The sequence below is a fragment of the Pinus tabuliformis genome, chromosome 6 (genome assembly GCF_031772625.1).
Source record: "Pinus tabuliformis cultivar Carrire ecotype Pingquan chromosome 6, CPIR1, whole genome shotgun sequence".
Lineage (NCBI taxonomy): Eukaryota > Viridiplantae > Streptophyta > Pinopsida > Pinales > Pinaceae > Pinus > Pinus tabuliformis.
In genome coordinates, this window is record NC_142292.1 from 321,136,475 (window position 1) to 321,208,563 (window position 72,089).

The following is a 72,089-nucleotide window of genomic DNA, read 5'->3' on the forward strand; positions in this document are numbered from 1 at the left end:
ATTTTATAAAAATATCAGAAGCGACAATTGCCTTTTCCCCAGGGAATAGGCAATATTGTAAGGCATAAAATAATGGAGAAGGACTTCTGGCAACCTCCTCCCCCTAGTTTTTTGAAATTTAATATAGATGGTGCCTCTAAAGGAAATCCTGGGGTAGCTAGTTATGGCAGAGTCATAAGAGATGAGCAAGGTAACATAAAAGTCATATTTCATAGTCATTTGGTGAAAGCCGCTAACAATATGGCGGAGCTCATGGACTTAGAGCAATGCCTAGAAATCTTGATGGAAACAAATTTACATAATGCCATCATTGAGGTTGACTCTGAATTGATAACCAATTCGGTCAAGAAGATATGCAAGGTACAACACCAGAAAAAGTGTGGAAACTTTGGAGGTTATTGCAGGTCTACCAATGCATACAATCCCACCTGAGAATGCTGAGAACCCTCAATTTTGTTCATGTGTGCAGAAAAACTAACAGATTAGCTAATTGTCTAGTGAACGAAGGAGTACTCTGTTCAAGAAACAATCGAAGATATGACTGGATGATGATGCCAACAGGGAAATTGCATGAAGACTATCAAAACAAGCTATCGAAGATAGGGGGCACTTTCAAGGTATGAGAAATAAGTAGAGAGAAGACCAATGGAATCAGCAGGAAGTGGACTAAGCCCAAGGAAGGAGCGAGTGATAGAATGCAGGCAGGGTGGCTGGCGGCGAAACTATGAACGTAGGATACTTTTTCAAATGGACCCGAAATATTATAGAGTGGAGCCTATTTACTCTTTGGGTCTGGAAGAAACTGTAAAGAGTGGGAATGTCGATGAGATCTCTAAGTAATTCTTTCATCCCATGGATTTCAGGCAGTAAACAGTGCGAAAGTTAATTCTCAATTCAGACCTAAAATTTTATTGTATGGTGGCTTAGTAACACTTTGGGTCCATAAGTCAGGCTAAAGCATGGGCAAGTTGGTGTCATCGCTTTAAAGATCCCCCATCCTATGGATTTCAGGCGGAGAAAATGATCAAAGGATAATTCTTCAATCGGACCCGAAATAGTTTAGTGCGACGACTTATGATTATCTTCAGGTCTGTATGTAGGAATATAATACGATCAAGGTTTCATCCCGAAATCATTCATGGACGTTGGATCGTAGAGGGCAGAATCAAATGGTCTTCAAGTTTGAAAGATAATTGAAGGTTAAAGTTGTGCTTGGGTCACTTGTGGTAATGTTATGGGCCTTCGGATCTGTGGGCCTGCCTTCATGGGCTTCTGGTTTTTTGTGGCTTGAGAGGTGATTCTCTCTTCTTCTCCTTCTGGTTCGTTAAGCAGGTTTCAGTTCGCTGGTTTTACGGAGCAACACCATGAGGGAAGATAGTTATTAGGTGTCATTTTGTATTCTTTGCACTCTTTGCTGGGCGGTTTGTCATGTCATCGTTCTTTTGTAGTCTTGTTGGAATTAGGTTTGGGATTCTGATATCCCAGTTGTCTGTTGAAGTTTTACAGAGTTGATGCTACCATGCTCGGCTCTGTCAAAGAAGTGTATAATATGTATTTTGTTTAGATTAATGGAAAATCCCACTCTTGCTTGATAAAAAAAAAGAAGTTGATAATAGCGCTAGTCTGAGTTCCTTATTTGCCTTGTTTTGTCATATAAATGACCCAATCCATTTTGAGGAGGCAGTCAAAGAAGAAAAGTGGGTTGCGGCAATGGAGGAAGAAATAGAAGCAATAGAAAGGAATGACACATGGGAGTTAGTGGACCTTCCAAAAGGAAAACATGTCATTGGAGTGAAGTGGGTCTATAAGACCAAACGCAACATTGAGGGAAAAATTGAAAGGCACAAAGCAAGGCTAGTTGTCAAAGGATACAAGCAGCGACATGGAAGAGATTACGCGGAGACGTTTGCGCCAGTCGCGAGGATGGACACAGTGTGTGTAGTTGTGGTGATTTTCGCATATCATAAATGGAGAGTGTATCAAATGGACGTAAAATCAGTGTTCTTGAATGGAGTGCTGAAAGAGGAAGTGTATGTTGTGCAACCGTTTGGTTATGAGGTAGAAGGCCAAGAAGACAAAGTGTACCAGTTGAGGAAAGCTCTTTATGGGTTTAAGCAAGCACTGTGCACATGATACAATAGTATAGATGCATACTTCTTGGACAATGGTTTCAACAAATGTGACAGTGAACCCACTCTCTACATCAAAGAGAGTGAAGGTAAGATTCTCATTGTCGTCTTATATGTAGATGATTTGATTTTTACAGGCAGTGATGATTTCCTCATCACTAATTTCAAACAAGTCATGAAGAGTGAATTTGAAATGACTGACTTAGGATTGTTAAGATATTTTTTGGGCATAGAAGTGAAGCAAACAGAAAATGACATTTTTATCTCTCAAGCAAAGTATGTGGCAGACATTTTGGAGAGGTTTAAAATGCAGAACAATAAGTCTGCACCAACTCCAACTGTCATGGGGTTGAAGTTGAGCAAAGAAGATTGCAGCAGCAATGTCAATCCGACATTATACAAAAGCATGATAGGCAACTTGATGTATTTGACCGCCACTAGGCCAGATATTTTGGTGTCGAGGTTTATGGAGACACCCAAGGAGACACATTGGCAAGCAGCAAAAAGGATTCTAAGGTATGTCAATGGGACAAAACAGTATGGAATTTTGTACACAGCAACAAGTGATTTCAGGCTGGTTGGTTACACTGACAGTGATTGGGCAGGAAGTGTCGATGACAGAAAGAGCACGTCAGGATATGTTTTCATTTGGGTTCCGGAGCCATTTCATGGGCCTCCAAGAAGCAGCCAATAGTGTCATTGTCAACAACAGAAGCTGAATATGTCGCAGCAACAACAACAATGTGTTAAGCAGTTTGGATGAGAAGGATGTTGAGGGATCTTCGTCATGACCAAGAGGGAACGACAACTATTTTCTGTGACAACACCTCAACAATTGCATTGTCAAAGAATTGTCTTTCACAAGAGGACCAAGCATATTAATGCTAAATATCATTTATGAGAGAGTTGATTAACAATGATGAAATTGTGTTGTAGTACTACAGGTCACAAGATCAATTTGTTGATATCTTCACAAAGACATTGGCATATGAAAGTTTGGTTTATCTCAAAAACTGTTTGGGAATTGTCAATGGGGGCAATTGTGATTAAGGGGGAGTGTTGGAAATATTAATCCCAACCACCGGGTTAAACACCCTGACAGCATCCATACTTGTCAGAAGTATTTTTTTGCAGATTGCGTCTCTGTTTGAAGATGGAAGGACTGAAGCCAGAACAAAAGTGTCGCGTGAACCATTTTGAAACGCAACAAAGAATTTAAGGCATTTAATGTACTTTGGTAAATAGATATGGGCAAGTTTTCATTCCGCGACTATAGCTGACACTCCACAAACACTTGCGCGATTCTGATCACACTCAACAACAATACCATATTAATTATTGGCCAAAAAACCAAAACAAAATGCGAAAAACAAAATGCCCAAAAGCCAAAAATTCTTCCACAATGTAAAACAATTACACTAAGGACTATTGAATTTTTGTTTGCTTCAACCTTGCTTTTAAAAACATAAAAAATAAAAGCCTCCAAATTATACAATTAGACAAAAGAATACAATTGAATTTGAATTTCTATTCGTGGGCTTCAATCGTACTTTCCAATAATTGAGGTGTTGTCCATCATTTATGGATTAGATAGGCTACATTGAAGTCCATATGCAATATGTATGGACTTGTATTTTACAATAATTTGCGTATGTAGAGAATGCCTCTGGTATTGACCTAATTATAGTAGAATGTGAATTACTAAATCGATGCTGAGGCCTTCTAGTTTGCATTTCTGAAATCTAAATTTGATTAGGTGTTGTAATGGCAATGGCAGGATTGATGTAAAATGGGTAATCGGTGTATCCAACACCCTGATGATGAGAGTAGAATGTGGATCTATCATATTCGTTGAGCTTCGCATCAACAGCGAACCTCAGAGGAAGGTCTGGATTCGAAATGAAGAGACGGCCGAAGGATATCATGTCTGCATGGCCTTTTGACACCGCTTCCATGTCACTTTCTCTAACATATCCCCCGCTCCTCATCAGCGCTCCTCTATATTCCCTTCTCACCATTGTCCACATCTGGGAGGCCATCTTCTCCGCATCCTGCAGGTCAGCTTCTTTGAGGCCTTCTCTGCTGAAGCGTGGCTCGGTGACATGCAGATACGCCAGAGGGTAACGGTTCAGGACACGAATTAGGTGGTGGGCCAGAGAGAGAGGGTCGGTGTCTGTCGGCCCATTGTGGTCTATGATGGGAGACAGTAGGATAGCGGTGCACTCTGCCCCAAGCTCCTCCGCCACAGCCTCCACTATTTCGTGGGCGAATCGGCAGCGGTTCTCGATGCTTCTGCCGTATTCGTCGGATCTGTCGTTGACGCCGTCCTTGAGAAATTGATCGATCAGTTTACCGTGGGCTCCGTGTATTTCCACGCCGCTCTGCGAAACTGTGTGACAATTTCAGACATTTCTGCTGTCGCGAGGGCACGGGGTTTGGATCTAAATCATGAGATGCCATACATATCACGACATACTCTACCACGACGGACAGACAGATTTTGCAAATATTTTGCAATTTGATAGTGAGGCAGTCAAATTTTAAAATATTTTCTAATCTACAATCAAATTTCTAAATATTTTTTCAAATTTAGAATCAACTTTAAATTTTCAAATTCCTAAATAATTTTTAAATCACAATCAAATTAAATTCTTCAAAGTTCCAAATATTCTTTATTAGGTGGAGTGGAGTTGCATTTATAGGCGGCTGCATGCGACTAAGTTGGTTTCCTTACTCTTTCACTAGAGCTTCAAAGTAGACTAAAGTTTCGAAGTCGCAGCGTGGTAGCAGAGTCACTTCTACGTTTTGGCTCACACGGAAGTCGCGTGCGCTAATAATGCCCACGTTGGCGTCTGTCTGTGCAAAATATTCCCCCTCTTGGATTCAAAATTATATAAATTCATTTAATTTAACTTGTATAATAGTAAATTCGTTTTGGGAAAATGAACAAGTTGTTTCTAATAAAATGATTCTTTTAATTACACATTTTATAAAAGAAATAAAAATATCAAAATTTAATGATAATTGAAGTGTTGCAAAATTGTATTTTCCAAAATTATATCTCATTCTAAATTGTTTTTAAAATCTTATTAAAATTGAGTTTAAACTAAAATATAAAAACAACTTTAACATGTATTTAATTGTAAAATACAAAATTACATTACTTTTGATGAAATCTAGACACTTTTCGAAATAGTTTTCACTTTACTGTGAGTTCTCACAGTTAACTCCGCCCCTCTCATAAAATTTGAACAGAAGACAAAAGGTTCTTGAGGTAATTTGCGACTTTCTTAATTCTATACTGCTCGGATGAATATGATATTTATGTGGTCATTTTAACGAGCGAAGATAACGTTCACTTTTTCTTGAATCCGAAGAAGACGTGGACCTCTCAAGCTCTTCAAAGGTTTTCCTCTAAAAACTTTTCAGTTTTCAGCAATTATACATTTGGAGTTAAAGTCGATATAGATTGATTTATTTTAAATTATTTTCTTAATATTAAATAATGAATATTAGATTTTTATAATTATTATTATATAATAAATAAATTTTAATATTATATTATTAATATTTGGCCATGGGCAAAGACCCTGTAGCGGTCAGATTTGTAGCAGAAGTAGAACCCAGATCATTTTGGACCTTATGACCCACCTCCGAACTTCCATCGAGCTCCATTTGGTCAGGTTGGAGACTAATATTCTCAGGAAAATCAGAAGAAACCACCGGAATGAGGGGATAGGAGCCAATTCTGTTCTTGTGATTTTCTACCCTTTGGAATTTGGATTAATTTTTTTTTTTTTTAATATAAGTTTTGGGTTTTGGTGTTTGTATTAAGAAATATTATATCTAAAATTTATTTTTTTTAAATTGATTTTCTGATCATACATTAATTTTTTATCGATAAATGTTTGATTAAAAAAATTATCTTTTAATAATATAATTATGTTAAAAAAATTCACATATTTATCTTAATAAAAAGACAAAATGACCAGAACACACAAATGACTTTTTAAATCTTCAATTTTGATTTGAAATTGCATGGAACACTCACAATAAAATATTAGGAACTTGAAATCAAATGTTCTTGACCCTGGCATACCATAACATTTGTATATATGAGATATGACTAAAGAGATCTTATAAGACATACAAGATGACCAACATAGTAAAACTATTGAATGCTATTAATAAGAAATCAAAAGTATATTAATTAATATGATTTACATAATCAAATATATACTATTGGATCTAAAAATAAAGTATACATTTTACAGTATATATTTTAGTATTGCTTTGGATCATGGGATATACACTAATATTAACAAGATTGAATGCATAGTATCTGAACCTTTTAAAAATTAAAAGACTAAACTTATAATAAATGGACATTGTGGATCTCTTAATATTATGTTATAGGATTATGTTATGATTTCCTCCAATATTACATTCTCATAGAGAAAACACATATAAGTATTAAGTGTGGTAAAAACATACTTTGATCAAATCTATACATTTATTTATTACACACACATATATAACCATTGTGTATTAAAGTAACACTGAATAAAATCATAATGAACTCACTTTAATAATGCTCCATATTTATTTTTTAGCAAAAAAAATCATTGAAAATTAAAAAATAATTTGATGTAGAACTAAGAATTGTGCAGTATTGACCAATATTCACTATAAAAATTAACTCCAAGGTACTATGTTTTTAACATGCATAGTTCTTAATTTGATAGAGCAAACTAGCAACATATGATACATTCACTATAAAAAATAACTCCAAGGTACTATGTTTCTAACATGCATGGTTCTTAATTTGATAGAGCAAACTAGCAACATATGATACAAAGCATATACCTGGTTTTTTCAACTACTGGTTTGGTTGATATTTGACATGAGATTTCTTTTTTGTCTTCCTTACCTTTGTCCAAACTTCATTTTGTATAAGTGGATTAGTTGTTAGGCTTAAATGATCTCGAGATAATGATTCTTCTTAAGATAAAAACTTGACTTGGTTAAATTGATTTTCCCAACTTGTAACTAGCCACTTTCCATTAAATTTATATATAATACAATTACAATTACAAATTCATTTTAATGTTAGATATATTATGCTCAAATAATAATAATAAAAAAATAAGTATAAATATTTATGAGAAAATCAAATCTGAATAAACCATTACATCTTAAAAAATTTAACCTCTTCATAAATAATAGATATAAAACTACATTTTCATATCTTTATAAAAAAATAAAAAATAAAACATATCTTTTGTAACTCTATCGCATCTCAAACATGTCAAAAAAATCGGATCGTTAACTTCCACTTGCCCATGAGATTTATAAGAATTTTAAACTAGCTTAAGAAATCAAAAGTCAATAGATCATTATCATGAGGTTTCACCGAAATCTTCCCTGTGATTTATGGGTAATAAGAGTTTCATCATAAAGTTTTATTAATTTTTTTTAAATGATTTAAGAGTAAATTATCAATTTTTTCAATGGCGATAAAACTTTAAGAAGCAAGAGAATCAAATTGGTAATTTTTTGATTTAGCAGATTAATTTAAATATAAAAAACAATATTTATTTTTCAATATCGAATCTAAATAAATTAAATTAATTTTATTATTTACATATTCATATATTTATTATTTTTTAAAAAATAAATAATTATTTTAACAGTTTTTTTAATTTTCCATTCATATATTTATTATTAGTCCATGCCATGTGGCAATGGCATGGGACTATAGTATTTGATGGCATTTGATATTACTTGGTTTTCAGTTTTCGAAGTTTTTTTCGTTCATATTTGTTATTTCCCTTCTCATCCAACTTCACCGTTTTATTTGGCCTCTTCCCGAGGCCGAAGAGGCTGGAATCTATGTTATTTGGGGGTTTATATAGTTCATTTTTTAAAAATGATTTGAACGCGAGAACTAATGTTAACATTAATTTGAGTTTCTATGTTTGCAAGTAGTTGCATGGATTGGCTATGTTTATTTGGTTTAGGTAGTTGCATGGAGCGCCTAAGGGATTACAGGTGTTTGTATGCATGCAGATCCAGGTGGATTGATGTTCTGGGCCTCTTCGTCAAACTGAATGGACATGGACATTCTTAGCAGTCTGAGCACAGTCTGAGGGAATGCTCTGCGCCTCTTCCTAAAACTGAATGGATATTCTGGGCAGTCTGAGCACCCCTTCTACAGATATGCATGAGCCAGTGACTAAAATCATTCATAGGTCGGTAGGCGTGGTTTATTCCATTCCATCCAGGTAGGGTTGGGCGTTCGCACAAGGTAAGATAGCTAGTTTGGGGGATTTTAGCTTGAAATCCTTGATCTGCTATTACGTTTGGCGAGAGGAGAGGATAGAGCTAGGGAGAGAAGGAGGTTTACACAAAGAGGGGTCTAACACTGAATTGACATGGTGAATCGACACAGTCAGGGCATTGTTGTTGGTGAGCTACGAGTTTCCCTAAATCTGTTACACTTGCTCCTTATTTGGCACCTTGGTCCTCTGTCTCTGCTACCATTGCTAATGCACAAGTGTCTTCCACAACACAATTTCCTCATGCAACACCATTCCATAACACAACACCTTTCCAAAGTACGGCTTCATTTCAGAATCTGAAATTAGGGGAATACTTTTCTATTTTCTGAATGTATGGAAATTCTCCGCAACATTGTCCCATATTGCGGAAATACTCTTCAATCGCTAACACTGCTTATTGTGAGTTTTGTGGTACTATTACACATAGTACAGTAGTGTAGGCGCCGCTTTCGACTCAAGCGGATTGGGGTGCGCACCTTCTGTGATATTTCTTACCCTTGATGGAAGCAAAGACCTCGAAATCACTAAGCGCTATGAGGAGGGCTTACCGTAATCAGGTGGGGTGAGGAAGGAGTAAAGAGAGCAGCATCTGAGCTTGTTCAAAAGCTAGTTGACCTAGCATCATTTTTCCCATAAGCCGCGGCTGATCCAGTTGATTTATTTTCTCCTTATTGAATATATTTCCCTCCATCCCTGACGGTGAAATAGCCAATAGCATAAACATATGAGCCAACAACTAAGGTAGCAAGAAGAGAAAAGGTGGTTAGAGCATAGGCAATGGCAGCAGAAACAGTGGCATTAATAACAGCCAGCCTTATTATCATAACCGAACAGTGAGGGAATATGACATATGTTTGGGAATCTATGACATCTGTGTTGGTTAAGCTGGTTAGGTTGATTTGACGGAGGTTAACGAAAATTAGATCATTTATACGTGTTCCTTGCTAATAATTCATTGTGAACACATTTCATTCAAATCAGAATTATCCATGCACAATCCTGATACGTGTATGTTACCCTTATTGTTATATAATAAGGTTGTTGTCAATAAAGTTCTATTGTATGAAAATCAATTAGTATTTAGCTTAGCACTTCCACTTTTTTTTTTGCTTCGACTCGACTTCGTTGGTTACCTCTAATCAAGAAGACTGAAAATGGTGCTATCCACTCCCATATTAGGTTCTAATTTTGGGTTTCTGGAATGGTAGACAAATCGTAGGTAGCTTCATGGTGTTACAAGCACTTTTATATTAATCTAAAGAAGGTTCCGTCTGGTGGTTTTTTCGTGGCCCTAAGCCAACTCAAATTTTGCTACAGAAATCATAGTTCCATAGCAAGGACATGCTCTGAGGGCACCTTTCTTCAAGTTATAGGAATATCTATTATAGTAGCTTTGTGGTTTTGGGGTTGCCCTCTCTATTGCTACAAGAGTGCAGTTCGAACTATAAGCTACAGAAGCCTATTCTATATTAGTATTTTCTGGTAGTGGAGCAACCTCTGTATTGCACTGCAGGGTACTTGTTGTCCTCTCAATTTAAAAAAAATAGGAAACGATTCTGTTACAATGCTACTAATTTGCTAGAAAGCAGTCAAACATGATTAAGAAAAGGAGCAGACGAAGAACAGGAAAATAATTCCACATATATTCTCAAATTCATGGCTATGAAATCAAAGATGTTATGCTTTATCAATGCTAATTAACTCAGTCAATGAATTTTATTTTTTTTTACTTAAATCCTTAGATTGTTTCCAAGGTAATCAAGAAGACTGAAAATGGTGCTATCCACTACCATATTAGCTTCTAATTTTGGGTTTCTTGAAAGGTAGAAAAATCCATAAAGCCATAGGTATTTATTAGGAATATATTCATTCAAGAAAAGTACTAAAATTTCCCTCCCTCGTCATCAAATTGGATCTATTTCAGGTTTAATTTGTGTTTTCCATGCAATCTCTTCACCCAAATTCTAATGCCCTAATATTACTGTTATCCAATCTATGCAATAGCCTACCTCAAATGCCCTAATATTTGGGCTCCCTAAAAGAAATTTATGAATTTTTTTCTAAAATACTTTATACCAATATAAATATACAATGTTATTTACAAGACTAGTGGTTATTTCGTGGCCCTAAGCCAACTCAATTTTTGCTACAGAAATCATAGTTCCGTAGCAAGGATATGCTTGGGGTTGCCCTCTCTATTGCTACAAGAGTACAGTTCGAGCTATAAGCTACATAAGTCTATTCTATAGTAGCATTTTCTGGTAGTGGAACGCCCTCTGTATTGCACTACAGGCTACTTGTTGCCCTCTCGACTTAAAAAAATTAGGACACGATTATGTTACATTGCTGTTAATTTGCTAGAAAGATAGTCAAACATGACCAAGAAGAGGAGGAGATGAAGAACAGGAAAAGAATTCCACCTAGATGCTCAAATTGATGACTATGAAATCAAAGATGTTATGCTTTGACTTTTCTTATTGGAGTTTTTTCCTTAGACTCTTTATATTGGCTGGTCGAGTAGCCACTACATCACCGATTGGTAGCGAAAAGCAATAGCATTTATGTAGTTAAGTTTCTCAGCCAAATATCACATGGTTTCAGAACCTAAGACAATCTGAAGGAGAGTTTTGACTATCTAGTGCCATATTAGGCTCTAATTTTTGGGTTTCTGGAATGCTAGACAAATCCATAAAGCCATAGGTATTTATTACCTGAATATATTCATTCAAGCAAGGTACTTTTCCTCCTTCATCATCAAATTGGATCTATTTTAGGTTTGTGATAAAGTAAGTTAGTCCTATATAAGATTGATGATATTACATGTGGGTTGATTTGTGGCATGCTCTTGCATGGCTTTCTTTTTTGAATCTCTCTAGCAAGAACTTGTATTTGTATTACTTAGACTAATATTCTTTGGTTAAATAGTTAGTTAATGAGCCTAGTGATACTCTTTTACAACAATATGTTTTGAATTTTCTTGCTTGAGTTCTTTTCTTTATACTCTTTATATTGGGTGGTCCAATAGCGATTGGATCACAGATTGGCAGTGAAAGGAAATAACATTTATGTGGTTAAGTTTCTTGGGTAGCTTCATGGTGCTACAAGAACTCTTCTATTAACCTAAAGAAGGCTCTGTCTAGTGGTTTTTTCGTGGCCCTAAGCCAACTCAATTTTTTTTATAGAAATCATAGTTCTGTAGCAAAGACATGCTCTGAGGCCACCTTTCAAGCTATAGGAACATATGTTATAGTTGTCGTTTTGGGGTTGCCCTCCTTGATAACGCATAACTCCTCACCCACGCTCTTTTTGTTGGGCCAACCTGAACTGTGCTTAACAGCCTTAACCTTCACTTTATTTCCTCGAATTGATATTGACCCATCCCTCCTATTATTATCGTTATATTTATGCAGGCAACACCATATATTATTTAGATCACAAAGCTGGTCAAAGAGCCAGATTAGAAATGGTCGAAGAGATTACAGCAGGTCGATATTTGCTGGTCCAATCAATTTGATTGTCCAAGAGATTTGGTCGAACAAATTAGAGCTTTTCTTCCAACCAGATTAGAGCTTGTTCCAATCATATTATAGAGGAGAGCAATTCTTACAAAGCTTGTATTCGAGAGTTGGTTAAAAAAAATAGGACACGATTATGTTACAGTGTTACCAATTTGCTAGAAAAATAGTCAAACATGATTTGGAAAAGGAGGAGACAAAGAACAGGAAAATAATTCCACCTAGATGCTCAAATTCATGGCTATGAAATCAAAGATGTTATGCTTTATCAATGCTAATTAACTCAGTAAATGAAAAATATTATTTTTACTTTCCTTAGATTGTTTCCAAGGTAATCAAGGAGACTAAAAGTGGTGTTATCCACTGTCGTATTAGCTTCTAATTTTGGGTTTCTTGAATGGTAGACAAATCCATAAAGCCATAGGTATTTATTAGGAATATCTTCATTCAATCAAAGTACTAAAATTTCCCTCCCTCATCATCAAATTGGATCTATTTCATGTTTAATTTGTGTTTTTCGTGTTATCTCTTCGCCCAAATTCTAATGACCCAATATTACTACTATCCAATATGTGCAATAGCCTACCTCAAATGCCCTAATATTCGGGCTCCCCAAAAGAAATGTGTGAATTTTGTTCTAAAATACTTTATACCGATATAAATATAAAAAGTTATTTACAACACTAGTGGTTATTTCGTGGCCCTAAGCCAACTCAACTTTTCTACAAAATCATAGTTCCATAGCAAGGACATGCTTGGGGTTGCCCTCTCTATTGCTACAAGTGTGCAATTCGAACTATAAGCTACAAAAGTCTATTCTATAGTAGTATTTTCTGGTAGTGGAGCGCCCTTTGTATTGCACTGTAGGCTACTTGTTTCCCTCTCAACTTAAAAAAATTAGGACATGATTCTGTTACATTACTGCTAATTTGCTAGAAACACAGTCAAACATGATCATGAAAAGGAGGAGATGAAGAACAAGAAAAGAATTCGACGTAGATGCTCAAATTGATGGCTATGAAATCAAAGACATTATGCTTTATCAATGCTAATTAACTCAGTAAATGAAAAATATTGTTTTTGCTTTCCTTAGATTGTTTCCAAGGTAATCAAGAAGACTGAAAATGATGCTATCCATTGCCATATTAGCTTATAATTTTGGGTCTCTTGAATGGTAGACAAATCCATAAAGCCATAAGTATTTATGAGGAATATCTTCATTCAAGAAAGGTACTAAAGTTTCCCTCCTTCATCATCAAATTGGGAGCATAGTGATACTCTTTTACAACAGTATGATTTGACTTTTCTTATTGGAGTTATTTTCTTTAGACTATTTATATTGGTTGGTCCAGTAGCCACTGCATCAAAGGCAATATCATTTTTGTAGTTAAGTTTCTCAGCCAAATATCACATGGTATCAGAACCTAAGACAATCTGAAGGAGAGTTTTGACTATCTAGTGCCATATTAGGCTCTAATTTTGGGTTTTTGGAATGCTAGAAAAATCCATAAAGCCATAGGTATTTATTAGGAATATCTTCATTCAAGCAAGGTACTAAAATTTCCCTCCTTCATCATCAAATTCGATCTATTTCAGGTTTGTGATAAAGTAAGTTATTCCTATATAAGATTGATGATGTTAAATGTGGGTTGATTTGTGGCATGCTCTTGCATGGATTTATTTTTTGAATCTCTCTAGCAAACACTTGTATTTGTATTGCTTAGACTAATATTTTTTGGTTAAATAGTTAGTTAATGAGCATAGTGATACTCTTTTACAATAGTATGATTTGACTTTTTGATTCGAGTTCTTTTCTTTAGACTCTTTATATTGGGTGGTCCAATAGCCATTGGATCACAAATTGGCAGTGAAAGGCAATAGCATTTTTGTGGTTATGTTTCTCGAGTAGCTTCATGGTGCTACATGCACTCTTCTATTAACCTAAAGAAGGCTTTGTCTGGTGGCTTTTTTGTGGCCCTAAGCCAACTCAATTTTTGCTACAGAAATCATAGTTATGTAGCAAAGACATGCTCTAAGGCCACCTTTCTTCAAGCTATAGGAACATCTATTATTAGCTGGTAGTTCACGTAGCTATAGGACCTTGGCTTTACATCAATAACTATGCATCTTTATTTATAACGGATTTATTTGGTTACTGTGTTCAATTCTGTAGCATGGGTTTTTTCATAAATATCCCATTAGAATAGTTCTCATTAATTACATCTTTAAAGCAATTTACTATTTCATTAATCTAGCACAGTAATCGTCAATTTATGCACTAGTCATCATTACCTTTTTTCTTGAATGTCTTTTACTGAACTTGTTCACTGGATGTCTACCTTGGCAGTCTGAATAGCTTAGTACACATTTCCACTTCTAAATGTACACAACAATCACTTCCTATTCCACATCGAGTTTTGTTAGCGTTGACATTGGCAATTTGAGCAGTTGAGTAGACATCTCCAGTTGCAATCTAAAAGGTACAAAACAATTACTTACTCTTCTACATTGAGTTTCATTGTTCAACTTGTTGTTATGATTTTGTGACTTATAATTGCATTGCATTACTAAACATATAATTGCATTGAATAGTTAGTGGTCGTTATGTATGCTTTATCTAAAAAAGACAAATTGCAATTAGTCTTGGAAAATCATCACTTATTTCGCGTGAACAATTTCTTATATCTGATTGCAGACTGTTTATTCAATAGTTTAGAACTTTTACTAGATTTTCGATACACATCAATAGAGCTAAGGAAAGGAACAATAGAGTATTTTAGAAACTGTCTTGAAAAACAAGATAGAGAAGTAATTTTGTCTTATGAACATGAACTACATGAAGAGTCATTAAAAGAAATGCACAACATTAGAATCCGTGAAGCGTATTTAGACAAAATGGCTAGATCGGTGTCAACCAATATACCGCTAGAATCTAGAGGTCTATGGGGAGATATTTTTTGTATCCATTGGCTATCAAATTGGCTGAAAATTCCAATTAGGGTTTGGTCCAAAACGAACATGAGAATTTATTTACACTTCAATTCAAGCATTGGAACAAATAATCATGACATATTATTCCATGAAAAGGATCCTCTGAATGGGCACTTTGAACCTTTGGTTCATAGGCCAGACTCTACAATGGATTGTACCTTCCAGCAACAAAGCAACACCTAATACGAACAAATGAACTTATCCAGTAAACAAGATAACATAGAAACATGTCATCTTCGAAATAAAGAGGATACAAGTCAAATAAAGATATCTCATGTTGAGGCTGAAACATATGATGCAGCAATCATGACAAATACTGAGGACATTGTGATGTTTCATTCAGCACATTCCTCAAAGAACAATACTAAAACACAACCTGAAACAAAATGTCAATTTGTCAAAACTCAGTTGAAACCATCTTGTGACTTAAACATGCACAAGAGAAGTTTATCTTTGCATGTTCTTAAGGACATTGCTCGGAAAAATTTTAAAAGGAAAAAAGTAGGCCTTGGATATAACAAAATCACAATGAAACAAGAAGTAGTTATAGAAAACCTAGAACATGTTAGTGAGACAATGAGATTTCAGTCACTTGGATTCTTGAAAAAACACATTAGAAACATAGCACAAACAGAAATTGTAACTTCTTGTGCCTCAAGAAAACAGACAAAAAGGTTATCTCTGCATTTTCTTAAAGGCATTATTCAGAAAAAATTGAAAACACAAAAAATAAAACTTGCATACAACACAACAACAATGAAAGAAGACATAGTCATAGAAAATTTGAACTACAGTGCATTTGCAACAACATCAAAGGATCTTTCAAGACAAACAAAGAAATCAGGCAAATCAGATCCATTGATTCAATCAAGATCAATGAACAAACCAACATAATTGTAAAAGTTTGAACAAAAATATCGAACACAAATAACTGACACACCTATTTTCGATTGGTCATCATGTGCAAGAACTTTTTTCAAAAGAGACATTTATTTACTGAAACAAGCAAGTCAAACAACACAAAATAAGATTACAAAACTATCAACTAGTTTTGAGAATGTCAAATCTGGTGTTGCAAATTCCTATATTTGTAAACATTGCAAAAAATACGCTTAGCTCATCACACATAAGTTCTTCTACTGGTCCATTCCATGCTACCATATTTACACTAGGAACTTCCTAGCCCACTTATGGTTGCATTCCTTCTAAAGTTACTTTGATACATCATGCTCAAAACCTGATTATCCCTAAGGAAAAGGCCAACCCTTACAATCTTCTTTACATTCCTTTCAAAGGGCGAGGTATGACCTTGCTTGATGGATGGGAGAAAACAAGATCGGAAGTGGGGTAGAGGTGGAGAATATGAAATTGGCACTTGAAATCGATTTCAAACAGGCGAGGATGCTACCTTGGATGCTATTATCCTTGCTTTTGGTGATATCGACTCGTGTATGCATGCTTTGTGTTCCACATGTCAACAGTTAACCACATATCGATGTTGTCTATAATTGCAGTGCATTATCCAAACAAAGACAAATGTTAAGTACGAGTGCATTCTGAAAACCAGTTTGCTACTAGACCTTTGTCCATCTTTAACAGATATGACATATGAAAAGTATCTATAAGGCGTTGCCAATGTTACATACAACCTTCGAGACTTCCATGTACAAAGAAGTTTTGTACTAGATAATTCAAATGTCATTTTGCATACAGAATGATGCAACTTCATTGTCAAAGAGGATTAATCTCTTCCGTTATCTTATGCATCTACCTGCCATGGTGCTCGCTCTCTCTTGTTGTCTTTTCATGAAATTTGTTCAAATTGCGTTGTTTCAACATTTTCTTTCATAAACCATGCTCCATAGACCACTGACCTATATAGCTAGAAATGGTCATGAGGATTTCCTGATGTTCACAACCTTGTTCCCATATGTTATATCAAGCCAACACCCCAGAACAACTGATAGAATAGGTTCACATTTTTCAAATGTAACCAGAGTGCAACTTTTGCAATCTACAACAAACTTGCAAGCCTTTTGGTGTATGTGTCCTCAATCTGAACTCTGGGATCAAGGATCAAGGTGGGATACTGCAATTCAGTATGTCATGATACTCAGAATCTCTTCACAATTGTAAGTTGGAATTTTTCTTATCCGATCTACAAAAGCTAAGCATGATGACATGATACTCAGCATGTAATGATTGCTTACTGAAAAGCAATTGAAAAGTTAGTAACTATCTATCCTATGGACCAACTAATTTACCTTCTCGACCAACTAAGCTATGTATATGATGTATCATTGATCACTAGATGTTGTAAATAATAAATATTCATTTATTGCCTTAGCTTAATGCTTTGGGATATATTGATGTTCATTTCATATTTGCCTCTATACTTGTTTCATGGCTTTGATACAACCAGTCCTTGTAGCATTATGGCTGAGATTGGATTATTTATCTCTATGCACAAAGCCATTGAAAATTCAATTTGTAGGACAATAATTGTGATCAAGTGTGCCTCAGTGTTAGTCATGTGCTATCTGCTCCTCTAAGCTATGAAAAATTGTTACTTAGTCAATTTTATGTTTTCATATTAATGCAAAAATAGAATCTCCTCTTTACTTTTTTTTCTTCCCTTCACTTAAAGAAACAAGAACTAAATATAAAAGTAGTGCTATCAATTATGAGTAGTTATGCTCTTTGATTTCTTATTGCATGGGTAGGAAGTCTGAGGATTGTTCAGTGTCAAATCTATAGCACTTAAGATTGTTGATAGCCTCAATAGACATTGTGTCATATATGCGTAAAATCACTTGCAACACTCACCTCTTTCTTTTTACATGTGTCTAAGCTATGAAAAATTGTTACTTAGTAAATTTTATCTTTTCATATCAATGCAAAAATAGAATGTGCTCTTTTTTTTTTTTTTCTTCCATTCACCTAAAGAAACAAGAACTAAATATAAAAGAAGCCCTATCAATTATGAGGAGTTATGGTGTTCGATTTCTTATTAGATGAGTAGGACGTTATAGTAAATTGAATTTTTATTTCCCATGATGAGGTTCATGGTTCATAACACAGAGCTTAACCGGAACTACAACCAACATAGAAGTGTTCACCTCTTAGAGCTTAACTAGAACTACAACCAACATAGAAGTGTTCACCTCTTAGACCAACATATCCCCTCTAGTTATTATATGATGTCACACATCTAACAAAGCTAAATAAAGATAGAGCTCTATTCCTAGTTTTCACTTCGGATATCGCATATCTACTCTACTTGCTATACTTGCTACGTCAGAGGCTGGTCTCCACAGAGCTTCTCCAGACCAATCCACTATGTACAACTGACAAAATAGGTTGGCATTTTGCAAATGTAACCAGAGTGCAACTTTTGCAATCCGCAGCAAAGTTGCAAGCCTTTTGGTGTCTGTGTCCTAAATCTGAACTCTTTATAGAGGATTCTTATACTAACTTATAAAGCAGGTATACTAGACTATATTAGGATTATTATACTCGGTTATGAATCAACAGGCAATCCACCACACTATGAAGTAGAAACATGTCCTAATGCTGAACCTCAGTATCAGGAAACAACGTGATATATACTCTGACTCTTTTGCTTTGCCCAACACATCAATACAATGATGCAGTGTAACCCCATCACTATGGATGCATCGAGTAGATTACCGTTTGAGCACCTAAGGTAGGGTAACCCATTACTCACAGCCATTAAGAAACCGGTCCACTCGACTAGGACTAATACTTGACTAGGCTCCTAGTATCAGCTTGGACCATGGTGAGAACTATAGAGATAAATTTTGACAGAACCCATAAATCCTCAATGTACTTGCCTACGTGGTTAATATATGATGTTGGCATAGATAATTTTACCTTGTAGTTGCATGTGTTGATGCACTTGGATCTACTAAATATCAATTCAACAACAAAGAGGCATGTGTTATCTTTTACTTGTTGCATTAAGTTTCTGCTAATAACTTTAATACCATGAACTATAGCACTATGGATGAGATTGAATTATTTCTTTCTATGCAAAAATCCATTGGAAAGTGCCTCCGTGTTAGTCATGTGCTATCTGCTCCTCCAAGCTATGAAAATTGTCGATCTAGAATACAAGAATATGGCTCCCCTATTTATCTATTGATTAGTTATCTAGCTAAAGACTCAGCACTCCCCAAAGGCCCACCTCCATACCAAGCCACTGTGTTTCGTTATATTTCCAAACGGGCTATTGCAATGATGTGTCAACTTCTCGGATATGACGATGACATAGTAGTAGATGATACTATGTTAGGATTTATGGTTGTTCTGTGCCCCCCATCAGAAATCATGTTTGCCAACTTTGATTATGCCCAGTTTCTTGTTGAAATCATCCATGTATAGCTAGTCAATTTCCACACCACCAAGTATTTTAGGTACCAATCTTATCTAGTGTACTTAATAATCTTTAATCTCTGTCCATATTTTGAAGATATTGGGATTAAAAGTAGCCCTATCAATCATGAACAGTTATGGTCTTTGATTTCTTATTGGATGTGTAGGAAGTCCGAGGATTATTCAGTGTCAAATCTATAGCACTAACAGATTGCTCGTAGCCTCAATAGAAACTGTGTCATATCTGCATCAAACTACTTGTAGCACTCACCTCTTTCTTGCTAAATGTGTATAAGCTATGAAAAATTGTTACTTAGTCAATTTTATCTTTTCATATCAATGCAAAAATAGAATGTCCTCATTTATTTTTTTTCTTCCATTCACTTAAAGAAACAAGAACTAATCTCTGTCATTGAATAGGACTACCAGTTGCAACACGTTATCCTTCTGGATTGCTACCCTTTGAATTCACAAGTTCCAACATTTAGTTTCTCTGAACTCACAAGTTCTTGTAACAACGGTTCTTTCCTAGGGGACTTATTGTTTCGTGCTCTTATTTTGTTACCTAGACATCAATACTATTGTACTTAAACACTATCAAGTTCTCTTTGTTCATCATGCATCATGAATAGATATGAAAACTTTCTCTACTATGCTTGCATCTATGTGCATCATTTCTTTGCCTTGACCTCTGTGCCTTTACCCAAATCACCAAAGAAAGAACCTGGAGTTGCTTGCTTACTCTGTTGTTAGTGGTGCTTCCATTGGTTTAATTGGTGCAGGATTAGGATCTTAAACGGGCTCTGCTACTGAACTTGCTTAGTTACTCTACCTGGTCTATCTGCTATGCCAGAGGCTGGTCTCCACAAAGCTACTCCAGACCAATCCACTAATTACTGCTGACAAAATAGGTTGGCATTTTTCAAATGTAACCAGAGTGCAAATTTTGCAATCTATAGCAAACTTTCAAGCCTTTTGGTGTCTGTGTCCTCAATATGAACTTTGCCATCAAGGAGCAAGGTGGGATACTATAGTTCAGTAAAGTGGTTGAGATTGAATTGTTTCTTTCTATGCACAAAGCCGCTCGAAATTCAATTTCTAGGACAATAATCACGATCATCTGTCCCTCCGTGTTAGTCATGTGCTATCTGCTGCACTAATAGATTGTTGATAGACTCAATAGACACTGTGTCATATATGCATCAAATCACTTGCAACACTCACCTCTTTCTTGCTACAAGTGTCTAAGCTATGAAAAATTGTTACTTAGTCAATTTTATTTTTTCATATCAATGCAAAAATAGAATGTCATCTTTTCTTTTTTTTCTTCCGTTCACTTAAAGAAACAAGAACTAAATATAAAAGCAACCCTATCAATTATGAGAAGTTATGGTCATTGATTTCTTATTGGATAAGGAGCAAGTTGTAGTAAGTTCAATTTGTATTTCCCATTGTGAGGTTCATGGTTCATAGCACAAAGCTTAACCGGAGTTACTACAACTAGCATAGAAACTGCCTCTTTCATAGCCACTGGAATGGGTCTTGCAATAGGTACTACCACCCTTGCTACTTACTCTGTTGTTAGTGGTGCTTCCATTGGTTTAATTGGCACAACATTGGGATCTTAAATGAGCTATGCTACTGAAACTGCTTAGTCAACAATGAGCATGAAGCTGCAAGTATAAAAGCTAGCTAGCTAGTATTGTTTTTGCTTTCTATGGTACTTGTGTTGTAGCATTTTTTGGTTTTGATAAGATAGAATATTTGACAAAATGTTAAGTTAGTATATGGACATAACAATAGTGAATAATTTTTTTTAAAGAAAATATCTTAATGATGATGTCCATATCAAAGAAAATGTTAGGTTAGATGTCCAAAAAAATAAAGACAGAAAGAAAATGTTAGGTTAGAAAGAAAAAAAAACAAATAAACTTTGAAAGTGAGCATGTCTAAATGCCACTACCATTTTTCTGTAAAATAATGGTTGTGTGTAGCTTGTTTTAAATGCCACAACCCATGACAGACAAATAGTTTAATCTTGACTGCTTCATGCTTTAAATTTGATGTTATAGTTAGAGAATAAAGATCTGGCCAAACTGTTTAATCTTGGAAAATTAGTAGTTAGGCAGAGAATAATAAGGTGCTCATTAGTTTAATCTGAGCCCTTAGAGGTTATAAGGTAGAGTTAGATAGTTTACTTTTGTAAAATAAAAAGAAAGGAAAAGGGTTTGCTAGCTTAAATGCACCCATTAAGTAAAGAAAAAATTATAGGATAAGAAAAGGGTAAGTAGAGAAAGGTTGCAAAAGTTTGATGATTCATTAGACAAAGGGTACATTTATCATGTTTCACCATATGTTCTATGTCCATGATGCAATTTCACAAAGCAAATGAAGGTCTATAAGATCAATTAAGTAACTTCCCATTCATCCCCATTCATCCCTATATTCACTAATTTCCCCTTCCCACGTTCATACATTCATATTCATTCATTTTCTACAAAAAACCCCTTTTCCTAAGGTCAAAACCCTTTTTGCCTAGGAAAAGTAAAAAACCCTATGTAAAATCCCTTTTACCATGTAAAATCCCTTTTTACTTGAAAAATCCATAAAAAGATGTTTTAGCCTAAGTATTGATGCATATGTGAAAAGCAAATAAACCATGAAAAAGCATAATACTTAGTATTTTCCCTTTTCCACTCATATTTCATATCAATTCCCCTTTTCAGCTCATATTTCATATTAACACTAATTAACGTATTAAACCCTTAAAAGTTCCATTTCCCGTATATATTAGATCCTTTATAAAATAACCCGAAACCCTAGTTTTATAATAAAACTATGTATTTTAATATCGCATCACAATATTGTCACATTGCAAGCCTTTCATATGGATACACTCTTCTCCGATTGTGATATGCGATCAACGATGGACCCGAACCCAACCAAATATATATTACAGTTCATGCCATATGGCATCCACCTCCATCGCAAGTCCCGCTAATAGCATAACCCTCCACCATTGCGATCTCCGATTGCGATGGGACTCAGACCCAACGCAGTATCATCCATGTTCTATTTTCATACAACATCCGGCCCTTATCGCATTCCTTTGCGATGCACTGTCCCCTTGCTAAAATTCAATTGCAATATGCGATTAGCCTGGACCCGATATCATTATCCGCTCACATTTATATTATTTCAAATCTGCCATATGCGTTTTACAAAGCTTTTTTTTGTTAAATCGTTTTTTATGATTTAAACAAAGAGATAACTAAACCTCCATTTAACCCCTCTAATCACAGTTTTAACACATAATAAAGCCATTACCGCCATTTTTAATCATTCATACCCTCCATACTCCTTCTTCACTCTACCACCATCCGATCTAAGGTGTTCAGATCCAACGACCCTAGGCGATTCTAGGTACGCTCTCTGTATGAGCATTACCCGCCCGAAAAGTGGTATTCCACTGACCTCCTTTTCTACGTGTCAGGCTCACGTTATTTCGGGTGACCCTTCCCAAAACCCCCCACGCTTCATAAGCAGTGCGATAAAAACCGCCTCCTGCAAAATGACAAAATGGTTACTGTTCATTTCGCGCCATTTTTCAAAAAGAACCGTTTTTCCATTTAAATGCCTAAACTGAAATTTTGCTCTGTTTTTGCGTGTTTACATAGAAAAGCCTCCATAAGCCTCTACAACCAAAAAAACATTTGTTTTACCTTCCAATATTCTATGGACTCCTTCCAATATCATTTTAAGCTCAGTAAAGCCATTCAAGACTATCTCTGTCACCTTGTTTTTCTTAACAGTTTCAGTGTTTTGCAGGTAAAGACCCCTGTTCCAGGCTTACAAAGAAAAAGCCTATGTAAAGTTGGAAGACAAATATTAAGACCATATCAACTTACTTTACCCTGTAACATAAAATCTAAAGTGATTTACTGTTGAAAAACACAGTAAAATCCTGGATTGCACAGTAAAGATAAAAGGAAATAGTAAAGGTTATTCTGCAGGGTTAAAGGATATTCACAGAGTTTAAAGAGTATCAGATGAAAGATCAAACTGAAGGAGTCAACCAGCGTAAAGGATTCAAACAATTTTAGTAGCTTAAAGGGTGAAATATCAAACAACAAAGCTAACACAACCTGAATAAAAGGGACAATAAGAAGTAGTTCAATAGCTGCCCCTATCTTCTTACATGAAGATTTTTTTCTTTCCTAGAATAAATCCTAATCAGTTTTAGGATATTTCTTAAGTTTATTATTGTATAAATAACTCTCTTCTCGAGATGTTATAGGTTCGGAGTTCAAGATTCATAGTTCATTGCTTGTAAAGTCTTTACTGTCAATACTACTTTGAACCTAGAAGCCACCTTTGAAGGAAACTTTTCTAGACATTTGATGTACTCAGTCTTTTTGGAACCTTAATACGAAGCAGAGGATTCTTTATCTGGTTTTACACAGTTTGTGTTATCCTGTGGGTTTTCCCAGTTATCAATCATTATGTTTTTCTTCATATGCTTATGACTTATAGAGATATCTAGGTAGGAAGAATTGTGTCTCAATTCATTCCTATAAGCTCCTGAAGTGATCATCTATTAAGAGAATGGATTAATGAACTGTCTGTTTAGCTAATCGCTTCTAATCAGTAAATCATCAGCATCTTGTGTAAGCTTAAGTATACTACCTTGAGCCTTTGGAATGTAGTTTAGAAGGTTTCCAACTTATGATTGTTCTGTTTTACAGTCTGGAAACTGTGATAATCATATTATTTGTTGTCTTCTTCTCACCACTATTTTTTATCTATATCACTGTGTAATGCTTTATAGCAGCCCTCTGCTGAAGTATTAATATAACCCAAAGGATTAATTACTTTAATTCTACATCTGTCTTCATTCATTGGTCTTCCAAAATTAAAACCAAAAACCCCAAAACAATTATTTTAGATGCTTTGGCATTGGTAGCTGACCTACTACTATCTCAAAGGTACAACATGAGACTAGTGTCGTTGTTAGGGATTTGAATTTCATTTAAGTTTCCCTTGGGACAACAATATTCATTCATTCTTTTCCTTTAAAGGTGATTAAAGGTGATTAAAGGTTTAGAAAGGTTAAAATCATTCACCTAGGCGACTCCACACTCCCAAGCTGGCACCTTTTAAACATACCAGATCTCGTTCAGAAGCTGACATATTTAGTCCTCTGTTAGATCCTGAAAGGCTTCTAAGAAAAGCCAGTTCTAAAAGGGGACACTGATCATCTTCTTGCGATAAAGGGTAAAGCGTTGAAATCTGTGCAAAGGCCGTTTTAAGGCAAAAAGGTATGTTTGCGGAGTTTTCCTTTGTAAACGTGTGTTTTCCTTTATAAATGGCTTTTATGAAGGAAAAGAGCGCCAATAGAGATATTTACTCATAAACATATATTAACCAAGGTTTGGAAGGAGAAGGTTATATATGCATGGATTAAAGGATTTAAAAGGCTCCGAAGGGTTTTAATAGTCCCGATGGGAGTTTCAGGTGGAGTGATTGGGTTCCAATAAAAGGAACTTATAAAGGGCCCTGATCATTTATGGTCTGAAGATTTAACTCCATAAAGAGTTAAATACCTGGGACAAAGTTATGGATGCATTGTTAATATGCATACTGTGGGCATATGTTGGGTAACCCTGGCATATGTGATCAAAGAGATTGAGCAGAGATTGTTTGAAGATGGTAAGGAGGCAGTAGGAATCAAACAATTTCAAAGTGAAGATAACCAGCAGCAGGTTAAAGGAGGAGAAGTTCACTACTGTAAACCCAAGCAGGAAGACATCATTAGAACAGATGGTGTGGAAGAGAGACTAACTGAGAGTCTCATGAATTCTGCTAAGAGTTCGAATCAGCATACTGATGTACTGACCGAGGAAGAGGAAACAAAGCAACAAACTAAATTGTTGCCCAAGGAAGATAAGGCACAACAACCTTATGTTTTTAATTTTAACAAGTGTTTTACGAATGCAAGTTTTGTTGCAAATGCTGGAGAAGATTTGGCACAGATAAGCCACTTAAAGATGGAAGAAGAAGACTCCATGGGAAATTTAATCCATGGAGAAGAGAAGTTAATTTGCTGGAGAAAGTGCTGAACAGTCATGATTCAATCATGAAAGAGGGTAAGGATGATAGGGAGGCAACAAGTAAACCAAAGGATGAAGCAAGTAAAAGAGAAGTCAGCATAGGAGTCACAACAAGCGTTGAAACAAGCGCAAGCAAACCAAAAGTTGGAGCAAGCAAAGGTAGAGTCAGTATAGAAGACAGCAACAGTAACCTTAAACAAAAAGAAAGAGGAAGAATATGAAGCAGAATATGGACCAGCCCAAAGATATGCTGGACATAAAAATTTAAGAAATGTGGTAGCAAATGATGAAGTAATTCAAATGGAGAAAAGTGGTAGTAGCAACAAGCAAGATCAATCAGAACATGAACCTGATTAACAAGAAGAAGAAGACAGTAGACATACAACAGTAGAAAATGTACAAGGCATCTGGACAGTTACAGAACAAAGTATGGGATCCAGGAAGACCAAGACTAAAAGACACATGATCAGGAGATCATGAATATTTTCTACTTTTGGAGTCTGATGCAGGAGCATTCATCCCAAGGAAAATCATTATAAATAGTAGACATAGGCGGGTCATGTATTTTAGGAAATAGTTTTCCTAAGTATCAAGTTAATGCAATATTTAGGCCTTTAAGTGTGATTTAATTAGATAATGGGAGAATATGTAAATGCTCTCAAAACAAATAAATGAGAACATGAGTGGTAAAGAGACAGTTCGATGATTCAAGGAACAAGAGAGAGCTTTTAGGAATTAATTAGAATAGAAGTGGACCATTGAGCTGATAAGGGGACTTTTCTATTTTAAAACAGAGAAAAAGATGGAGTGGATAAAGTCTGCCACATATGTATGCATGTAGCGAGCTTTAGGGCTTTTGTTAAATGATGGGATCAGGTCTTTCATAGTAATCCAATCCAAATTTTCCATATAAATATATGTAAGCCTACGGGCAGAAGAAAGGAGGCCACTAATGTTGAGAATCAAGCCTGTGCAAGGCGAGGAGTCTCAAATGTAATCTGTGTTTTACATTAATATACATAAAGAGTTATTTCTGAATGTCTCAAAAGAGTTGAATGCATGTTGTAAGTGTTGATTTGTATGTGAACTCGTAGGCTCTGTGAAAGGGGGTTATAGACAAAGTTGTGCGGAACACACAGAGAGAGGGGATCGATTCAGAAGAATCATAATGGACCATCGAGTCTAATTGAAGCAGCAGAGCAAAGCTCTGGAGAAAAGGAATGGAGTGAAGATTAAATAAGGAGTTAAGCTCAGAGAAGTTGAGAAACAGACATGGAAGAATGAAACCCTGAGGAAAGAACCCAAACCCATAGAGAAATGCTAAGAAGATAGCAAAACCATCAACAAAGAGAAGAGTGGAGAAGTGAAGAGGAGTCGCGCAGCGAAAACAGCAAGGATGGGAGCTTTTGAAGAAACTCAAAAACAGAGAGAAATTGAAGAAAACGCAAAGAAATTCCAAGTAAAAGGAATAAACGGGGAAGTTTAAAGTGGAGATCAGCAGCCATTAGATCTCATAGATCAACGGCTATGATTTAATCGCACTGGCAGGAGCCTGTTTAAGTTATCGGAACGGAAGTTGAGTTATAGCGATTGCGATAAAGCGATGGATCCTAGACCGTCCGATCGAGAGTTAACATCGACGGTCTAGATCTAAATTACTAATCGCATATTGGAGTAGCGCAGAGGCAGTTGAACGCCAATATGCCGATAGTGACAAGTCAGCGATCGGAGATCAGCCGACTGCTAATCAGAGGTCGGAACGCAGAGATAAAGTGCTGAAGTAAGAGCGAACCCTCTGATAGTTGTGAACGTGAGTGTATACGATTTAAGATCCGCATGTATGTGTTCGCATATGGTTTGGCGTTTCTGTTGACTTTTAGTGTTGTGTGATTCCGATAGTCACATATCGGAATCAGAGGAGTGGTATGGTACATATGTGTTATGACCGCGGGGAAGCCGATTAGCCGATTGCGATAAAGGTAAAGCGTTGAAATCTGTGCAAAGGACATTTTAAGGCAAAAAGGTATGTTTGTGGAGTTTTCCTTTGTAAACGTATGTTTTCCTTTATAAATGGTTTTTATGAAGGAAAAGAGCGCCAATAGAGATATTTATGCATAAACATATATTAACCAAGGTTTTGATGGAGAAGGTTATACATGCATGGATTAAAGGATTTAAAAGGGTCCAAATGGTTTTAACAGTCCCGATGGGAGTTTCAGGCGGAGTGATTGGGTTCTAATAAAAGGAACTTATAAAGGGCCCTGACCATTTATGGTGTGAAGATTTAACTCCATAAAGAGTTAAATACCTAGGACAAAGGTATGGATGCATTGTTAATATGCATACTGTGGGCATATGTTGGGTAACCCTGGCATCAGTTTGGTTAAGTATGGTTATATGCTGGGGGACCCATGGATCACGTTGGATTCATACAGTCGCGGTCATAATGTCTTGGCCCTCCGCAAATGTAACATATCAGTTGGTCGCGACCTCTTCTTGGTCCCATTCTTCCTCGGCCTCGTCCGCGCCCCTAAAATCCGGTCTGCGCCATTCCTGTGTTTTGATCAAGGGCCCGTGTTTCGACCTAAACTTTGTAGGTAGGAGTTTGATCCATCATCAGTTCATAACTTCTACAGGTGCACTCATCATGGCCTACTGACCTGCAGAAATTACAGAACAACTGCTGGGAAATCTACGTATAATTTTATAATAGATGGCAGTTATCTATAGCATGCTTCCCTCCTATCTGACAAATCCCGCACCATATTGCAGGCAACACACTTGGCCCCACTTGTGCCTTTGGTCTCAATGGCATTGGTCCTCCTCCCGCAAGGTAATTTGCGAACACCAGGCAATGGTCCTTGTCATGCCCCTGACCCTTGCACTTTATGCACCATACCTCGTCGCGCACTTCTGGACAAGCCATCGTGTCTTTTTTCAAACTCTGCATTTCAAGGCACAAGTTTTTCAACTGCGCGTGAATCTGTTGGACTCCCAGGTTTGGATATTGTATTGGAGTCTTGTGCAATCTCATCATGACCTCCAAAGCTTCAGCCTGAGTTGTTAGCCTTTGTTGTGACAGCGCATTCCGTAGATGCGGTTTTAAATATGCTACAAACCATTCGCAATGTTTCCCATCTGTGAGTGTCATGTTCGCTTCACGAATTATGCACTTCAATGTTTGATCCAGCTCCCACGGGGTTTCGCCTGGTAGCATTGTGATTTCCTTGAATTCAATGATCGACTATGCCTCCAATTTTGGTCTGCTAAATTCCTTGTTTAGCACAACCTGGATATCTGCTATCCCCGCATTTGGATTGTTGTTGGAATGCTTAATGTAACAGGTCAGCTCGCGATCCTACAGAGCACTGACCAACATTGCCTTCTTTATATTTTCGTTCGTGACACCTTGTGCTTCCCATACCGCTTTTACCACGAACCAAAATTGGTCCGGATCTTCATTCCCTACTCCCTTAAACACTGGTAGCTTTATCGCGCTGGCCATACTGCTTTGCGGTGGCCGAAGTCGAGGGTGAAGATAGTGAAATTGGTGGTGGTGTGGGTGGGGGTGGTATGCGCGGAATTCTTTGTTTTATCAGATTGATCACACTTCTTGGTGAACCCTTCGGGAGTTCTTCTTCGCCTCTGTGTGGAGGTGAAATCAAGGGGCTAGTTTCTAGTTCTGTGCTACCTTTGTTTCTGCAGATCCTCCCACTCCGCGTAGCCCCAAACATCAATTTATTTGCACAACCCACTTTTTACGCAGTAGAATTTTAATCCAGGTGTTCAAAGATTTAACGTACTTACCTCGCAGTCCCTTAAGGAAGCGGTGTTCTGCCTCGCTATAGCTGACCAAATTATCTACCGTGAATTCAGTGACAAATCCTCCGATGATTCGATCCAGCCAGTGATCGACAGCTCACATGATCCTATCTTCCAATGCTTCCAGTTTGCGCACCAATTCTGGATTCCACACAATAGGTTTGTCAAGTTTACACCTTCCTTGGATATCTGCTAGCTTTGCGATCCACTCGTACAACTCAGTGTGGAAGGAAGCAAAGAAAATTTCATGGATCTCCATATACAAGTAGCAATCTAACCACTCTTCCTTTGATAATTGTGGATTCATGTTTTCCTGCACCACGAACTCGTGAATCTTTCTGTCCAACCACTCCTCAATTCCTTTCTTTATTAGATTCCATTGGTACGATATCAGACATCTCTATGTAGATACCGGTCTCAGCAATGGAACCATTTGTTGGCTTGTTGGGGCCTGACCCAGGTTCAAAGTTAGTTAGCCAAACAAATCCTAGTACTACTAGCCCTTTCAGCAATAGTCCACATAGCGCGGACTGAGGTCTCACTTGAAGTAGTATGGGAGGGTGCTAGAACCAAGTTTTCGCACCTTGGAGATGTCTGATGAGTACGACTGGTTCGCGGTTTCTCCTTGCGCGCAGGTTTCTTTTCGCACCTTCCCATTCCTCGTGACTTGATACACTGCCTTTGTGTAGCCCTATCCAGGGGTTGTGCCGCAGTTTGCACTATTACCCAAGACCTTGCTTATATTCCAATGTTAGTTAATTATCTTTGCCTACTTGAGTGCTTACACTGCCTTCGCGCAGCCTTATCCAGGGGCTGTGCCGCGGTTTGCACTATTACCCAAGACCTTGCTTATATTCCAATGTTAGTTAATTATCTTTGCCTACTTGAGTGCTTTGAGTTATACTTAACAACATAAAACATTCATACAGGTGCGCGCAGTAAATAAACTGTATATTTGCAAGTTATATCAATCATGCATTAACCCAAGAATAGATGCACAGAATTATAACGAAACTTCTCTTTATTGATTATTTCCATGGTTACAGACTTGACTCGCCCTGCGCACTCAGCTGCAAGGGTCCGCGCACTTAGCCATGGACTACTAGGCCTTTACGCACTCAGCTGCAGAGCCTTCTCCTACTCTATGACCCACAGATACACTCGCCACTTGACTCAATCACTTAGACTTCTTATCTTCTATTCTCTCTTCCTTCTCTTATGCACTTAGAGACTTGGTCTATTTATACAATCCCATGGTCCGCAGACCATGGGTAGGTCTATCCAGCCGACATTACATTACAAAACTAGGGTGGACAACCCTGTGACTCTATTATGAATTTGCGCTCTGCGCCCGCAATTTTCGGAGCTTTACAACAAGATCTGGTCAAAACTTGGGCTTTGAGCCCCAAAACATGCCTTGGGGGGGATTCCATGCCCAACAATGCAGACTCATGTGAGTGTTGTATGGCTTCAAGTAAGCACCTTGTGCTTGGTACACCAAGATCAATAGCTATTTTAGCGATTTAGGCTTCAACAAAAAGTGAATTGGATGCAAACATCTATCATATCTTGGTATAAGGTAAATTGTTGATTATTGTCTTATATGTTGATGATTTGATTTTAACTGGTGGTGAGCAGCTAATTAGATCTTTTAAGGAGGACCTTGCAAGAGAGTTTTTAATAAAGGACATGAGTCTCATGCACTACTTCCTCAGCTTGGAAGTATGGAAAGGCAATGGGTAACTGTTTGTCTCTCAGTGCAAGTATGTGAACAAGATACTTCATAGGTTCCACATGGATAGTTGCAAACCCATGGAGACACCTCTAGCGACGAACTGGAGGAAATAGGATGCCACTTCAGGCGAGGAAGTGGATGCTACTGTTTACCAGCAGTTAGTGGGTTCACTAATGTATCTTATGAACACATGACCAGATATGTGCTATGCAGTCAATTGGCTAAGCCAAGCTATGGTTAAGCCAACCAAATTATTTTGGAAGGTAGCTAAGAATGTTCTACAGTACCTCTGAGGCACTTCCCAATTTGGACTATCGTATAGATAGACAAAGGGGGTGAAGTGATGTGGTGTCACAGATGTAGATTGGGTGGGGAGTACATTAGGCCAAATTTTTAGTGTTGGGTCCATAGTGGTTTCTTGGTACAACAAGAAGTAAAGATCTGTGGCACTCAGCTTGGCAGAAGCAGAATACATGACTTCCTGTCAAGTAGCATGTGAGGTGATCTAGATGAGAAAGATACTTGTTGGATTGTTTGGTTAGATGATGGATCCAACTGTGATCAATTGTGATAACCAAAGTTGCATCAAGCTCTCTGAGAATCCTTTTCTTCACGATCAATCCAAGCATATAGATATCTGTTATTACCATTTATCTGTTATCTTCTTTACCTTCAACTTCATATCTTGGACGATGCTGGACATAAATTTCTTCTTCTAGAATTCCATTCAATAAGATTGATTTCACATCCATCTGATATACTTTCCACTTGTTCTGAGATGTTGTGGCTAGAATTGCTCTTACAGTATCCAATATGGCTACTAGAGCAAACATTTCTCCAAAATCTATTCCTGCTTGCTGGGAGAATTCTTCTGCTACAAGTCTTGCTTTAAATATGTCAATTTCAACTTTCTCATTCAACTTTGTCTTGTACACCCATTTCACACCAATGAGATTTTTTTCCTTTGGAAAATCAACCAAATATAATGTATTATTCTTTTCAATAGCTTCGATTTCTTCATCCATGGCTTGCACCTAATTTTCATCTCCGATTGCTTCTTCAATCGAAGAAGGTTGGAATGAAAACAATGAAAAATTTGAGCTAACATCCAAATCATCATAAATATCTTTCACACTTCTTATCTTGTTCTTACCATTGCTTGAGTCATCACCTAATTGATTGTTGGGAGAATCTCAATCTGTTTATCTGCTTGAAGATCCATCCTGCTCAGAAAATATTGGAGTCCTTATTGGTGTGTCTCTGTTTGGTGTCTTCACGTGTGATTCTTGTTTCTCCTTTTCTGCTACATCATTTTCTTCCATCAGTGGCACTTGTCTACAGTCCCATTCCATAACTCTTGTTCTTTGAACATAATATCTCTGCTAATAATGGTCTTCTTGGTGATAGGGTTATATAATTTGTAAGCTTTTTATTGCTCACTATAACCAGTAAATATCCATTTTTCACTTTTATCATCCAATTTCCCTCTTATTACCTTAGGAATATGTGCATAAGCTACACATCCAAACAATTTGAGATGAGATACACTGCAAGACAGACCTGACCATGCATCTTCTAGTACTTTGTTCATCACACTCTTTGTAGGAGATATGTTTATCACATAAATAACACATGTCACTGGTTATGCCCAATACTCATTAGACAAGTTTCTTCCTTTCAACATGCTCCTTGCCATGTTCATAATGCTTATATTCTTTCTCTCTTCTACACCATTCTGCTGTGGTGTATCTGGTTGTAAATTTTCTTCTAATTCCATATTGTTTGCAGTAATCATGGAATGCCTTTGAATCATATTCTCCACCATAGACCTCAATAACCTGATTTTTCGATCACTTTGGTTCTCTACTAAGGCTTTGAATTCCTTGAACTTTGCTAAAGTTTCAAACTTCTTCTTCAAGAACTAAACCCAAGTCTTTTTGTTATAGGCATCAATGAAAGTGAGGAAGTAACAACTTCCACCTATCGACTGTGTCCTCATAGGTCCACACAAGTCTGTATGCACTAGCTCAAGAGGTCTCTTTGCTTTGCATACAACTCCCTTTGGAAAACTTTCACGGTGTTTCTTTCCTAAGATGCAACAATCACAAGTACCAGCAGGTTCTTTGATGGGAATTAATCCTCTGACCATCTGTTTCTGCTGCAACAATCTTAAACCAGAAAAGTGCAAGTGTCTGAATAGAAAGTGTCATAACCAATAATCATTAGAACATGCAACTATTAAAGAACTGACCTGATCACTGTAATTCATAACTAGAGGAAAGATTTTGTTCCTCACCATCTGCACCTTTGCTATTAGCTGCTCGCTTGGGGACTTGTCGTATGTAACACACTCTTGTCCTTGAAAGGTAACTCTGTATACTTTCTATGTCAATTGACCAACACTTATCAAATTATGTTTGAGACGAGGGACATTATTTACCTTTCAAATTGTCTTCGGCTCCCCGTGCTTGGTCAGAATGTTGAACACTCCTTTGCCATCTACATCCATAGTTTTTTCAATTCCCAATTTTAACTTTGTCTTCACAGATTGATCCAAATTTGCAACCAAATTCTTGTTGCCTATCATGTGGTTACTGCAACCACTGTCTAATAGCCACACATTATCATAGGGTTCATGCATGGTATGACAAGCTAGGAACATGGAGTTAGTACTCTCTGTAGTGACATTAGCTCTTTAGTTTCCTTGATCAGTTATCCTCTTCCTGCAATCACGGGCATAATGACCAAATTTATTGCAATAATAACATCTCACCTTTCATGTTCATGCTCTTCTTGACTATCTCTCTGACCACCATGTCTTTCGCTTCGTCCTCTACCTCTCGATCTACTTCTGCCTCAATCTCTTTATCTTGAAATATAAACTTGACTTTTGATAGTGATTTCTAAAGTGGAATCATTATTTATGTCTATCCTTGCCTCATGTGATAGAAGTGATCCCATCAACTCATCAAATTTCAATGATGTCAAATCCTTGGCTTCTTCTATGGTTGCTACCACAACATCAAATTTTGTAGAGAAAGATTTGAGGACCTTCTCAACCACTCTTTGATCTTTAATTTCCTCGCCAAAATATTTTAACTGATTTACGACAGTCATGACCTGATTCATGAAATAATAAATGTCCTTTGTCTCCTTCATCTACAGACTTTCAAAATCTCTCCTAGTATTCTGCTTATATCTTGTCGCCAAGGTCTCTCATGCTTCCTTTGTTCAATACATGATCATAATTTTCTGGAACAGTGCTCGATCCACTCCTTGTTAGATAAGCTACAACGCTTGTGCATTCTTCTTTTTGTCTTTCTTCCATAGATCGCTCTCTACATTAGTGAGAGCTCGTTCCTCTGCTTCATCCTTAGGTTCTAAAAGCTTAAACTGAACATAATCCCAAACATCATGAACATCACCATCCTAATAGCCCACACATCACAATCCTTCTATATAGACGGTAAAAAATAAAACTAGAAATTTGAAAAACCATCTTACTTTTAAAATTTCTCTTTAAATAATAAACCTTCCTTTACTGAAAATCTTTATACCCTTTTCAATAAATGCTTGTGTAACAAAAGATTTTTCGAAACCATTTTAAATCTTCTTTTTAAAAAAAACCTTTACCAAAAGGTCTTTTAAAAGGAAATTTCACAAAACTTTATAAATCACAAAAATCAAACTTTTATATTTTTTTATTTAAAAAACCATAAAAAACTTTTCCAACCACGTGAGCTTTATGTAAAACTTTATGAAAAAAAGTCTTTTCTCAGGTAGACTTTATTACTTCCACGTGAGTTTTAAAACAACGACTTAATCTTCGAACATGCTGTTGTGATAGTAGTTCTATTGAGCTTTCGTCCAAAATTCACAGGAAGTTCGCCAAAGGATCGAAGGGACACCGAGGCCGTTGTGAGGCGTGGAAGCTGTTGTGTAAGCCAATAGAGTGTGAAAGATCTGAGTAGGTTCACCACTGGTTCACCAGGAGTTGGCCATCAACACTAATGAAGAGGCACAGCAAGTTGCAAGCTCGTGACAGGAGCCCCTGCATAAAATTGGTATCAGAGCCAGTAACGTCTGGTTCTTGAGGTTGGTACTCTAAAATCCAAAAGTACTCTTATTCAGAATGGAATCATTCAGAAAGTCTGTTTCTTTTAGAGAACTTGAAGAGAGAGATTCTCAAGCTGAGGAAAATCCCCTTAGGGAAATGTTTGCTAGTAGTTCAAGTAGAACTCTCAATTCTGCTGAACTTACTTATGAAGAAACTCAGCCCTCAACCCGGTGGGAATTGCCCGCGATAACCCCTTCAGAAGTCTATAGTGACTTAGCTCCTTTACATTTAATTGCTGCTTCTAGAATAAGTATTAAAGAATCTGTCAGTCAAGTCCAGGAAAACTCCGACAGTATCTAGACTATATCTCTGCTTAATCCCAAAACCTTACAAGCAGAAGCAAAGAAGCTGAAGACAAATTATTTGCATTTAGGATGTATTCGGGTTGGAATCAATCCTTTAATCCATAAAGGATTACATACTTTTGTGCTTGCTACTGTAAGAGACATGACGCACAACAAGTATACAGATTCCATTATTGGCAGAATTGTGGCCCCGCTGTCTGATGGTCCAGTCTATTTCGACTGCTTCCCAAATTTCTCTGTGTATGTCTATGATGAAACCATTGAGGAAATTCTGTAGTTACAAATCCAAACAATGGGTTTTGATATGAAGAAGAAGAGGAATAATATAGCCATACAGACTAAAGCTTGTTTCCGACATACAAATACTTTGTGGCCTGCTATCCGTCATACACCCAGTAGAGACTCCAAGTCCAGTGTTGTCGTCAAAACAGATCCTAAAAACCAGAAGGTTGAACATCTGTTAATCAAATGGGAAGAGTTGTAGTTTCCTGAACATTGGGTCGTAAACCATTCTAGGCATCATATACCAAGAAATATCACCTCTGCAAATATTACTGAAAATGCTTCCAATGCAATCATTTCTTTTCCTCGAAGATCAACCATTGACCGCCGTAGAATTGGTGCTTCTTGTAAATCTTCAAAATACTATAGAGATCCATCCACTGTGGATATCGCCTGCTCATCTTCGTCTTCCTGTAGACATAACCAGTTATATGAATTAGCTCAGCTTGTAAATTATTCTTCCTTAGAAGTAAAATGTCCAGACTGTGAAGATACCATAAATTTTCTTACATTAGCTGAACAAAATGTTCATCTGCATCATAATCCACGAACTGGTATTGCTCCACCTTCTACTTCTATCAATTCATGTCTGAATCCCAAATGCTCTGATATTCCCTTCCCACATGAGCCAGAGCCAGATTCAGACCATGTCCTTATGATACATACAGTTGAAGAAGAAGATCCTAGACTTACTGAGATGATTTGCTTGATGAGACCATCAAAACCAAGATATGGGCTAGGAAAACTTGAGCAATCCCAATTAATTCCAGAATGCAGATTTAAACAAATTCCTTCTGACTGTAAAAGGCCTGCAGTAATGGAAATGCATAAGTTCTTTTCACTCATGGATGGATGTTTGAAGTCAGAAATCAGTGCCAAATGGATGAAAGATATGTTGAATTGGGATTTGTATACAAATCCTCAGGCAGAAGAATTTGACCAAGCATACACCCCTGAACAAAAGAGACAGTTGGCAACTGATTGGAAACATTATATGGAAGAAAATAACACTTGGATATCTTTCTATTCATGGAAAGATAAGGTTGCCCCTATAAATGTTTTCACTGGAACCACTTCTAGCACTACAACTGATAAGCATGGATGGACTGCACTTGATGGGTCAAAAGTAGAAACTCCTACTACATTTCCTCCTTATAAAGGAATTATTTTAGGAGAAAATACAAATGCAGCCAAAGCCATTCCTCTGGTCCAAAAGGATGACAATGCTTTAGGCATTGATGGAAGAATCCAAAAAGCCAGTGAACAATTAAACTGGACCAATACTGCTATCAAGGGCCTGGAGATGAATGTAGCAAAAACAGAAGATGTAAAGAAGCAGATAGATTTTGTATAGTCTTCATTGAATAGTGTAAATAGTTGTTTGAATAATTTGCAGTTTGATTCCAGCATGACTCGCTCTTATACCAGAGAATCAATAAGTAAGATAGAAGAAGTAGGAGAAAACTTAGTTGGACACATAGGTGTAACTAAGACTCTCCTTACTGGCTTAACAACAAAGATTGAAAGGATACAATTGTCAAAAATTGAAAATCCAGTTCCAAATTCTTTTCTGGTAAAGAGAAATATAAAATTGAAAATCCTGTGAGGAATGTCCAGAAATTCCCTCTATTTTTTCCTAAAGAAATTGCCTCATCATCAGGAGCTGATGAATCAGAACATATTAGTATTGCTTCCTTATTCAAGGAAACAGAGGCAGAAGCAGAAATCACCAGAGACACAAATTCTTCCTATCTATCAACCTTTGGAACATAGATTTTCTAGATATTCTGCCCCTGATATTGAAGGAAAAGGGAAAATGTCTGAAGCTCATACTTTCTTCCCTGACTCTCACAGAGAATGGAACATTGATAACATGAGTATTGGCCAAATTCGCCAAATGATAGATTTGATGTATACTGAATATAAGCTCATGTGTCTCAGAGGTAAATCTGAAATAGATGCTTGCAGAACCATCATTCAATGTTTCACAGGTACTCTCCTCAGGTGGTGGGAGACTGAATCTTCTCCTAAACTCATTGAAACCATGGAAGCAGAAGTTCTCAAAGATGAGAAAGGAGATGTTATTCACAATCCAGATGGCACTGTCATCAGCAATATGATTGGCGCATTGACATCAATGATTCTGGAGCATTGGTGCGGTAGTGAGACAGAAATAGCCAATAAACATGAGGTTATTCTTATGAACCTCAAGTGCCATAAAATGTCACAGTTCGATGATTTTCATAGAGATTGGATGCAACGGATCTATGAGGTAGAAGACTCCAAGAATTTGTTGTGGAAACAGGTATACCTTGTTGCTTTACCCTCTAGATTTGTTGATTACATCAGAATGCAAGAGATTTTTCAGTTACCATTTGAATCTTACACATGGGGTGAGATATATTCTCATATTACAGAGACATTGGTGAGTCTTTGTACGAGTTCAAAGGTTAACAAATCTCTCGAAAAATTATCAAGATTACCAGACAAAAAGTCCATCTGCAGCAAGTATGGACTTACAATAGATGATCCTTTGGTCAAGAAAAGAAAATCTAGAAAGAGAGCCAAAAGAGAATTTAAAAAAACTTTCTATAGGAATAAAAGAAATTACCCAAAGGATAAAAGAAGATATCCTGCAAAAGATAAAAATCAGAGATATAAAAAGAAGGGTTATTATAAATATGTCCCAAATACTCATTATTAACCCCTCTGATATTCATTTGCATTCAACTAAACAAGAAAAGTGGAATAAAATCACTTGTTGGTTGTGCGGTCAAAATGGGCATACAGCTTCCAGATGTCCCCAAGGAGAAGAATCAAAGCTTAATAAAGGAAAGAAAACAGCTGTCTATGCTCAGAAGTCCAAGCAAGTCAAGCAAGAACATTCAGGACCTATTTTTTGTCTTAGATGCAAATCCAAGACACATGTCACAAAAAGATGTCCAAATCTTTCCATCAGAGATACAGCCCAGCAGCACCAGCTAGAAGAATCTTCTCTTGATTCTTTTAGTACTACATCAGAAGAAGAATTGCAGGTCCATATGGGCCAGTATTCTGAATCAGACTCATCAGAATGCCAATGCTCAGATTCAGATGAGTGTGCCTATCATGCTATATATGAAAATGATTCTGAATATTACACCAGATCCAGTGAAGAAGAAAGACTTAAGCCTCCAAAAGAAAAGGTTCTCATGGCATCCACAGAAGAAGAGGCAGAATTGAAGATTTTATCTCAAATACGGGCAATGGAGGAAGGAGACATGAAGAATCGCTTGATTGAAGCATTCACTGATCAGCTCAAGACCAAAGCTTCTAAAGAATCAGGTAAGAAGGCTTTATTTGTTGATGCATCTTATGAAAGGAATACTAAATCATTTCAAATGCATCATCAAAAGCCAGGAAAAGTAAGGTCATTAACGCTGGGAGAAGTAAGTGGTGAAACTCACCATCTCAAAACAGAAATCTCTGCAATTAAAGCTCAAATTGTAGAATTACAAAAAGGAAAAACAGAGAAGAAAGAAGAAGATGATTCCTGGAATCCTACTGCATATCATCAAGAAGTGCAAGTTGCTGAAGGAATGCAAGACTCACATTTTGGATTTAAAGATACGAGGCTATTCACAATCACATACCAGCAACATCATGTTAAGGTAAAAATCTACATCCAAGGAAAATTTTTCAAATGATTGAATTACTAGATTCAGGTGCAGACATTAACATCCTTAATATCAAAAATATTCCAGCCAAGGAAGAAGCATTGATCCAAAAATTAATTATTCCACTATTTTGCTGCACACTAATTATTTGACAATTTTGTAAAATGATAATTGTGAAATGAAAAAATTATTAATTTTTTTTCACCTGCTATTTTTTTGATAAGGTATGCTGTTTTTTAAGTTAACAAATTACACATTAAATTAGACTGACTTAAATCGATTTAACTCAACACTCAGTTAACTAATTCCTCATGCTTGATGTCCTTGGAAGAGATAAGCATGGTGTTTAGGGCTTGATTTTCTATGGTTCTCTAATTTTAACTAATTCCTCATGCTTGATGTTCTTGGAAGAGATAAGCATGGTATTTTGGGCTTGATTTTCTATGGTTCTTATATTTTCTGCGGCTCTAATAGTTAGGTTGTTGGCGAGGGATTGTCCTTATTATAGTTGTCGGTGGGAATCGTGATCGTGGTTTGGTGTAAACGAATGTCTTCTTCTTTTCTTTTTTTAAATCGTGGTTTTACATGAGAAAAATATTTGAATGGTATGTCAACTTGTCTCAGTTTTTTTAATCGTGGTTCTAGATGAGAAAAATATTTGAATGGTATGTAAATTTGTTAAAATAAAGGAAAACCAGTGTACCTTCATTCTCAAGTTCTGAGAAAAACTGAATTTTATAAGGCAATGTAATCTGACCGTTGGTCTTCTGATAAAAGCTGACCACTTGAAATCAGTGTAACAATCACTCACAATGTAGAGGAGCATATCAATCCCGCTTTTAAAAAAGTAAAAATAAAAACCTCCAAATTATACAATTAGACAAAGGAATACAATTGAATTTGAATTTCTATTCCTGAGGTCCAATCGTACTTTCCTATACTTGAGGTGTTGCTCGTCATTTGTGGATTACATAGCCTAAATTGAAGTCCATAGACAATATGTATGGTCTCGTATTTTACAATAATTTGCATATGTAGAGAATGCCTCTGCTATTGACATAATTATAATAGAATGTAAATTATTAAATGATGCTGAGGCTTTTTAGTTTGCATTTCTGAGATCTAGATTTGATTAGGTGTTGTAATTGCGGTTGGGGGATTGGTGTAATATGGGTAATCGGTGTATCCAGCAACCTGATGATGAGTGTAGAATGTGGATCTATCATATTCGTTGAGCTTCGCATCAATGGCGAATCTGAGAAGAAGGTCTGGATTCGAAATGAAGAGACGGCCGAAGGATATCATATCTGCATAGCCTTTAGAGACGGCTTCCATGCCACTTTCTCTAACATATCCCCCGCTCCTCATCAGCGCTCCTCTGTATTCCCCTCTCACCATACTCCACATCTGGGAGGTCGTCTTCTCGGCATCCTGTAGGTCAGCTTCTTTGAGGCCTTCTCTGCTGAAGCGTGGCTCCGTGACATGCAGATACGCCAGAGGGTAACGGTTCAGGACACGGATTAGGTGGTGGGTCAGAGCCAGAGGGTCGGTGTCTGTCGCCCCATTGTGGTCTATGACGGGAGACAGTCGGATAGCGGTGCGCTCCGCCCCGATCTCGTCCACCACGGCCTCCAAAATTTCGTGGGCGAATCGGCAGCGGTTCTCGATGCTTCCGCCGTATTCGTCGGATCTGTCGTTGACGCCGTCCTTGAGAAATTGATCGATCAGGTAACCGTGGGCTCCGTGTATTTCCACGCCGTCGAAACCGGCCAACTTTGCGTTTCTGGCCGCCGTGCGAAACTGAGCGACAATTTCAGAGATTTCCGTTGTCGCGAGCGCACGGGGTTTTGAACAGGTGCCCCTAGAGCCATCCGGCATCAAAATGCTCCACTGTTCTGGAATACCGTTGCTAGTGGACGAGAGTGGGGCTTCCTGGTTGGGCTGATAAACTGCTTTGTCAAAAAACAAACAACGAACAGCTTGTATTAAAATACATCATTATTATTATTACTATTTTATTGTGTCGTGGAGCGCAGATTGTAATCGTAATCTTAATGTTTTGGCATTCACATCTTGAAGTGGTTTGGTGTGACTCGTGAGTGCTAAATCATGAGATGCCATACATAACACGACATACCTAACACGGACGAGCAGACAAACACGACATACCTACCACGACGGACAGATAGATTTTGCAAATATTTTGCAAGTTGATAGTGAGGCAGTCAAATTTTAAAAATTTCTAAATTTTTTTAAAATTTAGAATCAACTTTAAATTTTCAAATTCCTAAATAATTTTTAAATCACAATCAAATTAACTTCTTCAAAGTTCCAAATATTCTTTAAATTAAATTTGACACATTTTTACCAAAATAAGATGCATCTGCACTAATCTATAATATTGAAGAATGGAAAGTATGTATTGACTTCACATACCTGTGTTTGACGCCCTCCCGACGTGCGGAAAATGATGGCGCCCTTCTCATGAACGGTGGCTACAACATTTTTCCATGCCTTGATTTGGTCATCGTTGAAAATGCCAGGAGAATGCGGGAACCTGCACAGCATTACATAAAAGGTTTTTATTATCGATATTCTTTCGAGAGGATCTGCATGCCAAAGCACTCTGAATTTATATAATGAGAGAACGTACCCGATGGCCTGCGGTGACACTGCGTTTGCTCCGGTAATGAGGAGGCCGCCTTTGGTTGCTCTCTGAGAATAGAACTTCACGTGGGACGACTGCGGTATGTTATGCAGTGCACGGCATCGTGTCACCGGAGCCAACACGACTCTGCAGATGCACCTCAATAAACATTTATTATCCGCCGGCGTTGAAGAAAATATGATATAAATAACTCACGATAAAACGAAACAAAGAATTTTTTGATATAGTTACCTGTGAGATAGATTGAAGAGCGGACCCATTTGAAAAGACGAAAGCGGTTGAGGACCAGTAGAGTTTCCATTTGCCCATCCATTTTCTCGATGATTTTGATTCTGGTAAAAATTGCCTCCCTTTCCCATTGTAAACCAAACCAATAAATGAACAATGCACGGGCCAAATATGAACAATTGAGAGAAGAGGAGGCAATGAAGAGGGAATGGTTTAATCTATGGTGGAGGGAGTTGTATTTATAGGCGGCTGCACGCGGAGTTCCTACGCCTTTCTTTCATTAAACCGTAAAAGTCGCAGCGTGGAACAATCTGTGCAAGTTATACCCACGTTGGATGAAGCCCCAGTGTCTGTCTGTGCAAAATATCCCCCAAGTTGGACTCAAAATTATATAAATTAATCTAATTTAACTTGTATAATAGTAAATTATTTTTGGAAATGAACAAGTTATTTTTAATACAATATTTGTTTTTAAACTATAAATTTGATAAATAATAAACTTTTCAAACTGATAAAAATTTTATGATAATTGAAACGTTGCGAAATTATATTTTCAAGAATTTTTATCCAATTTTAAATTGATTTAAAAATTTAAATAAATTTCTAAATTCATAAAGATTTCAAACTCGTAGGACAGCCTTGTTATAAAAAATAAATAAACAAATAAAAATTTAAAAAAAAAAAATAGTAAAACTTGAGCAAAGTTTATAAAAAGCTCGTAGAATATTGGAGGAGTTAGAAACGTGAATCGCACGCTTTAAAGAACGAACAAAACATTAGTAGAGATAGGAGAAGCGTGTAAAATTCTTGGATTGATTAAGAGAACTTTTTAATTTTTTTAATAACATTTATGCTGAGTTTAGGTTAAGGTGCAAGCTAATTTTAATGTTAAGTGGAAAAATGATATATATTTAATTGTGAAATGCCGTTATTAAATTTTAATGTTCGAGTCAAAAAGAATTAGATATATTTAATTATAAAATATTGTTATTAAAATTGTGCTAGTTTTTTTTCAATTAGTTTGAATTCTTTTATTTATATTTAAATTAAACTAAAACAACTATATTTTAAATTGTAAAATACAAATTTAAGTTACTTTGATGAAATCTAAATAATCTTAGGAACGGTTTTTACATTACAGTTAGATCTCACTGTAAATCCTGCCCCTCCCATAAAATTTGAAAAGAAGACAAAACAGCATGTAAACTGATCCCCATAACCTAAACCGTCAAAATCATAATTATCCTAAAAACATAATTTGAGAAATGCAAACTGTAGTTTCAACCATAATTTGAGAAATGCAAACATCTTTTGTTTCCTCTAATTCTGGTGGTCTAGTCTCCGGCCGCGCACTCACCTCGCTCCGTTACATAGTTGTTGAAGTGATATTTCCATCACGTCGACGAATCAATGAGTTAGTTGGCAGGTATGAATCATTGCATGATTTCGACGAATCAGTGGGTTGGTTGGTCCTTGAGACGCCGTGAACTTGACTTTACATATCGCGTTAGTTTATCATTCACATTCAAAACGATTATCGCAGACCCTGTTTCAAAATGCTGTGTTCAAACTGATGCAGGGCCATGGTAAAACTGAAAAAGCTGAGTGCCCTTCTTTTGAAAATTTGGGAGTGAAACATTACGTGAAGCCGTAATATTTCAATGTTTTTGTAGTGAATATCAGACCGTAATATCTGAATATCTGAATTTTACAAGGAATTACTAGCAAGGGCGAATTTTTCTTTTCAATGTCCAAAGAGAAGTTTGAATTTTTTTTTCAATGTGCAAAGAGAAGTGATTTAGTCAAAGCGATTTTTTTTTTCAATGTCCAAAGAGAAGTGATTTAGTCAAAGTGATATAGGGAGTCACCTATGGAAATAGACAGCGAGACTTGTGAGAAACCACCTCTGGTAGACCACAGCCCATGGGCTGAATTACTTTGCAATGCTCTAAAAGTTTTTAAAAGGTGTAATACTTTTTAGAAACATAAATATTTAATTTATTTTTATTGTAGCCATTTGGTAGATTATGGATCACAGTAAAGAGTTTAATGTGAATAATTTATTAACATAAATGTTCATTTTTATTTATAAAATAAAAGAAATTTACATAATATGAATATATTATTTAAATGACTTTCTAGGCGAGATATTTCGAGAGTGTACAAACACTTCATACCCGCTATCTATTCAATTAGGGCAACAACATAGTATATATAGCCTTTCACACAATCAGGTGGTTTGAATCACTCCCTAACAAATAGGATCTCAATCCTATTCTAAAGCAACAAACACCTAAACATAGCAAAGCTTAACTTTCTCCATTAATGCTAACACTCCCCTTTAATGGAGAAAGAGTTCACTAAAAAAACTCAAATGACTTAGGATGCCTATTGGTCTCAGTCTCAGCTAGGCTTATAATGGTAAAAGACAAAACTCTCATTTTTGTCTTCTTGTAGCGGAGCCCATACTTGTTCATCTTGAATCGAGGCTTCATCTTTGCTTTCCTTGCCATGAGGTAGTGATATCTCTTCACTTCATTTCTTCCCCAGTGATGGAAAGTTTGAATTCTTATTCTCGCCCTTCTCAAAATTATGGCAGGTTGGATAGGAGAAATATTAATAAGATCATCACAATTTAAATTCTCTCGAGCTTTGTATTCTTCTACCACATTTTTGCAATCAGCTTCATGTAGCTCGTCCAATTGATCTTCAACATTTTGTTCCTCTTTACACCTTTTCTGAAGATCAACTCGTGTGTCTTCAATCTCAGGATCTTGCACAACAGACTGTGCCTCTTGATTCTCGTGGTCATCAACAGAACCACATTGTTTTTCTGAAATTTCTTCTGACTCGAACATACTACCCATGCTAATGCTTCCAAATGCCCACATGAGAAAATCATCATCATCAGAATCAAAAATATCTAAAAATATAGACATGTTGTTAAAGTCCAGCTTATCTCGCTTCGAGATTCTTTTTCGACTCCACACGGTCCTCTAACGAGCTCCAACAACCCGGTTACCACGCAGGTGGGAAACTTCTCCCTTTGGCAGCTCTTCAACTGTAGAACCTTGTAGACTGTGGCTTCTGTGCCACGCAGGTCTTAGTGCCCTCAGCTCTAGCGACGAGCAACAAAACGACCTCTCACAAGCTGGAAACACTATCAGTATCTAATTCTGATGCACATATTTCTGAAGATGGGTTCAAATCAACAAAAAAATTCGCATTTTCTGTGGCATATAATAAATTAGAAGAAAATTTTCCCAATTGCTTTTCAGATCTCCACAACCTGCACCTTCTAAGTTACTCAAACAATAAAATTTCCACGACAAATCTGCTGGCAGCAATACCTGATCGTTGCTATCCAAATGCTCCCCTTATATCAAATAATAATAGCCTCCACACACACACACACATATACATATGCATATACATATACATATACATATATATATATATATATATATATATATATATATTAAAGTTGAAAAAAAAAACTTTAATTATCAAAACGATAATTATTCCATTTTGATCCTTCGAATCACGTGAGGTAAGTCAACAAGTGGACTTGATTTTCGGAGAATGGCGCTTGTTAGGGTTTACGCGAGCAGAGATCGGTCTGCGGCCGTATCGGTTCCTAAGGCCACCTCAAGGGCCAAAGGCGATCCATGCCTTGGGATGACGACGATCGCTGCTGTAAGGTATCCTTTAGTACAAGAGCATGCAAAGGAACGGCCTTTCTCCCGCAGCCAAAAGCCTCAAATACACTCAGATCTGCGTGGTTATGCATCCGTGGGGTTTTCCGTCAAGAGAAATCATCCGATCCTGGACTGGGAACGATATACAAGGTTCCAACGAGACCACGAGGTGAGGGCATCAACGGAAGCTCACCTTCTGGCGTGGGCACACGAGGAGGGTTTCCTTTTGCGGTGGATCGAGGTCAGAAAATGCGTTTTAGAACAAAGCTGCCTACATGCCGTAAGGCGTTTAGAGGTCTGGTATCGCAAAACCCAGAACATATGGAGAAACGGCAGGGAGGGACTGCATGCAGCAGATCCGATCCCTCCTACAACGCAGGTGCCCAAACGTTGTAGATCTGACTTGGATCTACATGATCTAGACTATATCCATACACAGCCATAGTCCAGGAAGCAGATCGAAGGTATAAATAATAGATCGTGCAGAGCTTTTGCAGATCTAGACATGCAAAAGGTCAAATGCTCAAAAACGGGGCCAGATCTGGAAGACTACTTACAGCCAGAGCAGGTAACATCTAATCGTTTTCAGATTCTGATTAAACCTCCTCAGGGGAAAACTCGTTTAGTGTGGGTACATGCAGGTAGCACTTCCTTGCAGCTGAAACAGCAAATATGGGCAGAAATGGGTTACCCAGTTCAGATCCAACATCTGGTCAGTGGTAGGCGGTCCCTCCAGGACTGTAGATCGTTGGAAAACTATGAGATTGGTCCAGGATCAATCATTACTCTAAACTTCAGATTGAAAGGAGGGGCCCTGCCTCAGGGACAGCCAAGCTCCTCAGGGGGAGACAAGGGAAAAAAAACTGCATCCCAGCAACAACCCAAGGGAGGCTTATCCTACAAAACTATTTTACAGAGCAGCAGAGATTCAGGGTCCTCTCCAGATCAAGGCGGACACATACCCAGGCCATACATAGTAGATCAATCAGATCAAACCCCAGCCCTAAATTTAGATACTACAGGGCTTGATGATTTCGTTCAGTCCTATGAAACGCAAGCCTTAATATGTCGTTTCAACAGTTTCTGGCCTAAACCTTTGGATCTCTTCCATTGGATCTTCACCAGCTGGACCATGGAATGCGATATTCATCTATGTTCAAAGGGGTTCTTTATAGTAAAATTTATATCCAAGGAAGTCAGAGATACAATCATCAGTACCGGTCCGTGGTTTTGGGGAACAACGGGGCTGTTTATGACCCCATGGTTTCCAGACTTCAATCCAAACAAAATGACTGTATCTAAAATGCCGGTCTGGGTGAGACTATACAATCTTCCTCTTCATTTTTGGAATGAACGAGTTTTGGAAAGCATTGGGAACAACATAGGGAAATATATCAAAACAGATCTGGAAAGGATCGATGAAAGAATCTACACTTTCGCACGTATATGTGTGGAAGCAGATTTAAGTAAAGGGTTGCCGGACAGTATAAGGTTGATCTACAAGCAACAAAATTGGTTGCAAGTCCTAGATTATGAAAACACCGCTTTCAGATGTAGGCTCTGCAGGCAGACAGGACACTTGCAAAACTCATGTCCAGAAGCCAAGAAAGCAAACAGCAAAAAGAAGCAGAAAGGGAAGCAGAAGAAAGGATGGCGATTTTCACCTCCAGATTCAGAGGACGAAGCATCAGAAGCAGAGGAGGAAGAGATCCCCGCATAGAAGACCGAGGTTTCTCAAGAAATGGAGAACCAGCAAGGAATCACATCGGACAACAAGGATGCACAGATTCACACAGAGAAGTCAAGCGAGGGTATGATTATGGGAGGGATCAAAAGGCATCACCACTCAGATACTTCAGATTCAGATAAGGAAACAACCTCTCAGAAAGCAGAAACACAGCTGGTCTTAGCATCGATTGAGCCCACTCAAGGAGAGTGGCGCAAGGTCGAAAAGTAAAAGGGGAGAAAAACCTGATGGGTGAGTCCTTACTCACCATCGGAATGTAGTTTTTCCCCTCTTTATCTTCCCTCCTCTCTTTCTCTTTCTCTTTCTCTATTACAGTTTCTTTGTAATGTTGCATGTGGTGCGAAAGCACTGGAGCCCAATGGGCACCTTTTCAGGTATGCTTCAATGCATATGCTTGTGTAACTCTTTATTATTTTTTAATAAAAAGTTACTGTTTTTTCCTTTGGAAAAAAAACGATAATTATTCCTTTAAAAAAAAGCATAGGCATCACATGAATCATCTATAAAACAAAAATACAAACTACAGTGATTATCTTGTTGAAACAACAGTGGCCTCCGATCGATACACACCTCCACTTGCTGCGCACCTCTAGGCACCAAAAAAAAATATCAGTGTAACAAACGAAGCCACGCAGCCACGTCCTTCTCCTTCTTCTCATGGCTTCCTCCATAGCCACCAATGCCACCGCCGTTCTACAACCTCTGGCTATTTCTCTGTTGGGCTTCCACGGTTTTCTTTAATTTTTCTGCTTCCTTAACAACGTTTGCGAGCTTATGATACCAACTGAGACTTGGAGGCGGAGAAGTCGTAGATGCTATGATCTGTTGGGTTTCAAGGGCAAAGAGGTGGACGCCAAAAGCAATTGGCGACGATACATCAATCCTCGCTGCAATCGTTTTTTGTTAGCAGTGTATTGACAACGGATACTGCTAGTACTCCTTCTCAATGCCTCCTTGCTCTTCTTCTTGACACAACAGATGATTATCACTCGCAACGATCAAACAGGATCTCACGCAGCCTACGCCTCCACAACAGTCTCCATCTTTCGCCTCCACATGGACTGGGATCCTCACAGACCCGAATGCTTCCTCCACAATCCCTCAACAATCCGGCCTCCACACCTCGACATCCAACAGTGACAACTTTCCCTCTTCCAACTATGATTCTCCTCACAGCCTTCGAGCAAGTCCAGCCTCCTCGGCTTCCTCCTTGCGGCCTCCTCTCAGATGGAAAACTCACCATCAACCGCAACTCTTCCTCAAACACGCAAGTTTGTTCCTGACAGGGTCGGCGCTTGTTATCAACACGGACTCGTGAAGGTCTTCACGACTCGACACCAAATATCTACGACAACCAATCAAATGAAAATGTGTGGATCAGTGCGTTTATGCACCTAACACTTGCAACGATTTCACCTTAGTCGCGCCTTTCAAATCAGCGTACAGGATCGACAACCCTGAAGCTATGATACCATGATAAAAGATGAATATATTATGTAAATGACTCTCTAGGTGAGATACCTGGAGAGTGTACAAACACTTCATACACGCTATCTATTCAATCAGGAGAACAGCCTAGTACATATAGGCTTTCACACAATCAAGTGGTTTGAACCACTCCCTAACAAATAGGATCTCAATCCTATTCTAAAGCAACAAACACCTAAACATAGGAAAGCTTAACCTTCTCCATTAATGCTAACATGGTGCTTAATAAAATTAAGCAGCAAGTAATGTTATAGTGAGTTTCATTTTCCATAACAGTTGAAGATAGCTACGGGGCAAGTAATGTTATAATGAATTTCATATTTCAAAACAGTTGAAGATAGCTACAGGCAGAGGCTTGCCAAAACTCCTCTCCCTAGAGATGGAACATCTAACATGGGAAAAGGAAGACAAGAGGGTGAGAGGGATTACCTAAGGCAACCTTGAGGAGAGAGAATGTAAGACTAAACCCTTTGGAAAGACACTACAAAGGGAGGCAGGAGTTCTTGAGTTGGTTGGCTAGTGGAACTCTATCTGAGGCCTAAGTTCTCAGACTAAAGACCCTAGGATGAAGTTGGTTAGGAAGGCCTTGGGATGAAGCTAGTTAGGATCAAGTGGTTTTGGGTGAACCCGTGAAGGTTCTTTATCTGAAATTGTTCTAGATATGAAGTTCGATTGAGGATATAGGGATTTCATTAAAGTATTGATTCTCATAGGTTGGGAGGAGCATTTTATGCCCTGTGATTTTGTGGTCTGCTAAATGATACGAAAGGAACAAAACGGATAAGTGGAATTTACTATTTGAGAAAAATATTTATTCTAAATATGTTTTATTTAGATGGTTGTGTAAAGGATGAAGTATTAGAAACAATGTCATGCCAATTTATAAGAGGACTTAGAATATTATTGTTCCCTTATGTCTATATATAATAATAGAATCTGTGTATAAGTGTTAGTTCCAGGCCGAAATTGTCTTGGGTCGGCTAGCCATTATCTATGAAAAGAAGATAAGTCATGAAAATAAATTCTTCCAAACCCCAGACAAACCAGTGTTGTTAATGTATATAACTGAAGAATGTAAATTCAAAAAACAATGATAAAGTCTATTCTATATTAATGAAGAACCTTATGAGGGTTAGTTTCCTTTGCCAAGGAAAGAACTGATATAATGAAAACATAGTCATTTGAATGTCTAAAAATTAGAGGAATTTTATAAACAAATGTAAACAGAAAACAAAGTCATTTGAATGTCTAAAAATTATAAGAATTTTATAAACAACTGTAAACAAGTCGCACACAGGGCAAATTGTAATGAAAAATCATATTAGTTTTATTCATAGCTATTCGAAATTACCAATATTGTAATGGAAATTCATAGTAATTTTATTCATATCTATTTGAAATTACCAATTGTAATAGCTGAGAGGAAACTGAAATTGTTCTTTGTGAAAACTCACAAATTTAAAGAGAAAACCCCTATTATTGAATGAAATAGCAGGATAGAAAGCCTTGAACTAGTTGAGGTACACAAAGAACATATGGAATAAACTCAAGATAAACAAAGTGCTATCATATTTATTTAAAAGAAAGAAACGTGAGTAGTCTTCTTGACACAACAACAAATACCAGAGACGAAGTTAAATTCGTGGTCATGCATGGTTCCATAGAGAAACTATATTAAGTTTAAGGAAAACAATCAACATTTCTAAAATTTATTGGCTATCCAATATTTATTATACAATATATCATGCAAAATGAATACAAGCTCACAAGGTTGTAAGTAAATAACAAAGAAAATTGTACAAGAAGTTCGCTGCTTCTATGGGATGGAACAACAATAATAAGATCACCTTTTTCATTGGCTACTTCTATGGGATGGAACATCCATTTAAAATTTCTTGAATGAGATTATTGATTAGGAGGTCTACATTGAGAAGCCTCATGGATTTGAAATGAATTAGAGGGAAACTCATGTCTGTAGGTTGAAGAATGCTTTATATGGCTTAAAGCAAGCACCGAGAGCATGGTATGAAAGAATCGATGCATACCTCTTGAGACTTTGTTTTACCAAGAGTTATGCATATCCAAACCTATACATCAAGGTGGTCCAAGGAGAACCAATTATTATACTCTTACATGTGGATGATCTACTAGACGCAGGTGTAGAACACAGATTCCGGGATGTAAGAGGCAACTAGCAGCCAAGTTTGATATGAAGGATCTTGGAATTGTGCATTATTCCTTGGGACTAGAAGTATGGAAGAAGTTAGTTGAGATATACCTTGCCATGAAAAGATAGGCTTAACGCTTAATAATTAAAATAAAATTACATCATATATGGAACAAGAATTACTCAAGACAATGGTCAAAACCCTAAGGATTAGAGTTGAGACAATTCAACAATCTAACATTGATAATAGGTATCGATATCATTTATCAAAATATAATACATAAGGGTAATGAAAATTCTTGGTCTTAAAAATATAATTATTATCAATATAAATTCCAAATCGGGGCCCTATGTGCCAAGGAATTTAAGTTTTGTGGGCAAAACCCTAACTTTTCTTTCCAGAAATACAACGAATGGGCAATATTATGCTGGCTGTGTGAGAAGGTTCGTGACTTTTAAACATTAAAACCCTACACAAGATCCAAGATCAAATTCCTTTTTCCATAGCTCCAAAGTGACACTTGGCCCAATGGAAATGGCTAACGAGAAACTTGGAAGAAAGTATTCGAGTAAAAACCTAGTTTTGAGTCGAGTAAAATCCAAAACTATTACCTTGTGTTTTGTTCTGGGAAACAATTAGGTGTCTTGCTGAAAAACAAAGAGATAGTAACTTTTTTGTAAGAAATTGTGTAATGGGAGAGTGAAACTAAATAGGAACAATGTTTCCCCTTTTAAAAGAGGGAAAGGAAATAACCCTTTAGCTACCTTGATGACTCAAGCTCAAAGAAGCCAATTCCTATGCCGTCATTAGGGGATACTAGTCCAACCATAATGTATCGATTTTGAGAGCTGAAGGCAACTAAAATTTACAATTTAATATGCATAGACAAAAATTAGATTGGAAAACTCGAGAATAATTACACCAGGAGTTGTGTTAATCACTTGGTGTGGAAAAAATAGTGATGACATAACTATCTTAACCTAGGGTTCGAAACATCGATAAAAGAGCTCAACAGAACAAAATGAAGTTGCAAATGTGTGGCAAAGGGAAGGGAGTGGTTACCCCTTAACCACTTGGCCTAAACATGGACCATCCGATAAAAGACCTAAGGCATTAACGATCATATTCATGACACTTTACAAGTGTCAAATCAAACATAAGTTTCAACAACTACATGACAACTATATCTTCGATAATGTTTCCAAAGGATGTATACATTATATCATAATTTGACAAGGCAAGATAGCTGAATCCCTTAAGGCCATAAACATCCTTTGATCTCTCATTTCAGAGATTTTGAAGTTGATCTCTCATTTTAGAGATGTTGAAGTTGATCTCTCATTTAAGATATTTTCATGAAGTAAGGAGCTATTCCTTCCTTTTTTATCTTCATCTTCTACAATTCATTCCTTAGAGATATTACTTCTCCAATTGTGGATACCGAGAATAGCTCTACTAGCTTATCATAAATTTCTTTTTGATGTTTCAAATTTGGAGACATAAGGAATGAGAGTCTTTGATTAAATCTATTAGAATCCTTTATGCTCTTATTTCATCCTTATTGTACATAGCTAAGGCTTGAGTTTGTTCCTTAGCATGGATAGCGATATTCCATTTGACATGTTCTAGTATTTCGTTCTTCTTCAGAAGTAACTCAGTCCTCTTCTTCCATGCAAGAAAGTTATTGGTACCTACCAATTTGTTGCTTTCCTTGAAAAGATATATTGATGTATATTCAGAAGGGGACATATACTTACTTGATAGATTTTGAGATGTAAAGGATTTGTTTCCTCCTGGAATATTTGATGGCTTGCGTTCCTTGGATCTTGATGTTCTTCAAATTGCCTTCTCCAAGTGGACTTGCTTGATGATGAAATTTTCTTGATGACTTATAGCTTGATGTAGGTCCTACTTTGATCTGATCTTCTTTGTAGGTGCCTTTATGTAAGGCTCTTCTTCTTGCGATTTATACTTCCTTGATGAATGATAGGTGATAGGCCTTCTTTTCCTTGAGTAGGTTTGGCTTGATGCTTCAACCTTGTAGATTTATTTCCTTGATGAGTTTCTTGAGTTTCTATTTCCTTGATGTGTCACCTTAGCTCTAATACCATGTTGAAGAATCTAGGGAAAATAAGTGTAGTGTGATTCTTCGTTACTTGATAACAATTTGTGGAGTCTTTTTATTTTTTTCTTGTTAGATTAATCTTATTATTATTATTATTAATGCATGTATATTTACTTCATCAAACTGCTACCAAAACATAAGAACAAGAACACAAGATGTTGGCTCTCTGCCAAGGCCAAAATCTCTGTTCTCTTGAGAGGAAAACCCTTCTGTAAGTTTTCTATTATTGAAGCTTATTTCTTGATCAATGCTAAACCCTATACCCTTGACAAGAATGTCCTCCAAGCATAAGTCAAGTCCTTCCTCCTATTTGTACTTTGTTCCCTGACGCTTTCTTCTTCCGGCACTTCATTCTTCTTTCAACTATTAGTAAACATTGTTGCGCTTTCTCTAGATGAGATGCTTCTCTTCTATACTTAGATATATCCTTTACTTATGTAGACATCTTCCTTCAAATGAAATCCTTCTTGAGATGAGAGTGTAGACTGAAGTGATTGTATCGCAGCCCTAGATTCTCGCATGTGTGGGAGGTTCACTTGATGTTGTATACCCTTCTCTCCTTCGCTTGAGTACCTTTCTTCTACGCTTGAGTAGGAGGCCTTGTAGGCCTAGATTTAGCCCCAAATAAAGAGAGATGGATGACTATGAGTTGTTGTTGTCATAATTGCAGGGACAACCCTCTGTTTCCTCGCCCCTGTGACTACAACTTCCCTAGAACAGACCTCTTTAACTTTAGTTGTGTACGCTTCTTCCTTGCTGCACATGAAGACCCTTGTCCTTCGCTCTTTTCCACCTTTTCTAGTTCTTTTACTTCGCTGATTTCAAAGCTACTTGATTGGAATTGTAATGGAGTGGGCAACCTCTATGTATAGAGGACTATCCCTCCTTTTAGACCGACTAGAAGGTTGACATGTTAACTGTCTGTGGGCTGACTTGTTGATCAAACTTCAAATGGTTTCTATGGTGGTGTAACATGCTTGAAGGAGCTTCTTTGATGGTGCCTTTGCATAGGAGGAAACTTGACTTTGCTTGGAGCTATTCTCTTGACCTTAATACATAATCATACATGGTGCAATATTCCCTTAAGGCCTTCAACATTTCCTTTTGACTATTTGACTCACCTATATCACTTTGACATGTACTAGACCTACTTCAATGAGCAAGAAACTCATTGACATATATTATAAAAATAATATTTCTTTTCTTTAATAAATACGAATATCAAAAGTACATTTATGAAGACCAAACTTTGTTACATTTCCTTCAACACATAACATGATAGTTGTTCATTCTCTTGGACAAATCAAAATTTGCCTATGCTAGGCCTGGATCATGGTTAGAGTTCCTCAGCTTCCATGGCCATTCTTGTCTTCTTGACAGTGTGCTCATAAGAAGGTGCCAGTCTCATGGCATTCAATCTCACTACCAATGTACTATTACACTTGCATCTTCTTCCAATAACTTTACTCTATGTGCATGATTTCTCTGTAATGACCACACATTTCTCTTGATCTTCTAGTAACAAATCAAAATTATGGAATAATTTGACCTCACACTGTTCATTGACCTCCACACATATTATTTTATTTAGGTTTGGATCACAGCAGTGATATCAGTGTTGATTAAAGATAGAGAATCTTCATTCCATTTTTCGCATAACTCCTTTCACACAACTCTTCCACACATTCTCTTCCATTTCTCTGTGTACCCACATTTTGGTGGTTATATTTGTGGATCCACTGTAGATTGCCCTCTCTCACACGCATAGCCATACACAAAACTACAAGCCAAACAAATCTTCTATCATATACAACAACTGCTCTCATAACTATTACGCAACAACAACTCCCACATTCTCTTCTCCTTCATTTCTCATTGAGAATATGGAAAGATAAAACACAAAACACACACACATAAAATGTATACTACTCTCCATTTCCTTCGGCCTGTTGGAAATATTAATCCCAACCACCGCGTTAAACACCCTGACAACAACCATACTTGTTAGAAGTATTTTTTTGCAGGTTGCATCTCTGTTTGAAGATGGAAGGACTGAAGCCAAAATAGAAGTACCACGCGAACCATTCTAAAATGCAACAAAGAATTTAAGACATTTAATGTATGTTGGTAAATAGATATGGGCAAGCATTCATTCCGTGATGATAGCCCACACTCCACAAACACCTGCGCGATTCTGATCACACTCAACAACAACACCATATTAATTATTTGCTCAGTCATGCATTAATGTAAAAATTGCATGTTGAGATAAAGAAACGAGTAAAAGTCATCTTGCATGTAAGACAGTAAGAGAAAAATAGGGTGAGAGTCTCTTTGCATGTAAGAGAGCAAGAGAAAAGAGAGTGCTCTGAGGAGAAAATAGTGGAGCAAATTTTGGTGGGCGCGTGAAAACAACAGTTACTGTGTTTTATTCCGCGTGAAGTGAAAATCTTTGTAAACCTTGTTTTTACTTGTCTCATGTGAATGTATTTTCATGGTTTAGAATTCAATCCTAAGTTATTATTTTGTTGCTCCAAACTTACTCTCTTCTACTTCTTTTTTTTGCCGTGAGTGAATATTGTGTTTTTAAGTCTGTGTGTAGCTGCGCAAAATCTAGCTCCGCGACTGCGCAAAACCTAGCTGCGCAAAATATAGCTCCGTGACTCCGCGAAATCGAGCTGCGTGAAGATAGCTTCGCGAAATAATTTTACTCTGCCTCTCCGCGTAAAATTCTGTTTAATTTTTCTAACATGGTATCAGAGCAGGTTAAATTCTGTTAGTGTAAGAACAAGTATTTTTACCAGGAGTTAAAATTGTTTTGAGGGTGGATTGTTTTTAACATATTTACCAGCAGGTAGATTTTTTTTCTTACACTCAAAAATGGCAAAATCAAGCACAAGCTTGACTAATCCTTAGATACCTCAGTTTAATGGAAAAAATTATGATTATTGGGCTATTAAAATGAAGGCCCTATTTTCTTCTCAAGACATTTGGGATTTGGTGGAGAATGGTTTTCAAGAACCAGCAGATGCAGCAACATACAATGCCTTATCTCAACCAGAAAGAGATTTGTTAAGGGACAACAGGAAGAAGGATTCAAAAGCCCTGTTTTATATTTTCCAAGCAGTTCATGAAAGTATTTTCCCAAGGGTTGCAGCAGCAACGAAGTCCAAGCAAGCATGGGACACCCTCCAGACAACCTACCAAGGCATGGCAAAAGTCAAGACAACAAAGCTGCAAATGTTGAGAAGAGACTTTGAAACACTTTGTATGAAAGAGTCTGAGAATATAGACTCGTTTTTTACACATGTAAGTGGGCTGGTTACTCAAATAAGGTCTCATGGTGAGACACTTGAGGAAAGAAGAATAGTTGAGAAAGTGTTGAGAATTTTTCTAGCAAGGTTTGATGCCTTTGTTGTGGCCATAGAATAGAGAAAGGATCTCTCACAGTTCTCAGTGGATGAGCTTAATGCATCACTGATTTCTCATGAACATAGACTAAATAGAGCAACAATCTCCTCATTGGAGAATGTCTTTGAGACACAAGTATCATTTGGTCAAGGTTGAGGTAGAGGAAGATCATATGCTGGAGGAAGAGGAAGAAGCCCACAAAGAGGTGGAAGAAGCAGCCCTTCAAGCTCAAATGGAAGAGGCAACAATCAAAATCCAATAGTAGAGTTTAGGCTTCTGTGATCCATATCAATTTTACAAAGGATTTTTCGGCGAAGATCACATGAGATATCATTTGTCGACGCGTTTCGAACCAACCAGTGTGGTTCATCGTCAGGACAAGTTGACGATGAACCACACTGGTTGGTTCGAAACGCGTCAACAAATGATATCTCATGTGATCTTCGCCGAAAAATCCTTTGTAAAAAATCAAAATCCAAGTCAAGGGCCAAGCCAAAATCAAGCACAATGTCAGAGGTATGATAAATCTCAAGTTCAATGTCATTACTGTAAGAACTATGGTCATTATGTAAATGAATGTAGAAAGAAGCAATATGACATTAGTAACAAACCAAGTGTAAATTTCACAAAAGAAAATTAGAACCATGATAGCATGTTTTTAGCTTGTAATGTAGCACAAGAAAAACAAAGTGATATATGGTATCTAGATTCAAGGTGTAGCAACCACATGCTAGGAAACATAGAAATGTTTTCTAATCTAGAAAGTGTGAAATCTGAAGTGACATTAAGGACTAATAGCATAGCATCTATCATAGGAAAAGGTAGAGTTAATATCCTAACAAAGAAGCGGGAGAAGAAGTACATCTCAGATGTTTACTTTGTCCCTGGTCTGAAGCATAACCTCATAAGCATTGGACAGCTCATGCAAAAGGGTTACAATTTCTTCTTCAAAAATGATGTGTGCACAATTTTGGATAGGCCTCCAAGCAGATAGTTGATTTCAAAGGTTCAAATGACAAACAATAGAATGTTTCCCCTAAAATTAAAATCAGATTTGCAAAAATAAGGTGCACAAGGACAACTCTTAATGAACTCAAAAGAGAATGGAAGAAAAGATGCAACTGTCACACAAGTAAACTTTCAAACAGAGGTAAAAGATGAAAACTGTTTATGGCATTTGAGATTTGGTCGTCTCAACTTTGGAGGTTTGAATTTTCTACATAGGAAAGGCATGGTGAAGGATTTTCCACTCATAGAAAAACCAAACAACCTATGTGAAGGATGTATCTTGGGCAAGAAACATAGAGAGACATTTCCAGCAGGAAAGTTAGTAAGAGCAAAGGAACCTTTGGAGATTGTCCACTCAGATTTATATGGACCAATGAAGACACCATCAATTGGTGGCAGCCACTATGTATTTACCTTCATAGATGACTACACAAGGAAGACATGGGTCTTTCTACTAAAACAGAAAAGTGAAGTGTTTGAGCGCTTTTGCCAATACAAGGCTCTCGTTGAGAAGCAAAATGAACACTACATCAAAGTCCTCAGGAATGACAGAGGTGGAGAATACATCTCAAATGATTTCCTTCATTTTTGTAGGGAGCATGGAATTCACAAGAAACTTACAACAAGGTATACAACTCAGCAAAATGGTGTGGTAGAAAGGAAGAATAGGACCATTATGGAAATGGAAAGAAGTATGATGAAGGCAAAGCATTTGCCAAATGATTATTGGGCTGAAGCTGTCGCTTGTGCAGCATATATCTTGAATAGATGTCTAACCAAAAGCGTCTAGAACATAGTTCCTGAAGAGGCATGGAGTGGAAAAAAGCATAGTGTCACCCAAATGAGATTTTTTGGATGTGTGGCATATGCACATGTCTCGGATGAGTTGAGAAAGAAGTGTTGAAAATAGCAACAAGAAATGCTAAAAATATCACTGCTATAAATAGCAGTTCGGGTACCAGTGTTGGACATAGCAACAAGGAATGAAAAATGGAAGTGCTAAAAATAACATCGCTATAAATAATATTTCGGGATAAATTCCAATTTTAGTTAGTCCATGAACTAAAATTGAGAATTAAAATTCGAATTGATCTTAGCAGCTGTTTGTAAAATAATTAATTAATTCATCTTGAGTTAATTAGTTGTAGAAAATCAAACATGAAGTCTATGTGGGGACATGCAATGGTTATCCCATTAATTGAGGAATTTATCCCTTAGATAAAGAGATAAGGATGAGTTGTAATTAGTTAGCTCGGTTAACTGAGTTAAGTCCAGTTAGATTAGTTCCAACAGTTTGTGGAATTAATTGTGAGTTCAGTTAGTTAATGCATGCATGCATGTAACTGCTGCACTTCAAATAACTGAATATTCTCTGATAAATAACTCATGCATGTCAGTTCAGTCAAAGACCCAGTTGAGATCAAAGGAAAGGACAGTGTACTATCAGTTGGAGGATTTTTCCTATATAGGAAACTCATCCATGCAGATGGAATTATCTCCTTTAGGATTGCACAGTTAGATCAGAGGTTAGTGAGTGTGTGAAGAGACCAATTCACACAAGTGGAAGCACTGGACCCCAAGGAAAACTATGCAAGGAAATAGGAGGCTTGGAGGGTAGAGGAGAAGGTTTGGAGAAGCCTTTGACTGTCTATGAGTAGCATTGTTTGATTGCAGAGAGTGTAGGATGGCTTGAGAGCTGAGTCTTTTTGTAACTTGAACATATTTCCACTTGTATGATAATATAGAGATTGGGGTTTTAGGCCGAGGCTTTCCCCGGGTTATTCTTCTGTGTTATGTGTGATTGATTTCTCATTCTCAGTTATATGTGTTCTAAATTGATCTTGCTCATATTCGATTAAGCTTCGGCAAAGTTTGTTGTATAAGTAGATCTTGTATTTTTCTTTAGTATATTGCATAATTTGTTGATCTACAGTGGGAATTTCTACATGGTATCAGAGAAAAGGTGATCAAAGTGAAGAATAATATACAAAGAAGGAAGAAGTTTCAAGTTTCAAGTTCCTAATTATAAAATTTGAATTCTTATCACATCTCAAATTTCCCTAATGGCATTCAACAGTTTAAGACTTGAGTATGCCCTTGATGGAAGCTCGAATTATATAGCTTGGAAGGATTGCATGGAAGCAATATTAGAGGATAATGGTCTAAAGGACTTCATTGATCAAGAAGTCCCCAAGCCGATTGATGCTACAGAATTGGCGGAATGGAAGAAATGCGTGGCTAGAGCAAGGAGAATCCTCCTGGAGGGAGTTCGAGACCACATTGTCTCGAGCCTCCATGGGAAGGAGACGTCATTTTCAATGTGGAAAACATTGAAAGATCTATATCAGAACAACAACGATCAGAGGAAGCTAGCGCTAAAAGACAAGCTTCGGAAAATCAAGTGTGAAAACGGTGACACGATCTCTACATATCTAAACAAGCTCACCACCTGCAGGGATGAGCTTGGAAGTGTAGGGATCACGACTGCTGATGAGGACATGGTGAGTCTTGCACTCCTCGGTCTTCCTAAGAGCTGGCATAGCTACCAAGACTTAGTTAATGGAAGAGAAAAACTGCCAGATTGGGAATGACTTTGGTTGGATTTGATGCAGGAGGAGATAAGAAGAAGCACCAGAGATGGATCTTCATCATCCAAGGAGGATGAAGAAAATTGTGCCTTAGCTAGTAAGGCAAAGAAAGGGAAGGAGAAGGATTCTCATCCCAAATCCAGTTCTTCCCATGGTGGGAAGAAGTTCGACAAATCGAAAGTGAGATGCTTTCATTGTCATGACGTGGGCCATTTTGCTACAAATTGTCCACTGAAGAAATCCAAGATGGGATCCAAGGAAGGATCTGAAGGTGAGGCATTGGCCTCACAGTTCGAGTTGGATTTCACCCTCTTCGCATGCATGGTTTCATCCATGGTGGGATGTGGTTGGTTTCTTGATAGTGGAGCTTCTTTCCACATGACCAACGATAAGAGTTTTTTCAGTACCTTGGAGGAGAAAGATCTTCAGATACTCATAGCAATGGGTAATGATGAAAAGTATAGTGTCTCAGGTGTAGGCATGGTTGTTTTTCAGAGGGAGCATGAAGCTCGCATTACCTTGACCGATGTCAAGTATGTACCAAGACTGAGGAAAAATTTGGTGTCGATCACAATGTTGGAAGACAAATGCTATGATGTAGTCTTCAGTAAGGGAAAGGTTTTCCTTAGACATGTCACCATGAAATAATTAAAGCAGATCGGTTCACAAGTCAAGCACCTGTATGCTCTTGAGGTTCAAGATGCATGTAAAGCCTTGAGGAGCAAGGAAACTGTTGGAGACTTGGTGGTTGAGAGGGAGAGTAAATTACCTCTCCATGTAGCACCAGAATAAGTCTCAGACAATTGTGGAGGAGCCACAATTGGTGAAGCAATTTCAGGAGGTTGTGGAGCAGCCACAACTAGAGAAGCCGAGAGGAGATCGAGTGGTGGAATCCACTCATGCAGAGACCTCCAGTAGGGGGAAATTTCGAGCCAAGTGGGAAGAGGGATCACATGCATCCATACCTCCAGGTCGGAGGTGGGGCGATGTGGAGTGACAATCCCAAGAAGGCTGGAATAGGGACAGGATCATTGAGGTACCCAACTTCTTTGATTAGACCTTGCCACGGGAGCCCTGATGAGGAGTAGGAGGACTGGTTGAGTGGGTAGAGATAGATGCGGATGGAGCAGCAGAGAGAGCTATAGTGTAGGGATCCCAAGACAGCGCAGAGCTAGCGTGCTGCAACAATGCGAGAGGCACAGGAGTGTTGCACCAGGGCAGGATGGCACAAAGAGGTGTGCAATGGTGCGAGATGCATGGAGTGTTGCAGTAGCTCAGAGGTCACAGAGGAAGCACTTGTCAGTGGCAGAGGAAACTTCAGGATCAGAGGATGTTTCTAGCCCAATGGGGAGGTCAGTTGGGAGATTTTTTGTTTCTAGAGTTGCTAGAGCAGCAACACTTGGGAGAAGTGTTGCATGCAGAACATTCCAAAGGTTTAGGATCAGGTTCGAGTTGAATGCCTTTCTTGTTGAGAGGGAGTGTTGAAAATAGCAACAAGAAATGCTAAAAATAGAAGTGCTAAAAATAGCACTGCTATAAATAGCAGTTCAGGTACCAGTGTTGGACATAGAAACAAGGAATGAAAAATGGAAGTGCTAAAAATAGCATCTCTATAAATAGTATTCCAGGATATATTCCAGTTTTAATTAGTCCCTGAACTAAAATTGAGAATTAAAATTCGAATTTGATCTTAGCATCAGTTTGTAAAATAATTAATTAATTCATCTTGAGTTAATTAGTTGTAGAAAATAAACATGAAGTCTATGTGGGGACATGCAACAGTTATCCCATTAATTGAGGAATTTATCCCTTAGTTAAAGAGATAAGGATGAGTTGTAATTAGTTAGCTCAGTTAATTGAGTTAAGTCCAGTTAGATTAGTTCCAACAATTTGTGGAATTAATTGTGAGTTCAGTTAGTTAATGCATGCATGCATGTAACCGGAGCACTTCAGATAACTGAGTATTCTCTCATAAATAACTCATGCATGTTAGTTCAGTTAGAGACCCAGTTGAGATCAGAGGAAGGGACAATGTACTATCAGTTGGAGGATTTTTCCTATATAGGAAACTCATCCATGCAGAAGGAATTATCTCCTTCAGGATTGCGCAGTTAGATCAAAGGTTAGTGAGTGTGTGAAGAGGCCAATTCACACAAGTGGTAGCACTGGACCCTAAGGAAAAAAGCGCAAGGAAATAGGAGGCTTGGAGGGCAGAGGAGAAGGTTTGGAGAAGCCTTTGACTATCTATGAGCAGCATTGTTTGATTGTAGAGAGAGAAGGATAGCTTGAGAGTTGATTCTTTTTGTAACGTGAACATATTTCCACTTGTATGATAATACAGAGATTGGGGTTTTAGGCTAAGGCTTTCCCCAGGTTATTCTTCTGTGTCATTTGTGATTGAATTCCCATTCTCAGTTATATGTGTTCTAAATTGATCTTGCTCATATTCGATTAAGCTCCTGCAAAGTTTGTTGTAGAAGTAGATCTTATATTTTGCTTTAGTATATTGCATAATCTGTTGATCTACAGTGGGAATTTCTACAAGAAGTTGGATAGCAAGGGGGAGAAATGTATATTTGTTGGATATAGTGATGAATCCAAAGTATATAAGCTCTACAATCCATCAACCAAGAAGGTCATAATCAGCAAAGATGTGTAGTTCATAGAAGAGGAAGCATGAGATGGAAGTTTAGAAAAGACAGTCAATGTGAAAGCATGTACACCACATGAGGACAAAGAGGAATTAACAGCAGCAAGTAATTCCTCAACAGTGACTCCCTCTACTCCTATTCAAGCGCAACAAGGCTGACAACAAGCAACGCCATCAAAAAATAATATGACAGTTTCGCGCAGCCAAGCAAGTGCTTCTCCAAGCACACCATAAAGCGAAACACCAAGTGACATGTCAAGCCCATCTTCAACAAGCACAAGAACAAAATTCAGAAATTTAAATGAAATTTATGAGCAAGATGAAGTTGATAGTAGCATTGAGGTGTTGGGGGCTGATTCGGGCAAGGCAGGAGCGAGGGAGCAAGATGATCGAAGGCTTGCAACGAGATAGTAGTGCTGGTTACCATGGAGGGGAGGGAAGGGGGGAGTTCCACCCCCTCCTACAGTCAAGCAGTTACGAATAACAGTAAGGAAGCTGTGTCAAACCACTTCAAGAAACCAATGGAGGAAGAAACTTGGGATATCAACACAAGAAAACCAAAAAATAGCAGAGCTCATGAACAAGAAGAAAATCATGAGGAGGTCAGAAGAGACAAGAGAATAGGAGAAGGCAGCCAGCAAGCTAAGCGCAAGAATATGACAGGACTCTGTAAACCTAGGTCAACCATTACACCCTGGGTTGTTTTAAGTGATCCAACACTACAGGCGCACAGGGATCACATGGCGGTGTATGTGGTAATATGAAAATTTATGGGGATATGGCCAACGGAGAAGGCTCTGCATGCTTGGATAAAAAACCACTGGAAACCAAAGGGGGAAATAAACCTTCATCTCGGGTCCAAGGGTTTCTTCATAGTGGTCTTCACAAACCTAGAGGACAAAGACAGAGTGTTCGAAGGAGGACCGTATTTTTATGCTACTGCAAGCCTCTACATGCGACCATGGATGATGAATTTTGTCCCAAAACGACAGACATTCACATCAGTACCGATATGGATAAGAGTCTACTCCCCAGCTTTAGATTTTTGGCTGCTAGAATCCTTAAAAGCCATAGCCAATCAATTAGGTCATTTTATAAAAATATCAAATGCGACAGTTGCCTTTCCCCCAGGGAATAAGCAAGAGTGTAAGGCTTACAATAATGGAGAAGGACTTCTGGCAACCTCCTCCCCCTAGTTTTTTGAAATTTAATATAGATGGTGCCTCTAAAGGAAATCCCGGGGTAGCTAGTTATGGCAGAGTCATAAGAGATGAGCAAGGTAACATAAAAGTCATATTTCATAGTCATTTGGGGAAAGCCACTAACAATATGGCAGAGCTCATGGACTTAGAGCAATGCCTAGAAATCTTGATGGAAACAAATTTACATAATGCCATCATTGAGGCTAACTCTGAATTGATAATCAATTCGGTCAAGAAGATATGCAATGGTACAACACCAGAAAAAGTGCTGAAACATTGGAGGTTATTGCAGGTCTACCAATGCATACAATCCCACCTGAGAACGCTGAGAACCCTCAATTTTGTTCATGTGCGCAGAACAACTAACAGATTAGCTAATCATCTGGCGAACGAAGGAGTACTCTGTTCAAGAAACAATCGAAGATATGACTGGATGATGATGCCAACAGGGAAATTGCATGAAGACTATCAAAAAGTAGGCTATCGAAGATAGGGGCACTTTCAAGGTATGAGAAATAAGCAGAGAGAAGACCAATGGAATCAGCAGGAAGTGGACTAAGCCCAAGGAAGGAGCGAGTGATAGAATGCAGGCAGGGTGGCAGGCGGCGAAATTATGAGCGTAGGATACTTTTTCAAACAGACCCGAAATATTATAGAGTGGAGCCTATTTACTCTTTGGGTCTAGAGGAAACTGTAAAGAGTGGGCATGTTGATGAGATCTCTAAGTAATTCTTTCATCCCGTGGATTTCAGGCAGTAAACAGCGCGAAAATTAATTCTCAATTCGGACCTAAAATTTTATTGTATGGTGGCTTAGTAACACTTCGGGTCCATAAGTCAGGCTAAAGCATGGGCAAGTTGGTGTCATCACTTTAAAGATCCCACATCCTATGGATTTCGGGCGAAGAAAATGATCAAAGGCTAATTCTTCAATCGGACCCGAAATAGTTTAGTGCGACGGCTTATGATTATCTTCAGGTCTGTATGTAGGAATATAATACGATCAAGGTTTCATCCTAAAATCATTCATGGACGTTGGATCGTAGAGGGCAGAATCGAACGGTCTTCAGGTTTGAAAGATAATTGAAGGTTAAAGTTGTACTTGGGTCACTTGTGGTAATGTTATGGGCCTTCAGATCTGTGGGTCTGCCTTCATGGGCTTCTGGTTTTTTGTGGCTTGAGAGGTGATTCTCTCTTCTTTTCCTTCTGGTTTGTTAAGCAGGTTTCAGTTCACTAGTTTTACGGAGTGACGCCCTGAGGGAAGATAGTTATTAGGTGTCATTTTGTATTCTTTGCACTCTTTGCTGGGCGGTTTGTCATGTCATCGTTCTTTTGTAGTCTTGTTGGAATTAGGTTCGGGATTCTGATATCCCAGTTGTCTATTGAAGTTTTACAGAGTTGATGCTACCATGCTCGGCTCTGTCAAAGAAGTGTACAATATGTATTTTTTTTAGATTATTGGAAAATCCCACTCTCACTTGATAAAAAAGAAGAAGTTGATAATAGCGCTGGTCTGAGTTCCTTATTTGCCTTGTTTTGTCATATAAATGACCCAATCCATTTTGAGGAGGCAGTCAAAGAAGAAAAGTGGGTTGCGGCAATGGAGGAAGAAATAGAAAGGAATGACACATGGGAGTTAGTGAACCTTCCGAAAGGAAAACATGTCATTCGAGTGAAGTGGGTCTATAAGACCAAACGCAACATTGAGGGAAAAATTGAAAGGCACAAAGCAAGGCTAGTTGTCAAAGGATACAAGCAGCGACATGGAAGAGATTACGCGGAGACGTTCATGCCAGTCGCGAGAATGGACACAGTGTGTGTAGTTGTGGTGATTTTCGCATATCATAAATGATGAGTGTATCAAATGGACATAAAATCAGTGTTCTTGAATGGAGTGATGAAAGAGGAAGTGTATGTTGCGCAACCGTTTGGTTATGAGGTAGAAGGCCAAGAAGACAAAGTGTACCAGTTGAGGAAAGCTCTTTATGGGTTGAAGCAAGCACTGTGCACATGATACATTAGGATAGATGCATACTTCTTGGACAATGGTTTCAACAAATTTGACGGTGAACCCACTCTCTACATCAAAGAGAGTGAAGGTAAGATTCTCATTGTCGTATTATATGTAGATGATTTGATTTTTACAGGCAGTGATGATTTCCTCATCACTAATTTCAAACAAGTCATGAAGAGTGAATTTGAAATGACTGACTTGGGATTGTTAAGATATTTTTTGGGCATAGAAGTGAAGCAAACAGAAAATGACATTTTTATCTCTCAAGCAAAGTATGTGGCATACATTTTGGAGAGGTTTAAAATGCAGAACAATAAGTCTGCACCAACTCCAACTGTCATGGGGTTGAAGTTGAGCAAAGAAGATTGCAGCAACAATGTCAATCTGACATTATACAAAAGCATGATAGGCAACTTGATGTATTTGACCGCCACTAGGCCAGATATTTTGGTGTCGAGGTTTATGGAGACACCCAAGGAGACACATTGGCAAGCAGCAAAAAGGGTTCTAAGGTATGTCAATGGGACAAAACAATATGGCATTTTGTACAAAGCAGCAAGTGATTTCAGGCTGGTTAGTTACACTGACTGTGATTGGGCAGGAAGTGTCGATGACAGAAAGAGCATGTCAGGATATGTTTTTCATTTGGGTTCCGGAGCCATTTCATGGGCCTCCAAGAAGCAGCCAGTAATGTCATTGTCAACAACAGAAGCTGAATATGTGGCAGCAACAACAGCAACGTGTCAAGCACTTTGGATGAGAAGGATGTTGAGGGATCTTTGTCATGACCAAGAGGGAAGGACAACTATTTTCTGCTACAACACCTCAACAATTGCATTGTCAAAGAATTGTCTTTCATAAGAGGACCAAGCATATTAACGCTAAATATTATTTTATTAGAGAGTTGATTAACAATGATGAAATTGTGTTGTAGTACTACAGGTCACAAGATCAATTCACTGATATCTTCACAAAGCCATTGGCATATGAAAGTTTTGTTTATCTCAAAAACTGTTTGGGAATTGTCAATGGCGGCAATTGTAATTAAGGGGGAGTGTTGGAAATATTAATCCCAACCACCACGTTAAACACCTTGACAACATCCATACTTGTCAGAAGTATTTTTTTGTAGATTGCGTCTCTGTTTGAAGATGGAAGGACTGAAGCCAGAACAAAAGTACCGCGTGAACCATTTTGAAATGCAACAAAGAATTTAAAGCATTTAATGTATTTTGGTAAATAGATATGGGCAAGTATTCATTCCGCGACTATAGCCGACACTCCACAAACACCTGCGTGATTCTGATCACACTCAACAACAATACCATATTAATTATTTGCCAAAAAACCAAAACAAAATGCAAAAAAACAAAATGCCCAAAAACCAAAAATTCTTCCCCAATGTAAAACAATTACACTAAGGACTATTGAATTTTTGTTCGCTTCTTAAAAACATAAAAAACAAAAACCTCCAAATTATACAATTAGACAAAAGAATACAATTGAATTTGAATTTCTATTCGTGGGCTTCAATCGTACTTTCCAATAATTGAGGTGTTGTCCATCATTTATGGATTAGATAGGCTACATTGAAGTCCATATGCAATATGTATGGACTCGTATTTTACAATAATTTGCATATGTAGAGAATGCCTCTGGTATTGACATAATTATAGTAGAATGTGAATTACTAAATCGATGCTGAGGCTTTCTAGTTTGCATTTCTGAAATCTAGATTTGATTAGGTGTTGTAATGGCAATGGCAGGATTGATGTAAAATGGGTAATCGGTGTATTCAACACCCTGATGATGAGAGTAGAATGTGGATCTATCATATTCGTTGAGCTTCGCATCAATGGCGAACCTCAGAGGAAGGTCTGGATTCGAAATGAAGAGACGGCCGAAGGATATCATGTCTGCATGGCCTTTTGACACCGCTTCCATGTCACTTTCTCTAACATATCCCCTGCTCCTCATCAGCGCTCCTCTATATTCCCTTCTCACCATTGTCCACATCTGGGAGGCCATCTTCTCGGCATCCTGCAGGTCAGCTTCTTTGAGGCCTTCTCTGCTGAAGCGTGGCTCGGTGACATGCAGATACGCCAGAAGGTAACGGTTCAGGACATGAATTAGGTGGTGGGCCAGAGAGAGAGGGTCGGTGTCTGTCGGCCCATTGTGGTCTATGATGGGAGACAGTAGGATAGCGGTGCACTCTGCCCCAAGCTCCTCCGCCACAGCCTCCACTATTTCGTGGGCGAATCAGCAGCGGTTCTCGATGCTTCTGCCGTATTCGTCGGATCTGTCGTTGACGCCGTCCTTGAGAAATTGATCGATCAGTTTACCGTGGGCTCCGTGTATTTCGATTTCCACGCCGCTCTGCGAAACTGTGTGACAATTTCAGACATTTCTGCCGTCGCGAGGGCACGGGGTTTGGATCTAAATCATGAGATGCCATACATATCACGACAGACCTACCACGACATACCTACCACGATGGACAGACATAGATTTTGCAAATATTTTGCAATTTGATAGTGAGGCAGTCAAATTTTAAAATATTTTCTAATCTACAATCAAATCTCTAAATATTTTTTTAAATTTAGAATCAACTTTAAATTTTCAAATTCCTAAATAATTTTAAAATCACAATCAAATTAAATTCTTCAAAGTCCCAAATATTATTTATTAGGTGGAGTGGAGTTGCATTTATAGGCGGCTGCATGCGACTAAGTTGGTTTCCTTACTCTTGCACTAGAGCTTCAAAGTAGACTAAAGTTTCAAAGTCGCAGCGTGGTAGCAGAGTCACTTCCACGTTTTGGCTCACACGGAAGTCACTTCCACGTTTTGGCTCACACGTTGGATGCAGCCCCGGCGTCTGTCTGTGCAAAATATCCCTGCCTTGGATTCAAAATTATATAAATTTATTTAATTTAACTTGTATAATAGTAAATTCGTTTTGGAAAAATGAACAAGTTGTTTCTAATAAAATGATTCTTTTAATTATACATTTTATAAAAAAAAATTAAAAATATCAAAATTTAATGATAATTCAAGTGTTGCAAAATTGTATTTTCCAAAATTATTTCCCATTCTAAATTGATTTTAAAATCTTATTAAAATTGAGTTTAAATTAAAATAGAAAAACAACTTTAATATATATTTAATTGTAAAATACAAAATTACATTACTTTTGATGAAATCTAAACACTCTTCGAAATAGTTTTCACTTTATTGTGAGTTCTCACAGCTAACTCCGCTGCTCTCATAAAATTTGAACAGAAGACAAAAGGTTCTCGAGGTAATTTGAGGCGGCTTGCGACTTTCTTAATTCTATACTCCTTTGAATGTGAGTTTTCTACAATTTTAATATTTAATGAAATTATTATAACTTACCAGAAACATAATTTGGATATTCAAAATTTATATTTTAACAATTTTTCATATATTCAAAATTAAATATGATATTTATGTTGTCATTTTAACGAGCGAAGATAATGTTCACTTTTTCTTGAATCCGAAGAGGACGTGGTGGACCTCTCAAGCTTTTAAAAGGTTTTCATATAAAAACTTTTCAGTTTTCAGCAATTATACATTTGGAGTTAAAGTCGATATAAATTGATTTATGTTAAATTATTTTCTTAATATTAAATAATGAATATTAGATCTTTTATAATTATTATTATACAATAAATAAATTTTAATATTATATTATTAATATTTGGCCATGGGCTAAGCCCCTGTAGCGGTCAGATTTGTAGCAGAAGTAGAACCTAGATCACTTTGGACCTTATGACCCACCTCCGAGCTTCCATCGAGCTCCATCTGGTCAGGTTCGAGACTAATATTCTCAGGAAAATCAGAAGAAACCACCGGAATGAGGGGATAGGAGCCAAATGTGTTATTGTGATTTCCTACTCTTGGAATTTGGATTTTTATTTATTTATTATACATTTTTTGTTTGAAGTTTTGGGTTTTGGTGTTTTTATTGAGGAATATTATATTTAAAATTTAATCTTTTAAAATTGATTTTCTGATCATAAATTAATTTTTTATCGATAAATGTTTGATTAAAAAAATTATCTTTTAATAATATAATTATGTTAAAAAATTTACATATTTATCCCAATAAAAAGACAAAATGACCAGAACACACAAATGACTTTTTAAATCTTCAATCTTGATTTGAAATTGCATGGAACAGTCACAATAAAATATTAGGAACTTGAAATCAAATGTTCTTGACCCGGACATACCATAACATTTGTATATATGAGATATGACTAAAGAGATCTTAGAAGACATACAAGATGACCAACATAGTAAAACTATTGAATGCTATTAATAAGAAATCAAAAGTATATTAATTAATATGATTTACATAATCAAATATATACTATTGGATCTAAACATAAATTATACATTTTATAGTATATATTTGAGTATTTCTTTGGATCATGGGATATACACTAGTATTAATAAGATTGAATGCATAGTATCTGAACTTTTTAAAAATTAAAAGACTAAACTTGTAATAAATGGACATTGTGGATCTCTTAATATTATTTTATAGGATTATGTGATGATTTCCTCCAATATTACATTCTCATAGAGAAAACACATATAAGTATTAAGTGTGGTAAAAACATACTTTGATCAAATCTTTTGTGCAGTATTGACCAATATTCACTATAAAAAATAACTCCAAGGTTCTATGTTTTTAACATGCATAGTTTTTACTTTGATAGAGCAAACTAGCAACATATGATACATTCACTATAAAAAATAACTCCAAGGTACTATATTTTTAACATGCATAGTTCTTAATTTGATAGAACAAACTAGCAACATATCATACAAAACATATACTTGGTTTTCCCAACTACTTGTATTCACTGTAAAAAATAGCTCCAAGGTTCTATGTTTTTAACATGCATAGTTCTTACTTTGATAGAGCAAACTAGCAACATATGATACATTCACTATAAAAAATAACTCCAAGGTACTATATTTTTAACATGCATAGTTCTTAATTTGATAGAGCAAACTAGCAACATATCATACAAAACATATACTTGGTTTTCCCAACTACTTGTCACCATTGGTTGATATTTGACATGAGATTTCTTCTTTGTCTTCCTTACCTTTTTCCAAACTTCATTTTGTATAAGTGGATTACTTGTTAGGCCTAAATGATCTGGAGGTAATGATTCTTCTTAAGATAAAAACTTGACTTGGTTAAGTTGATCTTCCTAACTTGTAGCTAGCCACTTTCCATTAAATTATATATATAACGATTACAAATTCATTTTAATCTTAGATATATTGTGCTCAAAGAATAATAAAAAAAATATAAATATTTCTGAGAAAATCAAACCTGAATAAACCCATCTTAAAAAATTTAATCTCTTCATATATAATAGATATAAAACTACATTTTCATATCTTTATAAAAAAATAAAAAATAAAACATATTTTTTTGTAACTCTATCGCATCTCAAACATGTCAAAAAAATCGGATCGTTAACTTCCACTTGCCCATGAGGTTTATAAGAATTCTAAACTAGGTTAAGAAATCAAAAGTCAATAGATCATTATCATGAGGTTTCACCAAAATCTTCCCCGTGACTTATGGGTAATAAGAGTTTCGTCATAAAGTTTTATTAATTTTTTAAAAATGATTTAAGAGTAAATTATCAA

At 37.2% G+C, this 72,089-nt stretch overlaps 1 protein-coding gene and 1 pseudogene across 2 annotated transcripts; both read right to left on the reverse strand.

Moving 5' to 3' along the window:
- Positions 1–3,871: 3,871 nt before the first annotated feature.
- On the reverse strand, positions 3,872–35,604 carry LOC149258590 (12-oxophytodienoate reductase 3-like). Its single transcript, XM_089424672.1, has 4 exons — positions 35,578–35,604; positions 35,299–35,396; positions 33,479–33,537; positions 3,872–4,518 (listed from the first exon to the last, which is right to left on the reverse strand). Exons 1-4 carry the CDS (start codon positions 35,602–35,604, stop codon positions 3,872–3,874), a joined length of 831 nt encoding a protein of 276 aa, XP_089280798.1.
- A 4,637-nt stretch (positions 35,605–40,241) lies between these two features.
- Positions 40,242–42,492, reverse strand: LOC149258591 (12-oxophytodienoate reductase 3-like; annotated as a pseudogene). Its single transcript, XR_016246187.1, has 4 exons — positions 42,298–42,492; positions 42,052–42,192; positions 41,835–41,955; positions 40,242–41,347 (listed from the first exon to the last, which is right to left on the reverse strand). The product of XR_016246187.1 is annotated as a 12-oxophytodienoate reductase 3-like (transcript).
- Between the last annotated feature and the right edge of the window lie 29,597 nt (positions 42,493–72,089).

What these genes read in the sequence shown, in the direction of transcription:
- LOC149258590 (XM_089424672.1), bottom strand. Translation starts at nt 35,604, where the DNA reads ATGTCTCTTACAGTAGCAAGCACAAAA. An exon ending in AGGGCTGAGTTTCTTCATAA is followed by an intron (nt 33,538 to 35,298) that starts GTAAGTTCAGCA and finishes CTATGGATGTAG; the next exon opens with ATGGCAAAGGAGTGTTCAAC. An exon ending in AGCCGAAGACAATTTGAAAG is followed by an intron (nt 4,519 to 33,478) that starts GTAAATAATGTC and finishes ATTGTCACACAG; the next exon opens with TTTCGCAGAGCGGCGTGGAA.